The following is a 72,089-nucleotide window of genomic DNA, read 5'->3' on the forward strand; positions in this document are numbered from 1 at the left end:
ACACCACTTTCACATGGAGGTTTGTAAGCAAGCCCCTTCTACCTTTTAGTCTGGAGCCAAAATTTTAGACACATGTACTTCCCTTGATGTTGATGCTACCTATACTATCATCTTGTTGGGAAACTTTTGTATCTAACTGATACCCATTCTAACATTTCCTTTGTTGTTGGCCTTGTTTCTCGGTTTATAAAAAACCCACACGAAATTCATTGGAAAGAAGCTAAAATAATACTTCGTTATGTTTGAGGTATAGTTTAGTTTGGGCTTCATTATAGTGCAAAAGCATCTCCTCTATTGGTTGGTTTTACTTATTCTTATTGGGTTGGTGACCCTAATGATCAGATGTCTAGTGCAGGTTACGTCTTCACACTTGGTTTTAGACTTATTACATGGGCTTGCAAGAAAAGAAGTACCATTTCACTTTCCTCAACAAAAGGAGACTATCATGGCATCATTGAAGCAAGTAAGGAAGACATGTGGCTTCATCAGATATTGTCAGAGTTTGGTTTTCAGTAGCAGCATCCGACTACACTTTGGTGTGATAATCGAAGTTCCATTCAACTGTGAAAATATCCAGTCCAACATCAGCATAACAAATATATTGAACTACACATGCACTTCATTAGAAATCTCATTCATAAGCATGTTCTTGAAGTGAAATATTGCTCAATCGATGATCAAGGTGTAGATATCTTTATAGAGGCTCTCGCAGAGGAAAAGTTTACTAGACTTTGATTTATGGTTGGAGTTCAAGAAATTGTGAGTAAGGGAGGATAGGCTCTGATCCTTCCTTCCTTCTCCTATTCTGTTATCTTTGTACATCCTTCAATCCTATACCGAGTTGTTCTTAAGGGGGAATGTTAGGATATTTCAACACATAGGAAATAATTAAGTATAACTTGGTCTAGTGTATAGTTAGGTAAAGTGTGTTTCTTTTATATGTACCTTCTGTAACATACAATTCTACAGTAATGATATTTTGTATACATGAAGTGATCTGATGGTTCATTCTCTCCTCGATATTACCGATACTTGATTTGTGGCTTAACACCCGATTGGTCCATGATATCTATTTAAAGATCATGGAGGGTCATTTGTTAGGTGACTATTCATAAGAGAAGCTTATGTAAATTTTATTTCTTTTACATTAATAAATTTCCTATAGTGGTGTAATTGGCTGAGACCATGGATTGTTTCCCTCTTTTAGGGTTTTAACCTTGTGAAGAATACTAGATTGTTGACCTGTAATCTGTTTGTGAGTGGTGTTCTTTGGTGTTCTATCTAAGGAAATTACACTATAAATTCCTCCATGTTTCTTCATGAATGTTCCACAACGAGATTATGAATGTTAATGTAGTTGATTATCATTAATTTTCTTTATCATTTATGAATGAGGAAGTATTATTGTTGGTTTTATTGATGATGGGTCTTAGTGTTGTTTCTATGTCTTATGTGTAGTTATTATAACTAGCCTTTGTGGTTGGAATTTCCACACAACTCTAAGAGAAATTTTAGAACACTCGTTTTCTTCCTAGGGATGCTAACATAGATTTACGTTATCTAGTTCATACCAAAGATGAGTCGATAAAGCTCTAGTTCATGATCTATAATTCAGACAACTTGTACTACGAATAATTTTGTGGGGAATTTTCGGCATAATTTATAGAGAAACAAAAAAGAACTTCCATAATTAAGAGACTCACAAGTTGTCACTCAAGAGAGTGTATGATTTGGGAGATACATGCAGTGATTTCAAGAATATATTTCTTCTTCTTGTTGTTGGAATACTACAATCCAAATACATAAACTAATAAGAAAATGAAGTAAATAAAACTATTCTCAGTTCATTGTATGCTGAAAATATTGTATTTAATAAGATATTGTATTTTATCTTGAATTAATATCTACGAGAAACATGAAAAAAATATTTTGTAATATGTCATAACATTGACAATCTAGATTTGGGTGGAAGTGGTCCTAATTCACCCCTTTATTCTTTGTATGAAATTCATGGAAATATTAAAGAAGGATATATACTTAATAGTTAGAGAGAGAGTTTCAAGTCTAATATTAGTGAGGTCTCCAAATATTGGAGAGAGTGGCGCTAGGATTACTAGATCATTCACCTCACTATAATCAAGATGTTGGGTGTGGAGCCTGATTATCCTACTAATTCATAGGTCTTGTTTCAGCCATGTTTGGATGCTAGTCCCATATGTGGGGTGGGTGTGGAGGGGGTCTAACCCCCAACTATTACTTTTGAGCAAGTGGGGGGAAACATCAATGAACCAAAAATTAGATGAATATTGCCTTATAAAATATTATAATTTCATTGTCAATTTCAGACATTCATTAGGCAAAACGTTTAATAATAGAAATTATGTTAATCTATGGTTTTTCCCTACAAGAAAACACTGAGTTTATATGAGGGAATTGTATTGCGACTATGTATTATTTATGTGTGCAAGGAAAAGAGAGTAGACTAGGTGAGAGAAAATAGGAAATTATTGCGTGTTTGTTGTAGGTCATATGTATTCATTTTTTTGGATAAAACAAAAGGATGAACTAGTTGTTTCTAAGTGGACGTCACCTGAATTGGGTGAACCACATATATTTGTGTCTCTATTGTTTTATAATTTTTATGTTTGTGTTTCCACAATATTTTACGTGTTCCATTGCTTCATTATTTATTTTTTAAAAGAAGCTACTTCTTACCATTGGTTTTTGGTTATCCAATTATTAATATTTCTATGTAATTGAAATATTGATTGCTAGTGCTTACAGATCATGGCTAGATTGATTACTTCTCGTATCATTTTTTCCATCTAGAAAAATTTAACTTCCTTTCCTTTCAATGCTTATAATTGTGTGCTTTAACTTCCTATCTTATTTTCATTGTGTATAAGTTGTGTGGTTTTTGGTGAAGAGTGTGAGTATATTTACACTCCTATCCATTTCCCTTACCATTTACTTTATCTCGTGTGAATTTACTTCCAAAACGATTGATTAATTTCAACATGAGTGATTTATTTTATGCATGAGTGACTTACTTATTGAATGAATGATCTACTTTTCATACAAGTTTTCTTAGATAGTTGTGAGTTTCCTACTTTTGTTCCCATTCTATAACAAATAGGATAGGATGCAACAATACCTTCAACTCTAGATATATACTATAGCATCATAAATTTTAAGTCCTAGTTGACAATTTAATGTCAAATATTTAAGGAATTAAATCCATCAGTAATTTTGGCATTGTTGCTAGTGATATAAAAAAGTGATTATTCTTGTTGTAAAGGTTGTTAAAAAATGTGATAGATGAAGGCGAAAAACTTCATGCTAAGGAACTAGGAAATAATTCATTCTCTTCCCCTATTTGAGAGAAGAAATTATCCCTTTGAGATTGCAATGTTTAGATGTGAGAACAACTAGTTGTTTTGAAAGAAAGAGGTAACATAGTTACCGATCAAATGCGAAAATTACTGAGTGCCTATTTTTCTGAGGTAGCAAAAATTCACCTAATTTTGAAAATTAGTGATTCAGAATACACTTTTTTCTTGGAGCATATTTTTGGCACCTTAAATTTTCTTATGAATTTTTTTTAAATGTTAGTGATTTCCATGCTGATTTTGAAAAGCGTTGATGCAACATAAACCCCCTTTTATCTCCAGCATATTTTTAACACTTATAATTTTTTTTATATATCAACTATGAACATTGTTTTTACATTGTAAGTGACTTTCATTACTAATTTTGAAAAGGGTTGAAGCAATATCAACCCATTTTCTAAGAGGACTTATTGTTGACACTTTAAATTTTCTAATGTATTGAGTGTGAATAATTTTTTTTAAATGTTTGTGATTTTCATGCGAATTTTCGAAATCATCAATTTTTTAAGGCATATTTTTTACGCTTAACCATCAATTGTACAAGTTATCTTATTCCTCTTCTTATATTTCTTTCTAATATGTTTGTTTTTTAAGAGATTTCCAAATATGTGTTTTTTCTTTTCTTTTTTTCAATGTTTTTTTGTAACGGAATTTTAATTATTTTGAGGTTAATAATTTTTATAAATTTATATATATTTAATTACGACTTTAATACACAAAAAACAATGGTTTCCTACATATATATATATATATATATATATATATATATATATATAACAAAAAAAAAAAAAAACAAAAAAAAAAATAACTCAAAAAATATAAAAAATTTAGAATTAAATAAAATTAAAAAACTAAAAAAAGGAAAAAAAAAAAAAAAAAATATTTATATATAATTTAATAAAAATTTAAATAAAAAGAAAATAAATAAAAGTGAATTTGATAATTGAAAAATTAGCAAAACAAAAAAAATTACAAGCTAAAATCTATCTTTTAAAATAAAAGTAAATATATATTGTAAGCTTGGTAGGACTACATCTTCATCATGTCCAAGTTATCACCCTGGTCGGGGAGATAGCACAAGATCTGAACCCAAGACTTCTAGTTCGATGAGACTTCATTTCTACTATCATTAAAAATTCTACTATCATTAAAAATTGAGCTACCCCAAACAGACTAAATTTTCTTTTAAAACGAGTCCAAATATGTCAATAAAATTAAATTGAAAAAAAGCTTAAATAACTATTTTTCAATTTTATGAAAAAATAAAAATTATGTAAATTTAAACTTTAAAATGTTTATTTAAAATTTAATATTTTCTAATTTTCTAATTTATAAATTTATAAACTAAAAATTTATAATTCTAAAAAGTTATAATTTAAATATTATTTCTTTTTCTTTATTAAAATTAAAAAGAAATTGGCCCCACCCCGCCTAGCTGAGGGACAATTTTGGGAATTGGCCATTTGCTAGGTGAGCGCTTCAGGGCTAGTTGAGCTATCTTGAAGGCCGCTCAGTCAACCGTGGGGCAGCCCTTTGGTCCCCGCCTCACTGAGGGATGATTCCCAAAATTGGGGCTTGACTAGGCGCTGGCCAAGGCTAATTTTTTTTTTTTTTTAAATTTTAGCAGAAAAAATTATCTAAGAATGTATGTATTGAAATTAATTAAAATTACAATTTGTTTATTTAAATGTATTAAAATTAAATTTATTAAAATTACCTTTTTTCTAATTTATTTTTTTTTATATAAAATTTTAAATAATTTTTTAAATTTTTTAGATTTATTTAGATTTTATAATTTTATAATTTTTAAATGTTTCAATTTTCTTTAGTATTAAAATTTTTTATTTCTTTTTTCTTTTTTTTTTAATTTAAAAAATAAATAATAATTTTCTAAATAAACGTTTTACTTGTTTTATTTTTAAAATATTTATTTTTTATTTATTTTTTTATTTTACAATGTTTTTTTTAATATATTTTTATTTTTTCATTTTGTTTCTAAACTCATTTTCTTTAAAAAAAAAAATTAATGGTTTAATTGTTTATTATTTTTTAAAATTCTTTTTAATACATTTTTAAATTTTTAATTATTTATTTAAAAAATACTCCTAGTTTTTATTTTTGTTTATTTTTAATTATATAATTCTTTTTTTTGATAAATTTATTATTATTATTATTTTATATATATATCAAAGTAAGTGGGTTGAAGCATGTCAACTCTCAAAACTACTTTATGATTTCTTTTAAAGATATTTATATTTATTTTTTATGTTTGATTTATTTTTGGTCATTTTCTATCTTTTTAAATTATTGTTATTATTATTATTATTATTATTATTTATTAGTTGTTTTGTTTTTTTCAATCTTTTGATTTTTATTTGCTTTGGATTCTCATTTTTATTTATTTATCTACTTATTTATTGTTTTTTTGTAGGGTTCGTGTCGATCATCAACTAAAAACCTTACCTCATTACATGTCAATTTGATATGAGATTTTAAAGTTATCATTATAATGGACAAGTCTGCCGCACATCGTATCAATTTCATGATTTATTTTTAAGATTTCATTGCAATAAGTCGAGTTTGCCTACACCACATGTCAATTTGATGGTTGATTTTTAATTTTTCTGTTGCAATATGTCAAACTCTCTTAGGCTAAGATTTTAAAATAACTATATTTTTAATATTTCGAAAATAAATTACTATTAGCATGATGACTCTATTATTTAGGTGTTCATTTTTAAATATTTTTTAATCATATAGTTTTTTGATAATTCCTTGGTTGAAATATATTGAAAACTTAAGATTTTTTGGAGTCACGACATTTCGTTTTAATTCCATGGTTGAAGATTTGTCAAAATTTCAAGGTTTTTCTAACTCATGATAATTTATCTTTAATGCTATGGTGTAAAACAATTATAATTATTTTATTTTTAAAGTGAGGACTGAAAATTGTTTAAATTTTAAGGCTATTCAGAGATATTATATTTGATCTTTAATGTCGAGCTTGAAAATTGTCGCAATTTCAAGGTTTTTCAAAGTCTTGACATTATATGTTCAATGCCATTGCTAAGAAATGTTGAAAAATTACCCCCCAAAAAAAGTTACTCGAGCATCAACACTTTTCAATTTGAAGGTGTTTTTTGCACCAAATAAAAATGATTTTCATTGCCTTTTATTGTTAGTTTTGAAAAATATTGAAAATTTACTCCGAAAAAAAAGTGGTAATGTAGGATCAACACTTTTGTTTTCATGTTTTTTTGGGGTTTCTTTTCTAGAGTTCTCATTTTGAGGTAATATAACTTGAGTTAGGTATGAGGAGATGAGAAGTTGATATATGTTGTGTATTCTTGTCAGAAATATATGTGTACAGTTTGACTTGTGTAGAGAGGCCTTTCCCAAGATTGTGTTAGGGTCCCACCCTAACCCCCTTATTTATGTAGTGGGATTGAGTCATAGTAAAGAGTCAATAAAGCCCATATTAATAATTGTAAGTGGTTAACCCGCAATTAATGACGGGACCACAATTAGTTTCAAATGGGCCATGGTATTAGATAGATGGTATTAATAAAACCCATGGTATTGATCCATGGTATTGCATGTATGAGTCATATATAAAGGATAGAGACTCCCTACGAGGAGCATGGTGTCTTATTTTTGTATCGAGCTCTGCTCTATTGGAGGTTACCCCATCGAAGAGGCCAGTGAACATTGCTTTCTGAATAATAAAATATTTGCTGTTGTCTCTCACTATTCTATGTTTTGGGTATCTCTATTGGCATATTCTGTATTTGGGTATCTTTTGCAGGTTAAGAGCATAACAAGTGGTATCAGAGCACTTTCTAGGGCCGGTGGGATCTCCATTTCTTAGAAAAGAAAAATGTGGCTAGAGACATGTTCTGGCATCTTTAAACCATGTGATCTGTCGTTGAGTGCATAAACCTGCGGATTTCGGGAGGCATGCACACAGGAAATACAAGAGGTGGTCATGCTTGTTGGACTCCCTTGTAACCCCTGTGGGTACCCCTTCGAGTAGTAGCGCATTAGACAGAACCACGTACAGATTGTCTTCCACGTACCTTCTGGGTATATCGGAAGCCCCTTAGCTCCTCTACAACCTCGCCATAGATAAACCGTTGGCCGTCTTTCTGCTACAGTACGCTGAGAACAACACTCAGAGAGATTACTCGCCCGTACGATAGGGTAGTCGGGTTGTACGGATAAGGGTACGATTGATCCTCCTTAGTTAGAGCCCTGAAACATCGGGCCGAGTACTATTGTCAGACCCTTAAGTATATTGCGATCTGTAGCACCTGACACTCCTCGAGACCATAGTTCCCTTTTCTATCTAGGGATCACGCGTCATCTCTGCCAAATCCGCTCGCGAAAAGGGGTGCAGCAGCAGAAGACATCAGTCCCGCAGTTCCGAGTTAGCAGACCAGCCATTCCGATCTATTAGATCCATCAGATCCACAACATCAATATGTTCCGCTGCTCAGAGCTATCCGATCCGCCAATCAGATCTCTCAGATCCACCTGATCTAAGTAGTTGTGTGGGGTTCCTATACCGGGGAATGATTTTTGCAGGACTTTTGGTAGCATTGACATTTTGAGGATTCGGTTACTGTAGTATTCCTAAGGAAGGAGTAAAACTCCGGTGATCTAACCCATCAGAATCAGGACGACGAGCTGAGCACAATGGTACCATTCAATTCTTAGTGAAAAAATAAAAATATTTGGGCGGTCCCAATTTTCAAGAACATCAAGTCGGTGCATGGGAGAAGCTAGAGCTCAAGCTATGGCCAATGAGAGGATGGACAAACTTGAAGAACCCTTGCAATCCCTCCAAATTCAGCTTGACCGACTAACTAGCATAATCTCGAGCATAATCCCGAAGGGCAAGGAGGAAGCCCATGAGGAGGCGTATATTGGCAATGTACATAGTGAGGGTGATTCTAGCCACTCTCTTCACCTCGAGGGCCCCCACCAACAATCCCGTCCGCGACTGCCCAAGTTGGATATGCGTAAATTTTATGGTTCTCACCCAACATCATGGATAGCACAAATGGAGCATTATTTCAATCTAAATAACATCTTAGATAATGAGACTCAGCTTATGGTGGAGAGCATGTACTTGGATAATGAAAGGTGGCAATGGTGGGAATCGCATCAACGTTGCAATGGACCTTTTATGACTTGGACCTCCTTCAAAAAAGCTCTTACAGAATGCTTTGATTAGGAATCTTATTTTTTGGGTCGTCTTACAAAGCTCCGACAGACTGGCACAATGGATGAATATATTACAGCCTTTGAAGCCTTAGGCTTCCGCATTAGGGGTCTCTCAGACGTGTTCTACAAGAAATGTTTTATCAACGGTCTTAAAGAAGCCATAAAAGCCCACGTCCTACTGCACCACCCTTCCACATGGACGGAGGCTTGTAAGGTAGCTCATAATGTGGAACGTGCATTAGCAACACAGTACAGTCGCCCAAATTTCACCGCTAAGGGTCGCCCCCCACAGGCTCACAGCACGACTCAAACACTTAAGGTTCAAAAGGTGTCACCTGTAGAAATGGCCGAAAGAAGAAAGCAAGGATTATGTTACTACTGTGATGAAAAATACTCCCCATGTCATAAATTCAAGGAGCCCAAATTTTTTCAAATTGATGCCACTGATTATATCTCATTGGAGGAAGATCCACCACTGGAGGAACATGAGGGGGTAAAAGAGGACAACCAAAAGGACAATGTCCCTGACGAACCAGTTATTTCTCTGCATGCTTTGGCAGGGATTTCTTCACCTCAAACTCTCAAAATCAGAGGTTTTATTAAACATCGTTGAGTAGTAGTCTTGATTGATAGTGGAAGTACGCATAATTTCATCCATCAAAAAGTCGCGGAAGCAATACATTGTTTTGAACGAGCAGTTTCTAACTTCCAAGTCCAAATTGCAGATGGGGGCACAATGAAATGTGAAGGCCGCTCTGAAAATGTCAAACTTCAAATGGGGAATTATTGATTGAAGACCCACATGTTTGCCATACACATGGGAGGGTGCGACATTGTCCTCGGTGCTGAGTGGCTTCGCACCCTTGGGCCAACCACAATGGATTTCCAGGAGTTATATTTGAGTTTTAAGCAAAACAACTCCACACATACCCTCCGTGGACTCCAGGTGGGAGCTCCCTCTATCATCAACTCACATATGATGGAAAAATTGCTAAAAAAAGGGCCATCATGGAGTTATAGCTCAATTTAATGCCATCCAGGCAGTCGAAACCAAGTCTCTGCCGACTCATCCTGAGATGCAACAGATTTTAAATAACCATCTTCCTGTCTTTGACAAGCCTAATGAGCTTCCACCCTCGAGAGGGGAACATGATCATAGCATCACCTTGGTTTTAGGGGCCCAACCCCCAAATGTGTGCCCATATAGATATCCATTCACCCAAAAGAATGAAAAAGAAAAAATAATCTGTGTCACCGACATGTTCAAGAGAAGTCATTCAGAGAATTCATCATCCAGCAAATGCCTCGTCCACTGCAATACCTTCACCCTTCATTTTTCATGACCACCATTCCTGAACCTTGTATCATCAGATCGTTTTCACCTCCGAAAAATCATTTTCTCCATTTGGTGTCGTAGATGTGGGATACATCAAGGACCTCTATGAGGGGTCATTTCTTGTCGACATTAGCTCATTATCCAAGAAGTTGACTTAGAAACAACCCTTTCAGTACTTTGAAGCTTGCATGCCTCAATGGAAAGTTTCTCACTTCGAGCAACAGGTTTACATCATTGACCTTCGACCAAAAGATTTTGTGTGGTGTTCGACATCATATCATATATTCATACCATGTGAATTGTACTGTAGTAACTTTAGGGTCATTATCATTATTGGTGACTCCTCTCACGCCTATTAACAACTTACATTATTGGCTGGTAATCAGGCGATGTCTTTCCATGTTCAACTTCAGAACATCTTTTCACATGGATCGACTTGTACATCAGGCAAAGATTGAACGAGTTTTGAAGACCTCGGATCTATTTTTATCCATTTTGGCTGCAATATATTCAGGAACATAAAGACATCAAATGTAAATAGAAGCTACACAGATAGTCATCTAAGCCAGGGAAGATGACCCTTCATGCGAAGAATCACCAGTCTACAACAGCAGATGATTGTCTGTTCTATTTACATGAAAATGATATTATAAAGCTGAGCATGGGAATACCCTCCTCAGCTAGATCATGAAAATAATATGATGATGATGTATTGTATTGTATTTATATAGCTCACCTTCTAGTTCGAATAGCTCAGATCCTCATGATAAAGAATTTCACCCGACATCAAAAGATTTACGACCTCATGTTTTAGGGGGCAACTGTTATAGACATATTTGGGCACTTCAACCCCAGTCACATATGTAAATAAAGCAAGAGATATTTAAGCCCTAAAAGTGTTGTTTCATACCCTAAAGGATCATGGTCAACTGATTACATCATTTCCTAGAAGTTCCACCTAAAAAACCACTAAGAACTGGCCAAAACTAGACCATATTGACTGCTCCGTGGTCAAGGTGTGATGCATACTGGCTGCTACAATAGCCAGGTGTGATGCATACTAAAGATGCCTTCTGTAGGGTGAGATGAGCGAGAATGGACAAATGGCAGAGATAGTTTGCTAAGTGGAAGCTCATGGAAACTTCCAAAAACTTCTCCCATGGCACTTGCCTTTGTGAATTCGCCCAGGGATGAGTAAGAGAACAATGAAATCTCCAAGTGGAACCAAGAACTATCAGTGGAATGACACTAATAAAAAACCCAGAGCTAATTCACACCCTTGTAAAACATCTATAAATGGATCCCTCATCTAAGAGATCTAGAGGCTAGAATTTTGTGATTTGTAAGGAAGTGTTGTTGGTTTATCTTTGAGAAGAGACATTGTAATGTTGGGTGATCTTGATTTTCATGACGTGAAGAGGGCTTTGATCCTGGATCAGATATCTAGGTTGTAATCCTCTCCTCTACTATTAATAAAGTTCTTTGAGTTTTCCTCCATATAATCATGTATTTGTGAATCTTGTTATTTTTGAATGAAATTGTATGGTCAATGTATTTCTGATTCTGCACTGTTTATGATATTATAGATCGAGATGCTTTGATGGTGTTTTGTTACTTTGACTCTACAGGTATTCTCTAAAGTGGGACAACTAGGAGAGGAGTGGCAAGCTCTATCAAGGGAGAGAGAAATCAAGCAAGGAGCCAAGTGGAAGGTCCAGGTTTGTCCCTTTTGCTTCTCTCTTATCTATCATACATAAAGGAAATTACGAATTTCTTTGATTATTTATTTCTAAGATAGCTACCCATCTTAGTGGGACTAGAAAATCGAAAATACACTAGTTTTCTTGGAAACACATTTGACCCTATTGGTGGATACCTCGCCACTGTGTCAGCTTCCATTATTTGTTAGTTCAGAGGGTTTCTGACGTGTGCTAACAACATCTTGTGTATGCAAAAAACGTGCTTCCTTCGGGTTACTACATATTTTTTCGTCTGATTCCTTCTAGATTATTGGCCTACGGGTTACAATCACGCTAGATTGATGAAAGATGCCTTAATGTGTTTGTTCTAGCCGACCTTTCCCTATCAACTACGACTCATTACTCTGGGGCAAAGGTCTAGAGTCCATTTGGTAGTACCTTGGGCTTTGCAGTCATCAGTGGTAGATCCTTCACTATCGACAGTGGGAAACCATCATTGTCTCCTGATTGATAGATTCTTACAGGTGTTCGACTTCAGCTCATTTATTCACACTTGTTAGATTGTACTGAGTACCTTGACTATCATTATCATTATCGGTGAGTAGTCTCGCATTTGTTAATGGTATACATCAATGAACTGTAATCAAATGATTTTTCACATGGTCGACTTCAGATCATTTATTCCCATTGTGTAGAAATGTACCATGGCAGTCGATGAAGACCTTGGGTTACATTAGCATTCTTTGGTTCACTTGTCAATTGCTCCTGTTACTACTAGTTGACACCATTCCACCTTATATGTTGTAGTCCTTCACAGTGAAATCCTATATGTTGGCGTCTGAGTTGCAATGTAGTACCATCTTATTCCATCATGTTCATTTGGTACTGTTGGGATCCATTTTTGACATTAGTGATCAGCTTCATCCTTTAGCTTTATTGATCATCTTCTTATATGTGATATTCAGACATGTACTTGTTCAACCATGATTAGATGGTCCATTATGTTCTTTCAGTTCCTTATTCTTATATACATAGTGGATCTGCTTGTACTTGATATGCGGACATGATTTACCTTCTCTGAGCATGGATATGCCTGCCTCAGATAGTTGTTTCTTTCTTATATACTTTTGCTGGCTTGGCATGTTGAAATCTAGTGAAGTCTTTCTCAGTTTTTGACAGGTTTCCTTTCCAAAACTTAATACATTTCAGCGATCATGTACCCCTTCTAAGCTCATATATTAGGGGGCATCTATTATAGCTCCAAATATCACTCTTGGTATTTGTGATGCTTGATTTATGGCCTAGGGCAACTCCTCCTTCCAGATTTGGTCCAAATATTTAAAAAAAAGTGTTTTACTCCCTGTAAGTGACTTTGCCCTATACTAGATGCGTGTACATGTGGGTCAATATATACCCAACCCGCGTATATGTCTTGAAACACTTAAAAAAATTAAATTTCCTTAAATATGGGTAGAGATCATGGGCGTTACCTATTGATTACCTATTAGTGCTTATGGTTCAACTGTTCCCAATTGTTTCCCAACTAAAGAACTACTTTGGGAGAAGTATAAAAAGGCTTAAATGGAAAGGCCTTAAGGAGGAGAGAAAATAGAGAATTACTTTGCTGAGATTATCCCCTCATCAAGTCTGAAGATCCCTATGCTTCAAGCACTTCCCCATGTTCAGGAAACCCCTGTTTCCTTGAGAGTTGATATCCTTTCACTTGTTGGAGATATCCTTGTATTGGTTATGGAAGGAGCCTTCTGAAGACTGGGACTGGATGGACCTAGAGGACAGTTCTGCTTCGAGCCAGAAGAGGAAGACTTAGGTGAACTCTTTCTATGTTTTATTATAGTTATCTGCAATAAAAAGAAACATTGTCTTGTTCCTGATATCAACTTTGTTCGTGCATCTGATGTTATTGTTATGGTTAATATATGAATAACTTTTTCAATGTATAACTAACCATCTACTTATATGTTATAAAGTTGATTTCACTATAATGCTTTATCTATATGTTGATGTGTGTCTTTCAATTGGTTGTTTTTCACGTTCAAAGATCCTGAGGAGTTTTAGAGGGTTTGAACCCTGGCTAGAACTACCCGAACGAAGGACCCCTAGGTATGTACTTACTCACATAGTTTGTCCGTTTAAGCATTTTTTCCTGATTTATATGCTTGTTTCTTGTTGTAGATTACTTCTTCTCTACTAGCGTTCTGACACAAGGCGGTAGGGAAATTTATCCCTTAACAATGCACACTTTGAGAACTGCTTTGTTATGGCATGCCGCATCCACTTGCTCCTTTAATGCCTTGGCTTGCTGCATCCTCACAAGACACTGAGTGAGTACTACTGTCTGTGCAGTTCCTCTAACATTGTCGTATTGCTACTAGAGTTTGCGTGCCTCCATCTCCAGGCGTTGGATGTTGGGATCCTCTTGCAAAGTCATGAGGACCTCAAGTTCTTGTTCCAACATGCTAGTATAGTCGCGCACTTCACCTCCAATTTCCTCCAACCCTGTTGTGATAGCACTAGCATGTTGTTATCTGACTTTTGGGGGAGCGGAAGGTTGTGCCTTCAATCACAACTCAGCGATTTGAAGATTCAACTCTAGTTGAACCTTTGTTGTTTCTTCTCTGGCCTCGCAGACTTTGGTTTCCAAGCTATGGATCCACACTTCTACTGGTACATTGGCTGTTATGGCCAGCTCTGGGATGCGTCAGCAAGTGTCATCTATCATCTGCACCAACTATTGATTCTGCGACACCAATTCGTCACGCTACAAGCTAAGTTGTTCCATGTTGATCTTTTTTTCGCTAAGAACTTGGATCGTGCGGCTCTTCCTAGTGCGCAACTCTGCTGTTATCCCATATTTTAGTTGATATAGCATCTCTTGCAGAAGTTCAGCCAGATTAAGGCCAAGGCCTTTCATCATGCTAATCGACAATCGATCCATTGCATTTGACAACACTAGAGCTCCCCCCAGCAACACTATTGTATTTGCCATCCTTGCATGCAACATCTACTTTGCTGCTGAAGATCTTGCTGTGACGTGAGTTGAAAAGGTACCTTCTTGTGGGGGCCACACCTGTAACTCCTGCAACTATGCCCTGAGGGCCCCTAACATAGTCTGATTCTCATGCATAAAATTCTGAAGTGATTCATGTGTGACATTGTGGACTGTCTCGCTGATGTCATGGAGATCACCTTCGGTTAATGTGATTGGGTCAATGGCCAAGTTCGAGGCCTTGACCTTCTTCCTTTGTCTTGATCTCTCTATGATGCATGAGTGCTTTAAATGTGTGGATGTAGCCCTCGGGTCCATGCTACTTTCTATTGTTTCTATTTCCTCTACCTCCTGCCTTTGCGAGGACGTTGCTTGGCCCTCATCTGCCTATGTTGTTGTTGCCTCAGCTACTTATGTTACTACTGCTACTTATTTGGCCTTCTTCTACTCTGTGGCTTTCTGTGCCACTTCTCGTGTTGCCCTATCACTAGCTGTTTCTATTTCCTTATGCCTTTTCTCGGCTAATTGGGTGACACGCAACTTGGAGTCATCCTTCTTTTTCTGCGCTGCCACCTTCTCAAGTTCTGCCAAATCTAGGGCACGCCATTCTAGAGGCCATGTCTCCAAGATATTAAAAATTGCATTTTCAGTGGCTACAAATGGTAGCTTCATCCACTACATCACCAGATCCTTACACGCTCTCATATAAATGTTGTGCATATCAGCTTTGAATTCTGCAAAACTCTGCAGACTATTGTACATCGTGGGTGACAGGCACAACTTCTGGTTGATCTGCATCCGTATGTTCATGTCCATGACCACCCGAAAGATTTTGGTGTCACAAATCTATTTCGTATCCTTTGTGACCTAGAGCGAAGCGTACTTCGCAACCTACAATAATTGACTATCAATGATGTGTAATTGGCTGTCCTCTAGCAATTCTCCCTCTACGAGCAATATGGATAATACAAACCAAGAATAGTGGAAGCTCTTACCCTGCTCCTAGGATTTGTGACAGTTCTTAAAAAATTCTTCACAAAGGAATTTAGACCAGTTGAATTGGACCCCCTTCTTGCACTGCACAACCAATGCAATCACCGACCCTAGTACCTCATGAGCACAAAACTTCCTCATGACTTTGTCGGCCAAGATTTGTATGGCTACATGAACCCCTTTGTCATTGATGCTGTAGATAGAATAGCCCCTCTTCTTTTTCATGGATTTTGCAAGAGCTAAATCACTACTCTTTCCTTCAGCTATGGTCACGAGGTCCTTTCCTTTGCAGGGGAGCTGAGAGATGTGATGAATTAGATCGGTCATGATGGGGATAGGCTCATCCAGCCATGGGTACCCATCATGCACCAGGAAAAGGAGCTACCTAATGACGAAAATGGTGGTTGTTGCATGGTGGAAATGTGGTGCCCAAAGTAGGTTCAGCAGCCCGACCTTTTCCACATCACACAACCACTTTTGTAGCTCTAGCGTTGTCACCACCCCCATAGTGTTCTACTTCATCAGATTCCTAGTTTCCAGATGAGGGAACTGTTAGAGTCAGTCCTTACAGCCCTCCGTCAGAGATCTTTTCGCTTTTGCATACCATTTTAGGTGTCTCGGTTGTTCCACTTCGTTGCATTCCGCTAGGGGCATGCCACTGACTGATGAGGGGGTCTGTTGTCTTGTGTTTCCTCATGTTTGTCCCTGCAGGGTTAGTAAATGTTTTTTTTTCTCAAAACTCACTGAAGTACATGATCATGCATTCATCGTCATAAAAGTTTTGTTTCGTTAAACGTTCCTAGATTCTAGGGTTGTCATTCCTTTGCATATACATAATACAAGACCGTAGGCCATGAGGTTGATTTCAAAAGATTCTTATTTAATAGTTTTTCAGAAAGCATTTTAAAACATTTTTAGTCCAAAACTTTGTTTTGGACCTAAAAATGGTTATTGTAAATAATTGTATTTGTTTTATCTCAAAGGGTTTCACAGCAAGCCTCTGATCTTCTCCAAAGCCAAAATTCCAGATCGCTGCAAAAATCAACAAAATATGATCAGTCCAAACCTTAGAAAAGCATGAGAAAACCAAAAAGCAGTACTGTATTAAAAGACCAAAGGTGAAAAAGTGTTCAACATTACAAAGTGGGTTATTAAATCAATTTAAATCAAATCAGATTTGGTGAGATATTTTGTTTGCATATAAAAGGGAAAACAAGTCCATTTGTTCACAAATTCCCAAGGTGAAATCATGTTTAAGTGTTAGAAGTCCGAAACTATGATTACATACCCGTGGACAACGTTTAAGGTGTGCGCTACGCATTGGAGGTGTGCGCTACACACTGAGGTGGGCGCTACGCATTGGGACTCACTGGCCTGTGTTAAAATACACAGGCGCTACGCATTGAGGTGTGCGCTACTCATTGGGTTCGGGAGCTACGCACTCAGTCACAACACCAAAATATTTTTGTTCATGCGACTGGATCTTATCAAATCGCCTCCAAATCTTGCAAGTAGGTGTTTCATGGCTGCTCGGTCAATTTGAAATTGTTTGTAGTGTGTTTGAGGGGAAAATGTGATGTATTGGGTGTTTAAAGAAAATGAAACCCTAGGCTCCTACCAAAAACATTCTTTAGGGTTTTAAAGGACATGTGGGTGGCTGGTGAAGATTTTTCCATTCTCCCTTGATGAAACACAGCTCCATACTCATTTGTAAGAGTTTTTCCAACATCACAAAGGGTACATTTCATACTTTTGTTTATCTGTCAAAACTGTCATTGTGATCAAACTAATGACTGTTTCATGCCCAATACATTGAAACAGAGTATTACCATTATGGCATAATTCTTATGATGCTTCGGTTAGCTTTTGAATATGCATTTGATTTCACCACACCTACAACCTATATATTGCAGACAACATACATATTGTAGACATCCTACATACTGCAGACATTGTTTTTTATAAGACATGGCAGACACAGATTCAATTTATGAGTAGGAGAATGACAGTGATTCCACAACAGAGGGTAATGTGCCACAGAGGCCTCACAGAGGTGGCAAAGGTGGAAAGCATCTCAGAGAAGATCCCACTTCTTTGGTTCAATTGTAGGCTTGCCCACTTGCAATGGATTGTTTTCGCCATCAGTCATGCTATCACTATGCATTAGGGATTTTGGTCTATTTTTCATCCTCCAGCTCAGGAATTCGGCCAGTTTTCACCAGTTTCACTCCTTGATGTGATTTTTGACCCAACATGATGTAATTTGATGTATGTAAAGTAACATGGCACCTATCTACCTTCTTCTAGATTATTCATTCACAAATTAGCAAGAAATTAATGTAATGAACCAGTTTCCTTCTTTTTAGAGGCAGGTTGTTTTGGTTACCTAGATTCTTGCTCCATGTTTAGAATTTCTTCAAACTGCTCCTAGAAGGAGGAGCTCGACCCCTAGAGGTTAGGGAATGAGGTTAGCTTGATCTATATATGTAAATTTTCAGTCAGTAGCACAGGTTGGACTCTTGGGAATATTTTGGCACACTATTGTACATATTTTTCATATTTTGGCTAAGGAAAGATCAGAGATTTTGCAGCACCTGTTGGGATTCTTGTGGCTTTCAGCTCTTGATGGTGTCTTTTCTCAGCTAGTGTAAGTTTATTCATGTTTACATGTATGCCTTTCCTTCTTATGCTTCTGAAACTAAATGAATGAGTAAATGAGGTTGAGTTCATTATTCACAGTGCTCTTGCTCTAAAAAAAATTTAGTTTTACATGTTTTCGTCAGTTTGGAGAGGATCCATGTTCTCCTTTGCCCTCTTCAGCTCCTGGTCATTCTAATCCATCCATACACCTGATTAAAGGCATCAAAACTATTTCCTACCTTTCCCCAACTCGATTTTAGCAAAGATCCGACCTCAATCCCCGCACCCAAAAATTGGTTTTCCCATTTCTCCAACAAAAAACTCAAAAATCCAAAACAAACTTTCCTATCTCTTTACTAGCCTAAAATCAGTATTAATTGTGAGTCATCTCAGCCTCTTTGAAGATATTTTGCCGAGATAGACCCAGAGAGAGCCCTATCCTGTCCTCGTAGGCCTAGCTATGAGGCTGAGCTTGGTTTGATGTGGCCTTGTGTTTTGCCTTCCTCAGCCTGAGGCAGATTTGAGCGCTAACATAGTGGCGACCATACTGGGGAAGAAAATTGTTTTTGTTTGCTAGTTGATGTGTTTGTTTCATGAGTCTTAGACGGAGTCTGAAGTTATGCCAGGTAGCCTTCGAAACGCTTTTTCTATGCATCAGCGAAAGTAGATAAACATTGCTTCAGTCAATCTTCGGTGAGCTTGTGAATGTAGCACTACATTTGCGATTTATCCCAGTATACTTGTTTATTCTAGACCTTGGATGATTGAGTCTAGAAGTTGATAGGCTGAAAATTGTTGTGTCCTTTTGATTGTTCAAAACAATTCCACATTGGCTTCCAGAAGATACACGAGATTAAATCCCGATCTAGATCCACCTCCAGTATATGAGAACCCAAATCTGATTGCAAGAATACATCCATGAGAAAATCCCATAAATCCTTTGTTTAAGTCTCCCTCTTGTCCTGCAATTTATAATTATCTTGAAGAACTTGACTTTGACGAGCAGTTTGAATTGTCGTTGTTTAAAACCAAATCCGAAAGTGCACTTGATTCTCTCGTTCCAAATCCTTACTTTTTTGCAGCTCTTGAAGTGGAAAAAAACAATAAATTAATTGAAAATTTCATCTTGAGGAACCTTCAGAGAAATATTCAGGCCGAAAATCTTGCTGATTTCCTAGAAGCTGCATCTGCAAATATTGGATCTTCTATCACTGATTTCACCTCCAAAATTCCCACTGAACCACCTTTAATTCCCACTCTTCCCCTGCAACCCATAATCACATATCAAAAGTCTACAGTAAATTCTCCTTCTTCATCCCACATTGCTACTCCTCTGCATACACCGTCACAAACAACTACTAGACCAAATCCGCCCAGAGAAATGGCTACCCGTTTTGCACCTCTTGCTTTGCCTCAGCAATTGCATGATATGCCCATGGATTATCAGAGTAAGATTCCTATATTTGATGGCACTCCTAAAAGTGTTTCCGCTCAGCAACACATAGACAAAATGACAGATTTTTGTGATTTACATGAGATTGATGAGGAGGATGTAACTATGCGATTGTTTGTGCAAACATTTGGAAGGGAGGTAAGAAAATGGTTCAGAGGCTTGGCAGTTAGAAGTGTAACTACATTGGTAGAGCTTCATAGACAGTTTCTAGATCGTTGGAAAATCAAAAAAGATCCACTTCAAATCAATGCCGAGTATAACAATATCAAGCGCAATCCTGGTGAGTCTGTCGAAGACTATGTTATCAGATTTAATACAGTTTATAATGCTATTCCAGATGATTTAAGACCATCTCAAAAATCAGCTCTTCTTAAATTCCCATATGGTTTTGATCCGGAGATGGCTTATTCATTACAGGATAGAGATCTGCCTACCTTGGAGGATATGCAAAAGATTGTTGTTAGTGTTGAAGCGAATTTGAATAATAAAAGATCTAGGATGAAAGCTAAAAAGTGAGTGACTATCAAAGAAGAAGCTTCTACATCAGATCAGATACTTCGCAAGGTAGAGAGGATGTTCAAAAATCTCACTCTTGACAAACCGGAACCGCAGATCCACAATCCCAATTTCTGTGGTCAGCAACAGCCACAATTCAGAATTAAGCAGCGTGAAAAAAGAACACAACAGCCGGTAGTTTAGCAGCAGGTAAAGACTCCTCTTCAACAAAATTTTGTTGGTCAAGAATCTGATGATGAGGGTGATACTGTAGGGGAGGAAAACCATTTCTTTACTCCTAATGATTTGCCTATCTACATCACGGAAGAGGGAGAATATGTTGAAAGCTCCGTCACTCATAAAGATGAAGATTTTATTCTATCAAATGATGTGGCACTTGAAGAAGAATCAGAGGAGTACCAAAGAGGATACATGAACGCTTTGTTTGCCCAACAGAAGAAATACTCATTAAGAAATTGAGATGTGCCCATAAACCCCATTCAGAAGAAGAAGGAGATTTCAGCAAGAAATGATTCAGTTGTACCACAGAAGAAAGGAAAAGAGATAATTGATCCCGCAGCAAGTAAATCATCATCAGCAGACAAGGTAAATCAGCCACGAAACACAATGAGGGATAAAGCTGAAAAAAGAGAAGTTCCGGTCAAAGAGGTTGAAAAGGTTTCGGCCTTTAGTTTAGATAATGAAATTTCGAAACTGAAAGTATCTATTCCTTTGACTGAAATCATGAAGAACAACAGCTACCAAGGTCAAGTCTCCAAAATTCTAAATTTTGATCTAATGTTTGACACGGTAAATGTTGAAGATGATCAGCCGGAATTGATTTTTGGGCCTGCTTTAGATGGTGAGTTTCCTGAAAGTGACGTTCCTCCCTTTTATATCAGTTTGAGGTTGCATGAATATATTTTACACAATGCTATGTTTGACTCGGGTGCTTCACACAATTTGATGCCAAAAGCAATAATGGAAAAGTTGGGATTAGACATTACAAGAAAATACCATGATTTGTATTTATTTGATTTCAGCCGTGTAAAGTGTATTGGATTGATCAAGGACTTGGTGGTAAGCTTAGATCAAATTCCAGCTAAGAATGTCTTGATGGATGAGGTTGTGGCGAACATTCTTCCGCGTTTTGGTATGCTGCTTTCAAGATCTTGGGGGGCTAAGTTGAAAGGTACACTACAGTTAGATTTTTCTTATGCTACAATTCCAGTATTCGGTCAAATGAGAAAGCTATATTGAGAGCAGAAGATGAAATACATGATAACAAGCAAAGAAAAACCAATCAATCATCCTGTAAATTATGTACATACAACTTTGGAGTCGTTTGTTTTGTTTGCTGATAGTTTTAATGAGATAGATAGTCAATTAGTTCAGTCATAGGATATACCAGAAATCACTGAGAATTTTAGATAAGTTATGCAGAAAGAAAGAAGTGAAAGGCAAGCTATTATGGAGCAAATAGCTGAAGATAATGGGCAGCAAAGAGGAAAAACAGAGCTGACACAATTTCAACACTTGGAGGAGGATGAAGATGGTCTTTCGACCATGGATTTTGATGGCGCAGTAGGTAGTGATGGTGCTGGAATTGGTGTATGGATTCGAAGTCCATTTTTCGCTCAAGATAAGGTTCCAAGCAACGTTAGAGTATGTTCCTACAAACTAGAATTTGATTGTTCTAATAATGAAGCGGAATATGAGGCTCTCATTGCTGGCCTTAAGATTCCTCGAAAGCTGAAGGTAAAAAGAATTGCAGTATATGGTGATTCAGAGTTGGTGATAAAGCAGGTGAAGGGTGAGTTTCAAGCCAAGCATCCTTGCATGAGGGCATATCTAAATGCAGTTTTAAATATTTTGAAACTCTTTTCTGATCATACTTTGACATGTGTGCCTCACATACAAAATGGTGTTGCTGATGGATTGGCTAAGGTAGCAAGTAATTTAAAAATTCCAATGAATTCCAGCAACAAATTCGAGATTCATTTGAAACACCGCCCCACCGTTCCGGATAATCAGCAATGTTGGCAAGTCTTTCAAGATGATGAAGATATTAATGATTTTCTGCAGAATAAGGGTAAGTTTAAAGATACCTCCATAGATACGGAACATGATGATGGTAATGTTGATATACAAGTAAATCAAATGGATGTGTTGCAACTTAAAGATAACATTATTCCTAAGGGATTGATTCCTTTGGACGAGTTGTTTGACCAAGACGATGTGGCCCGCAAACCGACATTGAGACCGACTTAAAAAGGTGTTGAAGAGGTAAACATTGGGATAACTGAAAATCCCAAGAGGGTAAAGCTATCAAAGTCATTATCACCAAAGGTAAAGGAAGAGTATGTCAGATTGTTGTCTTCATTTTCTAATGCTTTTGCTTGGGATTACTTAGATCTGAAAACACATGACACTAATATCATTCAACATACTATCCCTATAAAACCAAATCAGAAGAATTTCCCTCAAAAGTTGAGGAGAATCAATCCTAAGCTACTGCCATCAATAGAAAAAGAAGTGAACATGTTGTATAAGTCAGGAATCATTGTGCCTATCAGATTTTCCGATTGGATATCAAATTTGGTACGCGTAAGAAAGAAAACCGGTGAGATCCGTTTATGTATTGACTTTAGAAATTTGAATAATGTGTCCTTAAAAGACAATTATCCACTACCCAAAATGGATCATATATTGCAGCGAGTAGTTGGAGCATCAAGGATGTCACTACTCGATGACTATTCGGGATACAATCAGATTTTAGTGCATGAAGATGATCGTGACAAAACTGCATTCACTCACCACTCCATGGGGAACATTTCATTATGCAAAGATACTGTTTGGTTTGAAAAATGCAGGTGCCACTTTTCAGCATGCAATGGATATGGCTTTCACCAATGAGAAATATGTATTTTTAGTTGTTTACCTTGATGATTTAACCGTGTTTTCAAATTCTGATGAGGAGCATTTATATCATTTGAAAATTGTTTTCCAAAAGTGCAGCAAATATGGCATTTCGCTGAATCCAAAAAATAGCCTTTTCGCCATGGATGAAGGTAAGCTCCTTGGCCACATCATATCAAAAGACGACATTCGTGTGGACCCTGCACGTGTTGAGGCCATCCAGCAGATTGAACAACCCCGGAATAAGAAACAAATATAGTCATTTAATGGCAAAGTGAATTTCTTGCGCCGTTTCATTCCAAATCTAGCCGAGCATCTTAGAGAAATCAGGAACATGCTAAAAGAGGATAGTCATTTAAAGTGGACAGAAGAGGCGGTGAAATCATTCAATTTGGTAAAGTTAGCTCTTTCTTCAGCCCCTACTTTAATTAGCCCGGACTACAAACAGGACTTCATTTTGTTTTCATTTGCTTCTGAGCATACTTTGGCAGATGTACTAATGCAAAAAAGGGATGGAGCTGAGAAGCCCATTGCCTTTTTCAGTCGTATTATAAGGGACAGAGCATTGAAATATAACATTATAGAAAAACAAGCACTTGTGCTTGTAAAGGCTTTGAAAGATTTCCGTGTGTATATATTGCATTCCCACATTATAGCATATGTTCCTAATGCAACAATAAAGGATGTTTTGGTACAGGCAGATCCAGAAGGAAGGCAGGGTAAGTGTATTGCGGCGTTATTAGAGTATGATGTGGAGATTAAACCAACCAAGCTAAACAAAGGTTAAGGAATTGCCAAATTAATGGCTAAAACAAATCTGCATGTTCTAGATATAAATTTGATTGCTGCTGTGTCCGATGAAGATGAGGAGAGTTTGGTAAATCAGGTATCTGATATTTTTGTTTCTTCTCCTTTGTATGCTGACATTATATACATACTTCAAAATTTGTCATCACCTCCCGAAATGCCTAAAAATAAGAGTAGAACATTGAAATTGAAAGCTGCCAAATTTAGCATCCTTAATTCTGCATTATATTGGAAAGACCGTGGTGGAATGTTGCTGAATTATTTGGTAGAGGAGGAGCCAAACAAGTTGTGGAGGATTTTGATAGAGGTGACTGCGGGGGCCAACTGTTTTGGAAAACCATAGCGAATAAGATTCTAAGGGCAGGTTTTTATTGGCCTTCGTTATTTTCAGATGTGTATAAGGCTGTTAAGAATTGTCACGAGTGCCAAATTTTTCAAGGAAAACAGAAACTACAGCCATTTCCTCTCAAACCAAATGAAGTTAGCACACCATTTCAGCAGTGGGGCTTGGATTTCATAGGGTAAATTCATCCGGCATCATCAAGACAACATAAATTGATATTGACAGCTACATACTACTTCACCAAATGGATTGAAGCAATTCCCACCCGACAGGCCACGGATGCGGTAATTATTTCTTTTCTTGAAAATAATATACTATCACGTTTTGGGTGTCCTAGTAAACTAATCATAGATAATGCAGTGACATTCAAGTCAAAGAGAATGGTTGAATTTTGTTAGAAGTACAATATCAACTTGGGGCATTCGACCGCCTACCATCTGCAAGGAAATGGGTTGGCAGAATCTTCAAATAAGTACTTGGTAAATATCATTAAAAAGTTGCTAGAAATCAATAAAAAGAGCTGGCACAAGAAATTAGTGAATGCACTATGGGCTGATAGGCTAAGTCAGAAAAATTCTATTGGCATGTCTCCTTTTGAGTTGGTGTACAGGATAGACACGGTTTTTCCTACTTCGCTTGCTATTCCAGTAGTCAAATTGCTTCAAGAAGCTGGTAGTGAGGAAGATCCCATGCAGAGGCGGATTAATTAGATGATTCATTTACAGCAGACACGGGAGGAAGTATTTCAAAATACTTTCAAGTTGGAGGAGCGCATAAAGAATATTTACGATAGGAACGAAAAAACAGATAAGTTTCAGCTGGATGAAGTGGTTTTGAAATGGGATGCCCGAAATGAAGATAAAGGAAAGCACGACAAATTTGAAAATTTATGGAAGGGTCCTTATAAGATTGCAGCATATCGTGGTCAAAATGCTTTTCATCTTAAGGAAATGAATGGAGATGATTCTCTTGGAGGGCTGATCAATAGTCGACTGCTAAAGCGATACCATTTCTAAGTATTTTCTGCTCATTTCATCATCATTGTATATATCGTTTTACTTTTGTTCTATTGCCTGTGTGTACTAATCTCTCATCTTCAGTCTGGGGCCCGCAGCGAAGGTTATAATTCTGGAGATGAAGGTTAGTTGGTTTGAGATTTGTCGAGTTGTTTTTATCAGTCCTTTCTGTTTTCAAAATCAAGTCAGTTTAGGTCAGAGTTTTGCTCAGTTTTCAGTCAAATCTGCAGTCAATAAATGTGTCAAATTTTTGTGTTAAATGTTGAAATAATGACTCCATCACCCAATGGATGGAAGCACTGGTCTACTCTCCCAGAGATCCATCATTCTTGGCGTCTCCAAGGAGCCACCATCCCCATTGGAGCTAATGTTAGAGTCGGTCCTTACAGCCCTCCGTCAGAGATATTTTAAGTTTTGCATACCATTTTAGGTGTCTCACTTGTTCCACTTCATTGCATTCTGCTAGGGGCATGCCATTGATTGATGAGGGGGTCTGTTGTATTGTTTTTCCTCATGTTTGTCCTTGCAGGGTTAGTATTTTTTTTTTTTTCTCAAAACTCACTAAAGTACATGATCATGCATTCATCGTCATAAAATTTTTGTTTCGTTAAACAGTCCTAGAGTCTAGGGTTGTCAGTCCTTTGCATATACATAATACAAGCCCGCAGGCCATGAGGTTGATTTCAAAAGATTCTTATTTAATAGTTTTTCAGAAAGCATTTTGAAACATTTTTATTGTAAATAATTGTACTTCTTTTATCTCAAAGAATTTCAGAGCAAGCCTCTGATCTTCTCCAAAGCCAAAATGCCAAATCCCTACAAAAATCAACAAAATATGATCAGTCCAAACCTCAGAAAAGCATGAGAAAATCAAAAAGTAGTATTGTATTAAAATACCAAAGGTGAAAAAGTGCCAAACATTACAAAGTGGGTTATTGAATCAATTTAAATCAAATCAGGTTTGGTGAGATATTTTGTTTGCATATAAAAGGGAAAACAAGTCCATTTGTTCACAAATTCCCAAGGTGAAATCGTGTTTAAGTGTTAGAAGGCCAAAACTGTGATTACATACCTGTGGACAGCGTTTAAGGTGTGCGCTACGCATTGGAGGTGTGCACTATGGACTGAGGTGGGTGCTAAGCATTGGGCCTCACTCGCAAGTGCTAAAACACACAGGCACTACGCATTGAGTTGTGCGCTACGCGTTGGGTTTGGGCGCTACGCACTCAGTCACAACACCCAAATATTTTTGTTCATGCGACCAGATCTTATCAAATTGCCTCCAAATCTTGCAAGTAGGTGTTTCATGGCTGCTCGGTCAATTTGAAATTGTTTGTAGTGTGTTTGAGGGGAAAATGTGATGTATTGGGTGTTTAAAAAATGAAACCCTAGGCTCCTACCAAAAACATTCTTTAGGGTTTTAAAGGACATGTGGGTGGCTGGTGAAGATTTTTCCATTCTCCCTTGATGAAACACAGCTCCATACTCATTTGTAAGAGTTTTGCCAACATCACAAAGGGTACATTTCATACTTTTGTTTATCTGTCAAAACTGTCATTGTGATCAAACTAATGACTGTTTCATGCCCAATACACCGAAACAGAGTATTACCATTATGGCATCATTCTTATGATGCTTCGGTTAGCTTTTGAAAATGCGTTGAAATTGTGATTTCACCACACCTACAACCTATATATTGCATACAACATACATATTGCAGACATCCTACATATTGCAGACATTGTGTTTTATAAGACATGTCAGACACATATTCAGTTTATGAGCAAGAGAATGGCGGTGATTCCACAACAGAGGGTAATGTGCCACGGAGGCCTCACAGAGGTGGCAAAGGTGGAAAGCATATCAGAGAAGAGCCCACTTCTTTGGTTCAATTGCGGGCTTGCCCTCTTGCAATGGATTGTTTTCGCCATCAGTCATGCTATCACTACGCATTGGGGTTTTTGGTCCAGTTTTCATCCTCCACCTTAGGAATTCGGCCAGTTTTCACCAGCTTCACTCCTTGATGTGATTTTTGACCCAAGATGATGTAATTTGTTGTATTTAAGGTAACATGGCACCTATCTACCTTCTTCTAGATGATTCATTCACAAATTAGCAAGAAATTAATGTAATGAATCAGTTTCCTTCTTTTTATAGGCAGGTTGTCACCTAGATTCTTGCTCCATGTTTAGAATTTGTTCAAACTGCTCCTAGAAGGAGGAGCTCGACCCCTAGAGGTTAGGGAATGAGGTTATCTTGATCTATATATGTAATTTTTCAGTCAGTAGCACAGGTTGGACTCTTGGGAAGATTTTGGCACACTATTGTACATATTTTTCATATTTTGGATAAGGAAAGATCGGAGATTTTGCAGCACATGTTGGGATTCTTGTGGCTTTCTGCTCTTGATGGTGTTTTTTCTCAATTATTGTAAGTTTATTCATGTTTACATGTATGTCATTCCTTCTTATGCTTCTGAAACTAAATGAATGAGTAAATGAGGATGAATTCATTGTTCACAGTGCTCTTCCTTTAAAATTTGTTTAGTTTTACATGTTTTCGTCAGTTTGGAGAGGATCCATGTTCTCCTTTTCCCTCTTCAACTCCTGGTCATTCTGATACATCCATACACCTGATAAAAGGCATCAAGATTGTTTCCTACCTCGCCCCAACTTGATTTCTATAAAGATCTAACCTCAATCCCCGCACCAAAAATTGGTTTTCCCATTTCTCCAACAAAAAACTCAAAAATCCAAAACAAACTTTCCTATCTCTTTACTAGCCTAAAATCAGTATTAATTGTGAGTCATCTTAGCCTCTTTGAAGATCTTTTGCCGAGATAGACTCGGAGAGAGCCCTCTTCTGTCCTCGTAGGGCTAGTTATGAGGCTGAGCTTGGTTTGATGTGGCCTTGACTTTTGCCTTCCTCTGCCTGAGGTAGATTTGAGCGCTACCAGAAACTTCTTGCAGTCAACGAGGTCCTAGTCTTGTAACTTTATAGTTTGCACACAGCCCAGGTGTGTGCGTTCAAACACAAAGCTATCTCAAAGGAGTGAGGTCTAGAGTGGACCCTTTGTTTCTTCCAAATCCTTTGGCACTTTAGTCTTCCCTTTCTGCGGAGGGACATATTTGGGTAGTCTTGTTCCAGAGCGTAACAGTTGAATATCCTCTCCATGTCTTCTACTTCTTCCTCTATGGTGATCAAGGCCTGCTAGTCTTCTTCTTCCTCATCTCTTTCTATTGTGACTGCTTTCCCCTTTTCTGCCATTGATAATTTTTGTGCCGTGGATTACTCTGAGACAAGAGTACTGAACCCATTGCCTGCTTCTCCTTCTTGGGCCCCAGTATTCGCGGTGATTTAGGGATTTCTATCACAACCCTGATGCCTTCTGGAACATCCTATACTATTTGGGTCTGCATGGTCTCACTGGTGGTCCCTCTTCAATTCCCAAACCATCCTTAGTGGTCGTCATTGCATCTAGGTTGTAATCCATTACTCACAAACTTAGGGGCTCAATTATTGCTCGGATCTCAATGCTTTGTGCTTTGCTCAATCGATCAACTCTCAAATGAAAAAGTGTTGTTGGCTAGCCAACCCTTTGTGATTTATAGTGCCTTTTAAATTCAAATTTGATCGTTCCCCACAATTTTTGGCCATTAATGCTTTCTTGGCGGTAGATTTTCCCAAATATTGTCCATAACTCTCATCTTAAATGCTTGTCGCCCACTCCATTTGGCCTCAAATCACACATCCCATTGTGAATAGTGACCTCAATAGTCGCTTCCCGGCCAACCCACACTGCAGCACAACCCTCAGTGCGTAAACATGAACCTTCTAATGTTCTGCTTCTTCATGTATCTCCCATATCACGTAGCTCCTAGGCATAATAGTTTATAGTCTCATGCTCCCTTTCGACTACCTAGAGCGTTAATACTATCCTTCCTACAGATGGTCAGGTGGTCGGACCACCCGTGCAAGGCTCCATCGAGTCCTCCACCATAGTTTGCAGAGAATCCCAACCTTCCATTATTGTGACGGGCACCATACACTTTACTATTTACAACATGCTACCCTAGTCACCACATTTGGTGATCTGCAGTCCAATCCAAGGCAGCAGACTAACTAGTTCGCGGCGATACCTCTCCAACTTGTTAGTACAATCATACTCACCTTGCCTTACCATCCTTGGTTTTTTGATGAGAAATGCTTCTTTTATTTTGTCTTCTAGGTTCTTGACCTCCGCGTCCATCAAAGCACTTCTCTGCCTTAATCATACCTGATCTTTTTCAAGTTCACGTAGTCTAAAGTTTCCCCATGAGATTTCTTCCTCAAGGCATATATGTTCTGTCTCTCGCAACTGTGTGATTTCTTCATTCCAGGCTTTGTGGACCATTGTATCTATGGGTTCTATTAGTGCAGACTCGACTTTAAATGCTCCACATAGATTACAGCCCTTGATTCATACTTTAGCTTTAGAAGTGCTTTCATGGTCAGGGTTTTGTACATGGTCATATAGTCCCATAGAACCATTGGTATGCGCAAGTCCCAGTTAGTGAATTTCACATGGTCGACCCTGATCAACGCTCCGCACACCTTGTCAAAGGCTTCCCTGTGGATAATACTTGGCACATTTCATCTTCTCATACTTCGTCATCCGCGCACTTTTCTTGTCCACTCTTACTTATCGGTCTTGTTTCCTACTACTAGGACGGTGTGCGTTCGTGTAGCCTGCGTACCATACACCTGTACCCATCTAGAAAGGTGGGTGTACAGGCTATTTTGTCCATCATGCCCAGCTCCCATATGCATCTAAGGCTTCCCAAATCATAGGTGCATCATTATTTTGCCTTCATGCCAATCCTTGGAATTATGTCGATGTGTACCCCACCATTTTTGGGCATACCACGCAGTGCCCATTTCATAGAGTCGAAATGTTATTATTATGGTACTTCGCTTTCAAATTTATTCATGAAATCATCTATCGCTATCAACCCGTCATACATAGGAAGATCCCTCAGCTCTACTTCTACATAGCATAGTAACTTTATCATCATGTTGCAATTTAGTGTGGTTAGCTCGTGTAACTGGTTTTGCCATAGTTCTATTTCGTCATCTGAATCTGAAATGCAGGAGCTTTCACGCTCCCATGAAATCCTGTCATCCACTATGGGATTTACCCAATCCTACTCTTGTGCAGTTATCTTGTAGATACAATTGATATCATCATCACTATCATCGTCGCGCACCGGTTTCGTGTAGCGTGCAGGCTCTAGTGGTACCACTACACGTAGTGACTTTTTCTCAAAAATCATCTTTCGATTCTTGAGATTTATCACCCCATTCATATTAGTGGCCCAATCTATTCCCAATAGTGTGGGATAGGGATTGTTGTCATCAAAAATCTCTATCACTTTGAAATTAGTAAGCATGCTCGCACCTTCGATATCTACAGTTACTCCCTACAATCTTCCCATGGGTAGGATCTTTTGTTGGTTTGCATTAGCAATTGAATAGGAGACCACTGTAACGCGGGCCTGCCCATGCGCTCCCATATCTTCTTTGGCAGTACATACACATCTGATCCTAGATCCAAAACTACTTGATCCATTTCATACTCTTTGATTTGCACAGTCAATCTCATTTCCTTTCCTATTCACGATGTGTGCTTTCAAAGATTCCCAACTATGCGTAGTTCTCCTGACCCAGCACACCTAGTGATAAGTTCCTTCAGTCCATTCACCACTTTTCTGTCACGCAACAGCTTCATGCATGTCTCCAGAAAGGTAGTGAGCACTAAAGAACCCATCTCCAGTTTTAGTTGATCCTTACTACCTGAAGTGGAGGCCTTCGTGAAGCTCTTCTTAGCTTCGATGAATGTCTCCTTCACATGCTCCAAATCAAATTTAGGTTCCTTTGTAGGCTCCTTGTGAACCCACGCACTTTCTTCAGGCTTCATACCTCTGTCATCTCCTATGGTGTTACCACTTTGGAGCATGATGTTTACATTTGGGTCCTCCTCGTGTAGCTCAGACCTCATCATTTGTAGGTTCTGAGTCGGGAGAGGCTGGAGTATTCCTTTATCGTGAAACCTCCTTATTCGTGTAGGGCACTCCTTCATCTCATAATCGAACTGGGTACAATATAAACATGATGCTCTCGTTAGATTTGTACAGTCGTAGGTATAATGCCCTGGCCCTCCACAATTGTAGCAAATCAACTATTTGCGACCCCTTCCCAGTCTCATTCCACCTCGACCATGTCCACACCCGTAAAATATATTGTGTGCCATCACTACATTTTGATCGAGGGCTCATGTTTCATTCTGAACCCTATAGGCAGGGGTTTGATCCATCATCAGTTCCTAACTTCTGCAGGTGCACGCATCAGGCCTATCGACCTGCAAAAACTACAGAACAATCGTTGGGACGTCTACGTATACTTTTGTAATAGATTACAATTGTCCGTAGCATGTTTTCTCCGATCTGACAAATCACACACCATAATGTAGGCATCGTGCCAAGACCTGATTGTATCTCTGGTCTCAATGGCATCGACCCTCCTCCAACCAAGTAGTTCTTGAAGACTGGATAATAGTCCTTGTCATGTCCCTGTCCCTTGCACTTTATGCACCATACCTCCGCACATGCCCCTGGGTGAGTTGTCTTGTCCTGCTTCAAACTCTACATTTACAGACATAAGTTTCTCAGTTGCGTGTGGATTTTTTAGACTCCTAGGCTACGATCCTGTAATGGGGTCTCGTGCAGTCTCACTGCAATCTCCAACGCTTTGGCCTGGGTGGATAACTTCTGTTGTGATAGCGTCGTCCTTAGATGTGGCGGTAGTGATGCTATAAACCATGAGCAATGTTTCCCATCTGTCAAGGTCATTTTGGCTTTATGAATCATTCCATTCAGTCTCTGATCCAGCTCCCAGGGGGTCTCGCCTGGAAGCATCGTGATTTCCTTAAACCCAATAATAGACTGTGTCTTCAATTTTGGCCTGCTAAATTCCCTATTTATCACAGCTTGGATATTTGTGATCCCTGCATTTGGATTTTCATTACAGTGCTTAATGTACCATGTTAGTGCGCCATCCTGCAATGCGCTTACTAATGTTTCCTTCTTTATTTTTTCATCTGTAACCCCTTGCGCTTGCCATACTTCCTTTACCATGAACCAAATTCATCCAGATCTTTTTCCCTACTCCTTTGAATACTCGAAACCTTATTGCACTTGCCATACTAAAATGTGGTGGTGGCAGAGGTGGTGTGGGTGAAGATGGGGGAATATGGTGAAACTAGTGGTGGTGTGGGTGGAGGTGGTATGCGCAGAAATCATTGCCTTATCAGACTGATTGTGATTCTTGAAGAAACTTTCACAATCTCTTCCTCGCTTTCACGTTGAGGTGAAATCAAGGCACTAGTCTGTAATTCTTCACTACTTCCTTTTCTGTAGATATTCCCACTTCGTGTAGCCCCAAACATCAATTTATTCACATAACCCATTTTTCACATAGTAGCATTTTAATCGAAATGTTCAAATATTTAATGTACTTACCTCACGGTCCTTTGGGAAAGCCTTGTTCCACCTTATTGTAGTTGACTGATGTATCTACTGCGAACTTGGTGATAAACCCTCCTATAATCCAATCAAGCCAATGGTCCACAAGATGCACGATCTTATCTTTCAATGCTTCTAGTATGCGCACCAACTTTGGAGTTGACACAATTGGTTTGTCAAGCCTACACCTTCCCTAACTCTCTGATAGCTTCGCGATCCACTCATATAACTCAGAGGGGAAGGATGCAAAGAAAATTTTGTGGATTTCCGTATACACATAGTGCTCTAACCATTATTCTTTTGATACTCACGGATTCCTATTTTTCTGTGTTGTGAACTCGTGAATATTTTTGTCCAGCCACTTTTCAATTTCTTTCTTTGTCAGATTCCAGTGACATGACATCAGACATCCCTTATGCAAATCCAAGTCCTAGCAAAAATACCATTTGTTTGCTTGTTGGGGCCTGACCCAGGTTTGGAGGTGATTTAGCCAAACAAATCTCCGTATTACTAGCCCATTCGGCAAGTTCACGGAGTGCGGACTGAGGTCTCACCTGAAGTAGTATGGGAGGGTGCTAGAACTAGGTTTCCACACCTTGAAGACATCTGATGATTTCATGTGGTTCGTGGTTTGACCTTGTGTGCACGTTGCTACACAGACTTACCTGATCCTCGTAGCCTGAGGTGCTACATTCGTGTAGCCCTACTTAAGGGCCTAACTGGGTTATTACCCAACTCCTTACTAGTAACCCAATATTAGTTGATTAACTTAGCTTATTTGTATGCTTTCGATTATACTTAACAATATTCACAATTCATACCGGTGCGTGCAATAAACAAACAATATATTCGTAAATGATGTCAAACATATAATAACTCATAATAGATACACAAAATTGGTAACAAAACCTTTCTTTATTATCCTCTTCCTTCGGTTACAGACTCTACTTCACCCTGCGCATTCAGCTTCAGCGGTCCACGCACTCAGCTGGGGACACTACTAGACCTTTGCGCACTCAACTACAGAGCCTCTTCCTACTCTACAACCAAAGACACACTTAGCCTCTTACTGTATGCTATCCAGTAGATTTTAATCCTTCCATTTCATTGATTTCTTTACAACTTAGAGCCTCGATCTATTTATACAATCCCATGTTCCACGGACAATGGGTAAGCCAAAATTACATTCAAAACTTAGGGCGGACAACGTTATGACTCTAACATACATTTTGCGCTCCGCGCCTACAATTCGCGCAGTCTTTAAAATAATATCAATTCAAAACCTAGGATTCCATCCCCAAAACATGTCGTGGGGGGATTCCATGCCCAATAGTTATCGGTTTACATTCTTTTTATGCCTCCAATGTGTGGTTTGCTTCCTCCGTTCATATGATCTCGACTTCCTTACCCTGTGTGTGTGCTACCTCATGAACACCTGATACAAAAGCGAACAATTTCATCATAATATTCTTGACAAATATTTCCTTTCCCCATCAAATTGAGATTTTTTATCCATTCTTATGTCATTCCCTTAATTAGGATGGTTCTCAAGACTTCTTTTGGTAATCTGGTCTGAGGAAATCTTTGCAAATTATAGTGAAATTATTCGACATATTCGTCTAGTTTTTCATTATCCTTTGCGGCCATCTTAAATATTTTAATTCCCTAGCCTTGCTAAAGTCCTGGTATCTTGTTAGGAAATAAGTTTTGATGTCATCCCAAGAGTTAATAGTCCATCTGCCTAAACCCATGAACCACCACAAAGCTACTCATTTTAGAGTATAAGGGAACAATTTCAGTTTTTGAGGGTCCAGGATATAGTTATATCCTCTACAGAGGACATCAAACTCAAATAAGAAGGAATTTGGATCCTCTATGATCATCCCATGAAAAGTTGGAATGCTTTGCAAGGGAATAGCTTTCATTGGGGCATTGGCCACTTCGTTGACTATGGGGTATTCCAATGTCAAGTTCTCGCCTTGAGGTGGTAGAGTCACCATTTGGTAAAAATTGTGCCAATATCCTTTAGGGATTTCAACAGGTGCTATTTGAGTAAGTGGAGGATTTCCAATCCGAGTTGGTTTTACAGCACTTCCTAGATATTGGATCACAGGAGATCCTTGTTTAGATAATTTTGGTCCTTCCTTAGTAGTTCCACTAGTTTCTCCCTCTCCTTCTCTTAAGTTGCACTATTTTGCCTCTTGTAGAGGATCACAATGTAACTTTGTTGTAACTTGAAAACTCTGTTCAGATCCTCCAATTTGTCTATGAATCTTAATGTAAGCTGCAGATGGTGAGTCTACTCCATGAGGGATTACAGTAGGGCTTTATCTGCAGATAGTCTGGAATCCTACTGATGCTTGGGACTCTGCCTTTCTTACGATTTTGTCTATAAAAGTAGTTCTTCCAACTTTGACCGATCCCTTGGGTTTTGTGGATTTTGGTTGGGGGTTCTAATATTTTTCTATGTTTTTATTCCTAGTCATTCGTAAAAACTATTCCTATTGAACCTTTATGCATTTGCTAGAAAGCGAGCTGGTGACCAAGTGTTACCGAGTAAAGTGTCTATTTAGAACCGCTCTATCCCACTAAGGTGTGACAGCTGCCTTAGAAACAAACAGAGGGAAACTACTTTTGTATTTCCTTTATGAACTATAGATAGAGAGGAATAGAAAGAACCAACCTGTGTCTTGCGCTAATCCTTTGATCCAACCCCTCTCTTCTTTGACAGCTCCCAGCTACCTGCTCCCTTACTTGCCCAGCTTCACCAAGTACCTGTAATATCACAGAAGAAGAAAACTATACAAAGACATGGATCTATATTCATAAACAACTTAGGATCAGATTTAAGTTAACCATACAAATGTAACAAGCATCAAGGATACAAAAGCATGGAGGAAAAACTAAAATAGTTTTTATTGATAAACAAGAAGATCCAAGAGGAGTTACAACTGATGATTCCTGACCCAGCATCAACCTCCCAGCAAAGAAGCCCCTCTTCACCTCCAACAAAGCATAAATCACCCAATACTCTAATGTTTGTCTCAAAACCAACAACAATTCCTTACAATGTGAAAAATTCCAGCCTCTGGATCTCTGGGATGAGGGATCCATTTATAGATATGTGTAAGGAGGATGAGTCAGCTTGTGATTTGATTAGAGTCTTCTCTCTGTCAGTTATTGCTTCCACTTGGAGACTAAAGGCCTCTTACTCATCCTTGGTCGAATTCAGTGAGGCAAGTGTGATAGGAGAAGATTCTAGAAGCTTCCATTGCCTCTCCACCTCGCGGAATGACACTACCATTTGCCTTTTCTTGCCCAACGCACCCTCATAGGGCATTTAGGTGCATTGCAATGCACCTAGCCAGTGTATTTAGGTGCTATGCAACGCACCTAGCCAGTGGAGCAGCTGAAATGATCCTGTTTACACTTATTCTGAACAGTTTCTGGTGGAGAACTTCTGGGAGAAGTTGTAATTTGTTGACCTTGTTCCTTTAGGGGTTAGAACAACACTTTTAGGGACTTACGAGCCCTTGGTTTATGGACATTTCATGCTTGGAGTTGTAAGGCACAAAAATGTCTATAACCGTTGCCCCCTAAAGTATGAGGCTGTTAATTGGGTGAAATTCTTTATTATGAGGACCCGAAGTTCTTTCAATGCTGGGAGGAGACCTGTAATAAGATACAGTACAATACATTATCTTCATATTGTTTTTCATGATGTAGCTTAGGCAGGCATTCCCATGCTCAGCTTTATAAATTCATTTTCATGTACATAGGATAGACAATCGTCTGATTGTAGACTGATGATTCTGATAGAGCCATCATCCTTTTGGTAGGATGATTATCTGTGCTGCAATGCTGTACATTTAATGTCTTTATTTCCCTGGTATATATCGTAGCCCGGATGGATGAAACTAGATCCAGGGTCTTCAATCTCGTCTAATCTTCACTCGAAGTATAAGTCGATCCATGTGAGAAATGTTCTGAAGTCGAACATGGAAAGACATCGCTTGATTACCAGTCAATGATGTAAACTGTTAACAAGCATGAGAGGAATCACCGATAATGATAATGATCCTCAAGGTACTTCAGTACAATTCACGTGGTGTGAATAAAGGACTTGGCGTCGAAAACCACGCAAAATATTTCGGTCGAAGGTCATTGATGTAAACCTGTCGCCAGAAGTGAGAAACTTTCCATTGAGGCATGAAAGCTTCAACGTACTGAATGGGGTGTTCCTAGACCAATTTCTTGGATAATGAGCTGATGTTGACAAGAAGTGATCCATCACAGGAGGGCCTTAATGAATCCCACATCAATGACATGGAACGGAGTAAATGATTTTGATGGAGGTGAAAACGATCTGATGATATACGGTTCAGGGTGGCGGTCATGAAAGAATGGAGTATAATGTATGGTAGTGGGTGGGACACAGGTGGCCTCTCTGGATCACTTCTCTTGAACATGTCGGTGACACTGATGTGATGGATTGGTATCATTAACCCCAAATGTGAATGGTATGGTGTGACCATGGCGATGTGACCGGTGAGTGAAACAACCCAACCCGACTCGGACACGGAGTAGAAGTGTCATGTTCAAGAGCGACTTGCTACCAATAAAGATTCTTTGAGTTTTCTTCCAATTTTTCCCTAGTCATTGCTGACTAGTACCTCTTTATTTTTGTCAAGCTTGAGGAGGATAACATATGCTTGTTCTATAATTCTCCCTTCGGGCAAACCCATCGCTATGTTTTATCGAGCCTAGCGATAGTGAAACTCGTTCTCGTCTAAAGAAAAGTTTGTCGCTATTAATCTTTTTAACGAGTTTAACAACAAAGATAACTCGGTCCTTTTCATTTTTTGAGAGTATGAAAAGGTACGTAAAGTAACTCCAAAATTCCTTTTTCGTCATCTAATCCCTTAAGTCCGAAAAAGTATAAAACAATACAGAAGGGATGAATTTTCGATATTTTTAACGAGCCGAACAAAACAAGTGCTCGATCTTTTTGTGCAATAATCCCTCAGGTCCAAAAAGATTAAAATCTAGATAAGGGATAGCACTTCCTGTCCCTTTAACGAGCTGGAAGGCCAAGGACTAGACAACATTTTCATATTTTACGAGTCAGTTGAAAAGAGCTTAAAGAAGACTCGTCTTTTGAGGAACGAGTGATAAAATGGGTAGCAGCTGATTCCAGGTAAGGTTTGGAATTTTCCAATCACGGCAGTGTCACAAGGATGGCTAGTGAAATCACTCTTCGCAGTTGTTCCTCAAAATGGGTAAACAATCAAGTGGAGGTGAATGATCGGCCAATGAAAAAGTGGAGGTGATGGTGCAAACACGACCAAGGCTTTAATGGGTGAAGTACTACATTCACGGTGGTTATTTACCGGTGAATAGTTCATTTTTTAACGAGCTTAAACGCGGGTGGAAACATTTGCTCGGTGCGGGTTTATTTTTTAACGAGCTTGAACCTTGCGGTAACACTGCTCGATTAGATGGTCTTGTTTTGATTTTACCATAAATAGCTTTGTCCTTTCATAGATCTTCGGAGTAAGATGACCATTACATGGTGAGAATGTGAGCATGAAGAAGAGGACATGCTTGCCCTACATGATCCAGTTACAGTGAACGCGCTGCAAAATTGTGGCTTGCTGAAGTTCTTCCGCATTTCTAGCATGAGACAGCAGATCAACTTACTACAGTATTTACTCGATGCTTGGGATCCTACCAATCAGGTTTTCTAGATCAGGGGAAAATCTATCCCCTTGACTGCAGTAGAGATCTATTTCTTGACTGGCTTGTCAAGGCGGGGTGCCCCCATCTCTTTGTCAGGTTCGGCCCGAGGTGGCGATTCTGTGAGAGATTATGTTTGTCGGTACAGCAGAGAAGGATCTTAGCCGAGTAAATACGGCAAGATCATCATCTGTGATGTCACTGACAGGTCCCTTAGGACTATTCTGTTTACTTTTGGTAGGATGGCCAATAATGCATCTCTTCATGTAGCCAATCGATCTTATATGCAGCATGCCTTGGAATGCCTCCAACCGAAGGTGTTAAACTGGTGCGACGCAGTACTTCTTGTGATGAAAGAACAGTTGACCAAGATAAAGATCGGAAGGTTGAAGAAATTTGAGTATGGTTCTATTTTGACCGCCTTTGCCTTGGAGAAGATACCACTGATGCAGCCGCAGTACATTGCACTCGATTTACCTTCTCCTACTGAACCACGTATGCAGAGATGGGTTGACCATATGTCTAGGCATGCTGGCCAGTCTCACATTTCGTTTTCTGATACCTTCTTCAGGTGGTTTGATCGTTAGGAGATGGTTTAATTTGAGTATCCATACGCTGGCATGGGCTTCCGGGGTGATCCAGATTTAGTACTGCCGGATGGCGAGGGTATATCATAGTCGCGGTTGACTATTTTACCAAATGGGCCGAGGCGATGCCTACATTAGATAATACTGGTGAAACTGCTGCCCTCTTCTTTTTCAATCATGTAGTCGCCAGATTCGGAGTACCACAAGCTATAGTCATAGATCATGGATCGCATTTTCGCAATCACATGATGGTTGAATTAGCTGCCAAACCAGGGTTATCTCACGACAGCTCTACTCCATTATCCGCAAGCCAACAGACAAGTTGAAGCGATCAACAATGTCCTGAAACGCATGCTGCAAAGGATGATCAGAGTTCACAAAAGAATATGGCACCTAATCCTGTACTCAGCTTTGTGGTCTTACCGAACATCGGTAAGGAATGCAACCGGGTTCACACCCTTCCAACTGGTATATGACCTGGAAGCAGTCTTAATAATCCAGTGTGAAATATCGTCTCTCAAACTCGCAATTGATCTCCTCCCGGAACTTTAGAAGAAGAGGCTCGTTTCTTGGAATTAATCCAATTGGATGAAACCCGTCGTGACGCCGCTTTGGCTAACGAAGCCCATAAGAAATGAGTCAAGGTGCAGTTTGACAAAAATGTCAAACCCCGTGTCTTCTCAGAAGTTGACCCAGTCTTGCCTTCAGAGGTTTTATCTTTAGATGATACAGTCACTGAAGAGAACAAGGATGACACCGTCCAAATTCTCTTCATAAACACAGACTCCGATGAACATGGGGGAAATTTACCCCTTCCTTTACCGCAGGAAGGAAGTTTGTCAAAGCCGTACCCGACCGTCTATTCGGTCCCACCTCCAAGCAACCTAGTTGTCTCCTTCGACAGGAATCAACTAGGAAGATCTCGTTTACCAGCAAGCGTACCATTCCGAATCATCGTTCAAATATATAGAATGGTTATGGCTGGTACCATTATAGATGAGGGGGCTTCTGTGAGTATCCTTTCCTCAACTGCTTGGAAAGTGCTTGGTTCGCCATCGCTTTTGCCTGAGATGAGAAATCTGATGGGCTTTGATAAAGGAACCAGTCGACCTTTAGGGATCCTTCCCGATGTGCCCATAACATTGAGAAGGAAGACAGTTCGCATGAACGTAATGGTAGTTCAAGGACCCCTGGATTACAATCTACTCCTTGGAAGAGACTATATTTATTGCATGGGAGATATTGTCTCCTCACTCTTTAGAGTAATGTGTTTTCCGCACGAAGGAAGAGTGGTCAAGCTCGTGGACCAACTTTTATTTCCCGGATCATATAGAGCAAGTAGTCATATACCATCCCTGAATGGTCTTTTCACGCAAGAAATGTCTCAATCCCCAGTTCGTCCACCCGATGAGCGTGAGTGATTCGGGAGGACATGACTGAAACCCAGGGGGCATGCATCCTGGTCTGCTTCGGCAGGAAAAATTCAGGTATAAGGTAGGTTTCCGCGAGAGAATATGACCTCCGTACTCCCATCTGTGAGTGTAAGAGGGAGTTGGACTGGAACAATATCCTTTTGTCAAAGTTATGTCAGGGATGGTCTCACTATATCATCTGTTCACCTTTGTTTATTTCAGTAGACATCGCCAGAGAAGTGTTTTGTTTGTGCTGTGAATAGAACAATCTTTGGGTAACCTGTAAGAGGTATACCCTTCCTGATAAAACAAATGTTTTGTCAGCTCAAATAGAGGGTGACCTTGAAACTCTGTTTTATACCTGGGGGCATGCAAACCTTTTGGAGTGCAAGCAAAGAGCGACTATTATTTTTTAAATTTTTAGGACCTTTAACCCTTTAAACTCGTAGGATTGGTCATCTCCTAACTTGCATAAAGAAAGGATGTGGGGAAAAACTCTAAAAGTTGTCGTTTTTATATATGACATTCTTATAATACGACTAGATTAATCGAGCAGTGGGGCGCCATTGGTAAAATCTTTGACCATATTGTTGTTTATCATTTTTTGTTTATAATGTCCTTGTGCTTTATTCTATCAAGACTTTAATCAAACTCATGTGTACATGCAGATGTTGGTTCTGTTTGTCCAGTAGTTCACCTCAGAGTACTAGCTATTGCCCCAGCAGGAGAGGCCGTCGGAAGGGCTATTCTTCGTGACCTCGATGTGGTCGAGACTCTGACAGCTTTGCAGGAGCAGGTTGAGGGCCTCACTCTCGGTATTCTAGATGTCAGGACCGACGAGCTACCTTTGCGGTTACAGCGGCATACTACTGGTGTGCCCAGACGATGGACTCGTCTCCTACGCATGACCGCACAGGCTATGACTTGCTATCACGAGCATCATTAGACTAGGGTGCCCCCTAGAATTTTGAGTTTTTAGGTCGTTTGACCGATTTTGTCTTGGTTACAGAACATTATGTGTAAACCATAAACAGTTATATATATTTTTGATTTTCAGAGTTTTATTTTGGTTGAGCTACATGATCCACGTGCAAAATATTGATGATGTGTTTCTTTTTATAAATGTTGCAAATGTCTATCTAACACATAGTTTGCTAATGAGTCAGTTAATGTGTTTAAGTTTCTGGAAATATGTTGATATTGAATAAGATCAAATTGTCTTTCCAAAATCTTAACCCTTAGGAACATGCGATAAATAGCTGGGTTTCGGACGGAATATATACCATTGAGTTGTAGTATTACGAGTTGTGAGTCTAGCCTGACAATTAGTCGGCGTATACCATGAGTGATGGCATCAGAGAGAAGCTCTATCAATGCGCTATATTCAGCGATGTTATTCGTTGATCGACCAATACATACACCTCTGAAACTTACTAACTCGCCGCTTGGGTCAAAAATGGCCCAGGTTGCGAAGGATAGGTTCCGTGAACTACGACTTGCTCCGTCGGCATATCCAACACATGGCTCCAATAGGTTTGACATCTGCAATAAATGTAAAAAGTGGATTACTCGACCAAAACAAACACTTTAGCGAAAACAAAAATATAACAAAAGCATACTGGTTACCATTACGCATAGTAACGCTTGAGGTACAACCCATTACGAGGTTGCGCCAGTGGAATTCCGTCATAATCCATTAACTCGTAGGATCCTTTTGCTAACACTCGTTTAACAATATTGGGGCCCATCCATAAAGACTTAAATTTACCTGCTCCCAATTTATCGGATTCTTGGTCGTAAAGCAAGACCAAGTCACCTTCTGAGAAGACACGGGGTTTGACATTTTTGTCGACTGCGCGTTGACTCGTTTCTTAATGGGCTTCGTTAGCCAAAGCGGCGTCACAACGGGTTTCATCCAATTGGATTAATTCCAAGAAATGAGCCTCTTCTTCTGAAGTTCCGGGGAGGAGATCAATTGCGAGTTTGAGAGACGAGATTTCACACTGGATTGGTAAGACTGCTTCGAGGCCATATACCAGGTGGAAGGGTGTGAACCTGATTGCATTCCTTACCGATGTTCGGTAAGACCACAAAGCTTAGTACAGGATTAGGTGACATCTTATTTTGTGAACTCTGATCATCCTTTGCAGCATTCGTTTCAGGACCTTGTCGATCGCTTCAACTTTTCCATTGGCTTGCGGATAATATGGAGTAGAGCTGTCGTGAGACAACCCTAGTTTGGCAGCTAATTCAACCATCATGTGATTGCGAAAATGCGATCCATGATATGTGACTATAGCTTGTGGTACTCTGAATCTGGTGACTACATGATTGAAAAAGAAGAGGGCAGTTGTTTCACCAGTATTATCTAATGTAGGCATCGCCTCAGCCCATTTGGTAAAATAGTCAACTGCGACTATGATATACCCATGCCCCCCGGTCGAGGTGGGGTTACATGTCATGAAATCGATGCCCCATTTGGCGAATGGCCCAACAACAACTATTGGCTGTAGAGGAGCGGGTGGTCTTCTGGTTTTGCTATCAAAAATTTGACAAGCATGGCAACTTCTGACTGCGGTTATGCAATCTTTGAACATTGTTGCCCAGAAGTATCCTGCTGGTAAATTTTTTTGTGTTCTAGCATATCCAGATTGATGCCCCCCACATGCGCCTGAATGACACTCATTCAGGAATTTTTCGGCCTCCTCATGGGTGAGGTACCTTCTCAGAACTGTATCGATACCACGACGGTAAAGTGTATCACCGACGATCATGTAGTCTTTTGCTTGGTATCGAATACATTTTTGTTCAGAGTGGGAGGTGTTTGGCCTAAATTTTTGGGTTTGGAGATAAATTATTATATCCCCATACCACTCATTACTTGTAGATATCAGAAACAAACTTTCATCCACGATTGATTCTTCAGATGTTTCATCGGTGGACGATGATGGGAGATCGCATAATAATTCTACGAAAACTAGAGCCTTCTTTGACTTGGATTTTACAAATTCCAGATCAAACTCTTGTAGGATTGCTATCCATTTTGAGTATTTTCCCCCCAGTAACTACCGCGACAATATATAAGTCATGGGGTTGCAATCTGACAGAATGGTAGTTTTCCGAAAGAGGACATAGTGTCGAAATATTTGTATCGCTTGAACAGCTGCAAGCGCTAGTTTTTTAACGTAAGAATATTTGCTTTCTATATCATTTAAGTTTTTACTTAAATAATATATAGGATGCTCAATTCCATCGACTTCTTGAACTAAAACCATTGCGATGGTCGTATCTGCTACAGCCAAATACAGGTTAAAATATCTTTGATAATCAGGGGCGTACATTAATGATGCTTTCATTAGGGAATCTTTTAAAGCATCAAAGGAAGCTTGCGCAACCTGATCCCAGACAAAGGGTACCTCCTTTTTCAAAAGACGTGTATAACCTTTAGCAAGTTCAGCGTAATTTGGAATGAACCTCCTCAGAAAGTTTGCTTTCCCTTGGAGTTTCTGAATCTGAAGCAAATTCGAAGGTGGAGGAAAATTTATGATTGCCTGGACCTTACATGGGTCGAGACGAATCCCATCCTTTGAGACTACAAAGCCAAGTAAATGACCAGAACTGATGCAAAATACACATTTGTGCGGATTGAGTCGTATCCTGTAGTGTCGGCAACGTAGAAATATTGCTCTTAAATGTTGCGGATGATCAGTCCGCTTTCGCGAATGAGCCATAAGGTCGTCGAGGTATGGTTGAACGATGTTTTTGATGTCATGGAAGGCATAATTCATTGCCCTCTGAAACTTTTCCCCTCCGTTCTTTAAACCAAAGGGTAATTTTCGATATGCGAATGTGCCCCACGGACAAATAAATGCAGTCTTTGACTGGTCCTGTGGGCAGATATTTATTTGATTATACCCGGAGAATCCATCTATGAATGAAAATATTTCGCATCTGACACATTCATCAATTATCTGGTCAATGAAGGGTGTAGGGTAGTTGTATTTTGGACAAGCTTGATTTACATCCCTATAATCGACGCACACTCTAATTTTCCCTTGTTTTTTCATAACTGGGACAATATTCGATACCCAATCGGTTAGAGGAACCAGGTATATGAAACCGGCATGGAGAAGTTTTTCAACTTCTGCCTTAATGGCAGCGGCTTTCTTGGGGTGCACCTGCCGTAGTCGTTGTCTTACTGGTTTGACATCTGGATACATCTTAATTTCGTGTTCAACGATACTCGAGTCAATGCCTGGCATTTCACTGTATGACCAAGCAAAGACATCTCTAAATTCGCGAAAAAGAGCGTTATATATTTCCAGTTCTGATGGAGAACAACATTTGCCAACATAAATATTCTCTACAACATCTGTTTTGGTCGAGATATTTATGGCTATATTCTCTTCAATGCTGGACAAGTTTCACTCGGAATCCACCGTATTTATTGTATTTGATAGAAAATCAAAGACTGAAGGATGATAAAGGTCATTTTGAGTATCTTCTCCACAATTCGGAAGAAGAGAATGATGGCGGGAATCATTCCATGGTGCTCCTTCAGTTACCATAGATTGGACAATTCCTTCGTCGGTGACATGCACTCGTGACCAAGGATCTGAAGGAGTACCATATTCTCTAGACCTATCTATCCAAATGCTTGATGAGCGTTGATTTGGGTTTGCCTCCCATGCTAGGAACATTGATTTCTATAATATTTCCATTGGGCTTGGGGGCAAAACCACTGCATGATCCATCTCTATATCATTTTCTGAGATCTTTGTAGAAGATATCATGTTGCAGGTTCCTATAGACACTACTTCCGCCGGATTGATTGGAGGTGGAAGAGCGAAAGTTCCCATTAGTATAGGATCTTTGAGTAGACCTACTCCGATATTCTGAAGCAAATGGGGGCTTCCATGGATCATGGGAATGCTTCCAGTAACTTGAGAACCATTGGGGAGGAAGTTTTGTTGATCGACGATTATAATCCCTCCTTGAAAGAGGAATGAAATCTTTCTAAAATAGGTCGACACAACAACTGCCATGGCATATATCCATGGTCGTCCTAGTAGGATGTTGTAATCAATATTCCCATCGATGACTTCAACATCTATTTCGACCGTTTTCACTCCTAGTTCAACTTTCAAGTTACTTAGGATACCATATGGGGTATATGTCCTTCCTTCGAATGATTTTAATGTCGTCAAAGATCGCGACAAGGTTGGAGATCCTAAAGTTTTCCAGCAACTCATCGACATAATGCATGTAGATGCCCCCTCACCAATAATTGTTCGATGAATAGTTTTGTTGAGGGCTTTCACTCGAATAAGGAAAGCTAGTTGAGCTGGTAACTGAGGATCGTATCCTTTATGATCGAAGGATACAAGATTGGAATCCTTTGGGTCAATCCCACCAATGGCTGATAATAAAGCCTGCCTTTGGGATGGGAAATTTTGTAGTACTTCAAGAATCGACATAGTGGATGGTGATTGGGCCAAATCTTCCACTATGTTATAATGTTGTGCCGCTCTAGCACGGGGACTAAATGTCGAATTGTGTACTACTCCCTTTGGCGGTTTTATTGTTAATTCAGGGATGGTGGGTGGCACAACTTCTGTCGAAGTCGTTGTCGAACTACTTGGTTGATCTTTATCCTTGTTGTTCAACAGTTGTGGATTCCCATAATCTTTGTTCCTTGTCGATATCAAAGCATCATTTTTCTGTTTTGCAATTGACAACATTAGCACTTGAGACGGGGAAGCATTTCCACTTTCAACCAGATTTGTTCCTGGATTTGGAAACGGATCAGTTAACACTGCGGAGGTTTTTGAATTCTTGAAGAATTTCTTAAGCTCAACTCTGTGTGGACAATCTGAGGTCCAATGATCCTCATCACATATAAAGCATGGAGTTTTTGGTTTCCTATTTCCAAGAGGGTTTGAAGAAGATTTTTCAGGTGATGATTCCTCCTGTTTCTTCTTCTTCCCTTTGCCTTTCTTCTTGCTTCCTGGTTGTTTGGTTTCTTTGCTTTTGTCTGTCGATACGGCATTTACTTCCGAAGCAAGAAGCTCGTCTTTTGCATTTTGACTTGAAACCTTACGGGCCTTTTTGGATGTAGCCTTTTTCTATTTCGTGTCTGTCGTGCCAATCACGCCATCGCCGACATGAGAGTCATTGTTCGATTTAGGAGGAGGATGAATTGAGAATTCCGGTTTAGGGGCGTCAGGTATTTTATTGTAGAGCATGGTAGATTGAGTGTGAATCAAGTCTAGATATTGTGCACGAGCGATAACTTGCTCTTCTGTTATGACTCCTGCCTTTGCCACATCTTCCGTGATGTAAGGCAGTAATGACTTGATAAACCATTCAGCTAAGAGCTGATCGGGGACGTACGTTTTTACCATCCTACGACGACGTCGCCACTCATGTATATGATCAGATATGTGAGTGGCTGTTGTCTATTTGAAGTTGGTAAGAAGTTCTTTTCCTGTTTCGTACCTTATTGGTAATTGAAAATGGGTTAAAAAAGTTATGGCTAAGGTACTGAAGTTGTCGAACGAAGCTCTAGGAAATTCAATGTACCATTTTTCCACTGGACCCGTTAGCGTCCTCTGAAAGAGGCGAAGTCTTATCGAATCATCATTTATGGTGTTTGATGAACACCACAGATGAAAGGTCATCACGTGATTCGATGGATCTTCACCCGTATTTCCATTAAATTTAGGAATATCTGATGGAAGTTTATGCGGAATCGTTGGCCACCAAGGGGCGTAAGCAATTGGATCGTTTATTAACCGATTTAAATCAGGTAACTCTAAGGTTGCCACGAAGGGTAACTGTTGATTCAGGTTAGGTGAAGCATACCCATGATAAGATGGGATTGCCTGAGCAGTTGGTCTTTTCATACCGACATAATGCATTTGATACTGGTATGTTTGGTAAGGTTGGTGGACATGACCATTGTAGAATGGTTGATTTTGACCGTTTTGAATGTACGGCTGTCCACTGTTCGCAAAGATTTGCTGCTCAGAACCTTGGTATACTTGTTGGAATTGTGGTTGTTGGTATTGCACCAGCCATGGTTGTGATGTCATGTGCTGTTGCGCGATACTAGCCGTTTGACCAAGGTGAGGGGTAATTGTACCCGTCTGGACCTATGTCGCTCCACTAGTCGGCGACTGTGGTTGAGTCGCAGGGTCAAGGGGCTATTTCTTTACAACCTGAGAAACCTGAGGTTGGCATACAACATCCAGCATTTGAACTTGCGACACTATCACAATAGCTGGCGTAGTCGGGATGTTCGACATAGGTATGCATTGTTGCATCGAATACACAACTCTTGGTTGTTGAGGTAGTATAGGTACCAAACCACTTGAGGTAATTCCAGTATAACCTGAATGTTGTTGTGAACTCCCGTATGGATATCCTCCTGGAGGGGATAATGAAAGGGTATACTGCCCCCCATACGGTGGTAATCCGGAACTCAAGGGAATTGTTTGCCCTTGGGGATCGGATTCCCCAAATTGACCTCCAAAAGGATCAATTTGTTGAGACTCAACATAAGAGTTTCCGGATATTATCCCGGATGAACAAACAGGAACGGACCAGACTGTTGAAATAGCCCCTGAGTGGGCTCCTTCTAGCGGTTGAGAGCTAGTCGGGACAGATGGTATACCGGTGAACATTATCGGAGTGATAGCAGGGAGTTCTGTCGTCGCTGTGTCAGATGACACAGTCCTAGATGTTGATGGTTGTTCATACATTTGTAGTCTATCAAAAATATTACCTAGCGATTCTACAGGAGCTTCCATTGGTGGTAGACTAACTTCTGATGAAGAAGGATATAGAGTGATCCTGACTCCAAAGTGTGTTGGAGTACTTGTTTGAGGATCTTCTACAATTTCTTCTATTGCAATCAAACCAGGTGGAAGGGGAAGACCGTCAGGTCCGTAAAATATTTCTGGTGCCGAAGAAGGTGTGAAATCGGCAGCGACAGATGTTTGAATAGTAAGACTCTCCGAACCGGTTGTAGATGGAACTGGTTCGGTAACATAAGTGCTTATTCTCAAAATAGGATCATTATCACTGTCCTTCTGTGGCTATTGAACTTCTTCTGTAGAGGTAGGGATTCCAGAAATTTTTGGAGTAACCGGAGTCTCTGATGTCGTTGGAACACTTGTTCTAACTTTGATAGGAGATTTGGAACTGGTTAAATGAGTTTTCTTTGTCCGTACTGGTTTCGATTCCGGAGACAAAGACGGTTGACTCATAAGCCTCCACGAACGAAGGGGTTTCAATTGACTTTATTCCACGATTGCGGATTACTCGATCAAATAAAATAAAGGGAAGCTATGTTTTCGAATTAAACGAATTTTAGACGCTTTGACACAACTTGTTTTTTAGTTTTAAAGAGTCGAGAAAAAACAAAAGATGACTCTAGTCTCCTTCGATTTTTAATGAGCCTAAAGTGACAAGTGCTCAGATAGACCATTTTCATTAAGGAGTCTGAAAAGGAACAAAAGGGACTGCTCTGGAGGTCTAGGTAGAGGGAGTACCAAACCAGTCGCAAAACTGTAGAATACTTTTTACGGTACAGCAATCAATCTTCCCGAATGTTGTGTTCAGTTCATTGCGATTGATAAGGCGGCAGACACGGCTTCCTATGGATAAAGGATTAAAGCCTATAGGGGTATCCCAAAATATACTCGACGGTACGTGGGAGCACAAGTCCGTACTGGCACTTATTGTCTCAAAGTGGAGGAATCACCCAACCATCAGTGAGGACAACAGTTACCAAGCTTTATGACGCCGGAATATGTCTCTAGCCTAGACCCCTAAATGTTGTGCGTTAAGTTCCAAAGCATTGTTAGATTCATTGAATTTATTTTAAGTTGATATTTCTTATGAAGTTTGCCTTTTGGGTTCACCACGAGATGTAGATGTAATTCCTAAAATGCAATCTAAAGATGATAAACAAACTTTTATCTCTTTTCGGCAATGAAATCCTAGCTACTAGAGGAAAAGAGAGACACAATCTTTTCACAAAGAGCAAAGAGCACACTGTAAATGCACTTTCCTAAATCAATCCAAACAGACTGTCTATATGAAAATGCACATGCATGTATTTGTTTTCGACTTTCTTAGTATTGATGCTAAAAAGAAAGTTGATGTACAAATCTGAATTTGCTTTCAAGCGACAAACACAAACAAGCTTCTTTTCGAAATCAAAAGATAGAGACGATTACGACACTTTACGATTTTGAAATGAACACTCATTTTTGACACTAGAAAATCACGAATTCAGACCAAAGGCAATAGTAAAAGTATAATCAACCATCAACAACAATCAGAATTTCTCCTACGATCGAAATCAACACTTGCGACATATCTAAATCAAGGACGACAGTACAATTATTCTACTTTTGCAATGGAAAACTGTAAACGACTCAACAAACACACAAGGAGAAGGCTCATCTCCTTGATGTCTTTTTGGAAAATGGTTATGATAGGAACCTGGGTCAAAAGGCCTTCCTCAAGGCTAAAAAGGAGCCGTCAATCCGTAGGGATCCTAATGATCGTGTCATGGGAGTTAACCTTCCTTATATCCAAGGGACCACGGATAGGATTGCGAGGATTCTGAAAAAATTTGATGTGCCCGCAACCTTTAGACCTCTTAATACTATCCGTAGCTCCCTCAGGTCTGTAAAAGATCCTATTGACCCTAAAGACATGAAGGGCGTCTATGTCATCCCTTGTTCTTGTGGGATTCCATATATTGGTGAGACAGGACGCTCTATCAATCAAAGGATTAGCGAGCATTCAGCCGACCTGAGGCATGGTAGGACCAAATCCTCAGCCTTGGCAGAGCATGCCGAGAAGACGATGCATCATGTATGTATCGAAGAGGCTCAAGTCATTGCTAGAGTTGCTCAGTTTCACCATCGCAAGTTTAGGGAGGCACTGGAAATCGAAAAAAGGCCGAATAATCTTAATAGGGATGATGGCTGGAAGATCAGCAGCTGCTGGGTCCCAGCCCTATCTTCCTAGCCTCCACGGTCCTTGCTTGGTATGGTCTCTGTGTTTCTTGTTTCCTTTCCTTAAGATTTGTTTCCTCTGTGTTTGTGGTTTATTTGCTTGCTTTTCTCTTGATTTGATTTGTTCTCCTTTTAATTATCGCCCTTATGATCTTGATTTAGTCCCCTCTTTTTCCCTTTATATTCGAAGATTATTAAATTTGGCAACCTGGGAATATTTAACATAATATATGATTGAACTATCCTTAGATTGTACGGTAATTATTTACTTTTTATTAACCTTATATTTTTAACATCCTTATGCTATAAATACATGTATAATTAAAATATGCATTTTTCTTAACTAATCAATATTACTTTTCATTTATTCATTTGATTAATTTTGATTTTTTGTTAGTTCTAGTTAATTGAACTAACCTTAAGAGATAGTGTAGGATAAAAATTTTAAAAAAAGTTTTTTAATTATATAAATAGAAATTGATATAATATTTTAATATCTATACTTTAAATAAAAATTTTATTAGAATGATTAGTTATTAAAGAATTTTAAATTGATATATTTATATATATATATATATAATTAAAAAAAAAAAAAAAAAAAAAAAAAAAAAAAAAAAAAACATATATATATATATATATTCAAACATTAAATATAATATTATTAGAATGTTAGGTATGGTAATATATTAATTTATATATATACTTTTATATATATATATATATATATATATATATATATATATATAATATTTTAAATAAATAAATGATTTAGTTTGATAACTAACCATTGATCTAATTCAATTTTTAGTAAAAATTATAGTTTTCTAATAATTTAAAAACTAAATATTAAATATAGTATTATATTAGGTATTGAAAAATATTATATATAATTATATATTAAATATATAAATAGATTAATAATCTCTGATCTAGTTAATTTTTACCCAGTTTACTTAGCTCTAGTAGTATAATAATAATTATAAAGAATATTAATATTAATTTAGTTAAAGGGGTTTGACTGGGTCCTTAAGTTGAAAAATAGCCGTTAGTCTTTTTAGCCGTTGGAGTCTCTGCTTGGACTATTTAACTCGCTATACTGGATCTGTATCTTCAACTTGTCCTGACGATGAACCACACTAGTTGGTTCGAAACGCGTCGACAAATGATCAATTATGTGATTTCGCCAAAGATTTTTCTAAACAAACACACAAAAACATCTACAGTTCTTTTGTACAAAGGAGGTGGAATAACAGTAAGGAAAAGGGGTTTTAAACAGACATACACTGATCACAGGCAGCAAAATTCAGAGACAAATCAGGAAAGAATGAAGCACAAGAACCTTAGCTGCACAGGCCTAGTCTGCTCAGCGCACCTGTAACATAGAGAAACTGCATTTCAGCGTAGGTTTCCCTTTCAGGAAGTGCATTGAAATGTAGGATATCTTCACAGTACCTGTGCTGGGCCAGAAACGAGAATCTTTCCGTGTTTTGGGTCACAGTTTGCAGTTTAGTCTTTGGTTTTTGGCCGAGTAAAAGCAATCAGTAATGCACAATCAAGGGTAGATCTAAGGAGGGTCTAAGAGCTATCACAAGGACAATAAGATAGTCCGTGAATCAGCTATTCAAATCATAAATAGATCCAGTGAATGGATTGAAGCAGCAGATGTCTACTTTGCATTTGTTATGGAAAATGCAGTTCGAATTCTACTTATAAGTTTATGAAACAAAACAATAAGAGATACACAAACAAACTAATTAGACATTCCCCAGCGGAGTCGCCATTTTGTTACCAGGAAAAGTGTCTATTTAGAACTGCTCTATCCCACTAAGGTGTGACAGCTGCCTTAGAAACAAACAGAGAAAAACTACTTTTGTATTTCCTTTATGAACTATAGATAGAGAGGAATAGAAAGAACCAACCTGTGTCTTGCGCTAATCCTTTGATCCAACCCCTCTCTTCTTTGACAGCTCCCAGCTACCTGCTCCCTTACTTTCCCAGCTTCACCAAGTACCTGTAAGATCACAGAAGAAGAAAACTATACAAAGACATGGATCTATATTCATAAACAACTTAGGATCAGATTTAAGTTAACCATACAAATGTAACAAGCATCAAGGATACAAAAGCATGGAGGAAAAACTCAAATAGTTTTTATTGATAAACAAGAAGATCCAGGAGGAGTTACAACCGATGATTCCTGACCTAGCATCAACCTCCCAGCAAATAAGACCCTCTTCACCTCCAACAAAGCATAAATTACCCAATACTCTGATGTTTGTCTCAAAACCAACAACAATTCCTTACAATGTGCAAAATTCCAGCCTCTGGATCTCTAGGATGAGGGATCCATTTATAGATATGTGTAAGGAGGATGAGTCAGCTTATGATTTGATTAGTGTCTTCTCTCTGTCAGTTCTTGCTTCCACTTGGAGACTGAAGGCCTCTTACTCATCCTTGGTCGAATTCAGTGAGGCAAGTGTCATAGGAGAAGATTCTAGAAGCTTTCATTGTCTCTCCACCTCACGGAATGACACTGCCATTTGTCATTTCTCGCCCAACACACACTCATAGTGCATTTAGGTGCGTTGCAACGCACCTAGCCAGTGGAGCAGCTGAAATGATCCTGTTTTGACTTATTCTGAGCAGCTCTTGGTGGAGAACTTCTGGGAGAAGCTGTAATTTGTTGACATTGTTCCTTTAGGGGTTAGAACAACACTTTTAGGGACTTAGGAGCCCTTCGTTTATGGACATTTCATGCTTGGAGTTGTAAGGCACAAAAATGTCTATAACACCAAGCACTTTACTTGCTGGTTACACATCAGACATCCCTTATGCAGATCCAAGTCCTAGCAAAAATACCGTTTGTTTGCTTGTTGGGGCCTGACCCAGGTTTGGAGGTGATTTAGCCAAACAAATATCGGTATTAATGGCCCTTTCGGCAAGTTCACGGAGTGCGGACTGAGGTCTCACCCGAAGTAGTATGGGAGGGTGCTAGAACCAGGTTTCCACACCTTGGAGACATCTGATGAGTTCATGTGGTCCGTGGTTTGACCTTGTGTGCACGTTGCTACACAGACTTACCCGATCCTCGCAGCCTGAGGTGCTACATTCGTGTAGCCCTACTCAGGGGCCTAACTGTGTTATTACCCAAGTCCTTACTAGTAACCCAATATTAGTTGATTAACTTAGATTATTTGTATGCTTTCGATTATACTTAACAATATTCACAATTCATACCGGTGCGTACAATAAACAAACAGTATATTCGTAAATGATATCAAACATATAATAACTCATAATAGATACACAAAATTGGTAACAAAACCTTTCTTTATTATCCTCTTCCTTCGGTTACAGACTCTACTTCACCCTGCGCATTCAGCTTCAGCGATCCACGCACTCAGCTGCGGACACTACTAGGCCTTTGCGCACTCAACTACAGGGCCTCTTCCTACTCTACGACCCAAGACACACTTAGCCTCTTACTCTATGCTATCTAGTAGATTTTAATCCTTCCATTTCATTGATTTCTTTACAACTTAGAGCCTCAATCTATTTATACAATCCCATGTTCCGCGGACAATGGGTAGGCCAAAATTACATTCAAAACTTAGGGCGGACAACGTTATGACTCTAACATACATTTTGCGCTCCGTGCCTACAATTCGCGCAGTCTTTAAAACAATATAAATTCAAAACCTAGGATTCCATCCCCAAAAAATGTCATGGGGGGATTCCATGCCCAACAGTTATCGATTTACATTATTTTTATGCCTCTAATGTGTGGTTTGCTTCCTCTGGTCATATGATCTCGACTTCCTTACCCTGTGTGTGTGCTACCTCATGAACACCTGATACAAAAGTGAACAATTTCATAATAATATTATTGACAAATATTTCCTTTCCCCATCAAATTAAGAGTTTTTATTCATTATTATTTCATTCCCTTAATTAGGATGGTTCTCAATACTTCTTTTGGTAATGTGGTATGAGGAGAACTTTGCAAATTATAGTGAAATTGTTCGACATATTCTTCTAGTGTTTCGTTATCCTTTGCGGCCATCTTAAGTATTTAATATTTTAATTCCCTAGCCTTGCTAAAGTCCTGGTATCTTGTTAGGAAATAAGTTTTGATGTCATCCCTAGAGTTAATAGTCCATCCGCCTAAACCCATGAACCACCACAAAGCTACTCCTTTTAGAGTATAAGGGAACAATTTCAGTTTTTGAGGGTCCAGGGTATAGTCATATCCTCTACAGAGGACATCAAACTCAAATAAGAAGGAATTTGGATCCTCTATGATCATCCCATGAAAATTTGGAATGCTTTGCAAGGGAATAGCTTTCATTGGGGCATTGGCCACTTGGTTGACTACAGGGTATTCCAATGTCAAGGTCTCGCCTTGAGGTGGTAGAGTCACCATTTGGTAAAAAATGTGCCAATATCCTTCAGGGATTTCAACAGGTGCTATTTGAGTAAGTGGAGGATTTCCAATCCGAGTTGATTTTCCAGCACTTCCTAGATATTGGATCACAGGAGATCCTTGTTTAGATAATTGTGGTCCTTCCTTAGTAGTTCCACTAGTTTCTCCCTCTCCTTCTCTTAAGTTGCACTATTTTGCCTCTTGTAGAGGATCATAATGTAACTTTGTTGTAACTTGAAAACTCTGTTCAGATCCTCCAATTTGGCTATGAATCTTAATGTAAGCTGCAGATGGTGAGTCTACTCCATGAGGGATTACAGTAGGGCTTTCTCTACAGATAGTCTGGAATCCTACTGATGCTTGGGACTCTGCTTTTCTTATGATTTTGTCTATAAAATTAGTTCTTCCAACTTTGACCGATCCCTTGGGTTTTGTGGATTTCGGTCGGGGGTTCTAATATTTTTCTATGTTTTTATTCCTAGTCATTCGTAAAAACTATTCCTATTGAACCTTTATGCATTTTCTAGAAAGCGAGCTGGTGACCAAGCACTTTACTTGTTGGTTACACAGGTTCTTACTTCCCATTTTTAAAACCCAATTCTTTTATAGCAAGATATAAATAAATCACTTTGAAAAATCTCGCTAGAAACATTGCCAAAATGTTGGTGCACTAAGATGTCTTATTACACAAATCTTAACACCTACATTAATCATCAACCTAGGGCAAGTGTTTCTATTTCAAGAGTTTCAGCACTGTATATGCAATGAGTTCACATGCCAATTCATAATGAAGTAATTTGGAATCATTGAAATTGCAAGTGTCTATCTCTCTCAATTCAATCCAAACAATTCATAATGAAATCCATAAAACACTTTCAAGTATACTTAATATATTCTCCAAGAAACTGAATCAGAATGAAAACGGAAAGAATCACTCTCAACAGTCTAACTGGTATTGAAACTAATTCATTTAACATGAAGGAAATCTATAAGAATTGAACATCAAATACCATATAAACATCTCATGGAAAACAATCAACTATAGCTTCTAAATCTATGATATTGTTACCTTATAATTAAGACTATGGGATTCTCAAAAACCACACCACAAAAATACACAAACCAATGATCTAATGCTTAAATTAACATAAATAATTCAATAAAGAGTAACAAGCCTATGTATTACACAGCTAAATCTAAAATCTTGATTGAACAACAAACTCAAATCAGAATCATCAATCGTCACAACAATCAGAATGGTAGTAACTTTACAAACTAACAATAATAAACAAGTACAATAGTAAAAAGAAATTATTATAACATAATGGAAGCAATAGATCTTCTATTAACTGGGCCTGAAGTCTCTAGAAGTCCCTGCCATTAGATATTCAGAATACAATTATGAATTAAACACAATCTTCTTCATTAAAATCAATAACAGAGTTAGAACATCACGTGATGAAAGTATTATATGTTCAAAACAAATAGTTACAATATGTGAATCCTCAAGATCAGGGGATCCTAACGATTTCAAAACACTCGATCTAATTTCATCATAGAATATCATGGGTCCTCCTAGTATTCCACTGTCTTCCATACTCAACATGCTATATTTTTTCCTTTACTGGCCATTTTTGTTCTGTAAATTGAACAACAATCGTCCAATCCACGTCCCTGCATATAAAGATAGTGAAAGTCAATTTTCCATGCCCAAAATTATCTAATTTGTTACTAATCCATTTTAGCCAGCTTATGTTATTGTTTCCTACATTTTTATTCATAAAACAAATATAAACATGTGAAGACAAATGTTTAATTAAGCTATTTACGAGGAGAAAATATGCCTTTTCCTCCGCCCAACACATATCTTGCAAGGAGGACCTTGCGAGATAGTTTGAGATGAAGGAAATGGGCCTCATGCACTACTTCCTTGGTTTGGAAGTAGCGTAAGGGGATGGGGATATTTTTGTCTCCTAGGGAAAGTATTCCAAGGAGATACTCAAGAAGTTATGCATGGAGAGTAGCAAACCCATGGACACTCTTAGAGGAAAGGTGATGCCACTTTAGGTGAGGAAGTGGAGGCTACCATTTATAGGTAGCTTGTGGGTTCACTCTTGTATTTGATGAATAGGAGACCATACATGTGTTATGGAGTTAACCAACCTACCCAAGGCATGATTAGGGAAACCAAACTGTTTTGGAAGGTAGTAAGGCATTTTTTGAGATACCTCAAAGGCACTACTCAGTTTGGTATTTGATATAAATGAATAGAGAGAGTGAGGTTGCAAGGCTTCATAGATGAATATTGAGTGGGCATTCCATCAAATAGGAGAAACACTTCAAGAGGAATTTTCAGTGTTCGGTCAAAAACAAGCTCTTGGAACATCAAGAATCATATACCTGTGGCACTCAGCTCAAGAAAATGAGAGTACATAGTTGAAAGTGAAGAAACATGTGAAGTTATCTAGATGAGAAATATTCGTGTTGGGTTATTTGAACATAATATGGACCCTATAGTGATTTATTGTGACACTTAGAGTTGTATCAAACTCTCTCATAATCCAATATTTCATGTTCTTTCCAAGTGTATCGGCATCCGTTATCACCATCTACAAGATTGTTTTCATAGGCAGATTATGTTGTTGCATTACATTCCGACAGAGGAACAAGATATAGTATTCTTACAAAGACCTTGTCTAGAGGAAAATTTGAGTTCCATAGAAACATGGTTGGGGTATTTTCTAATCCCTTTCTTGTTGAGAGGGAGTGTTGGAAATGTACCAATAAAATTTTGTTTTGACTTTTACTTGCTTAAGGTAGATTAAAATTAGAATTTCAATTTTCAACATAATACTTGGAAGTAGTTAACTGAGGTGACATGGCTATTTTCACTTAGTTAACTAAGTAGATTCGAGTTGAAGACACTTGACTCCAGTTCTACATGATTTATTTCTAATTTGTAGAAATATATTTCAGTTAACTTGAGTTATTGTCTGTGTAAATAGTTCTCACTGTCAGACAAACTAGTAGAGGTCAAGTTGTAGGAGTGTAATGTTTTTTACACTGTGTGATCATCTAGTTAGCTAATAAATCAATCCAAAATAATTTTTGCATCCAGGGAATCTGATTTACCTAGTTGATATTGGATTTGAAGGGAAATGTACTATCAGTTGTAAGCTATTTCATGTTGTACAGGTCATGCATAGAGTTAAAGAAGGACCTAGAGGAATTATGCAATCCATATTGAGGAATTTCTTGAATAATAGGGGATAATTCCTTAATGAAAAATCAAAGAAATATGGGCTTGGAGGCTCAAAATTTTATCCAAGTATTTTCCAAGGTTATTTGTTCACTAAAAGGATAGGAGACATAGGTGCAGGTTGAGCTCAAGCTTGATCAAATGATATTGTATTCATCCAAGTTCTTTGATTAATGAAATACAGATAATAAGGGGCTTTCAGTATTTTATTTACCCTAGAAATCACATGCGTGTTAATGATTTATGTTCTCAATTGTGAATTTACTTCTGCATATGAGTAGAGTACTGTCAAGTCTTGTTATTTAGTAAATTTCATGAGCAATTTTGAATCTACACATTAATTTGTACATATTGTGGGTAGTTGCTACAATAGGTAGTTGCCTACATAGTTTAATGAGTGTTGTCCTACAAAGTTTACGAAGTGGTTGCTTTCATAGTTAGTGGCATGGACTAACTAATTTCTTGCATGATATCAAGTTGTGGCTTACACACTAGTGGTGATTATTGATTATGTAAAAGAAGATTTCCCTAACAAGAAGAAGAGTGGATCAAAGCAAAGTGGATGGTGGATTTTCCCCCATAGGGGTTTCCACGTAACATCTTGTGTCTTCATGTGTTCATGTGTGGATGTATTCTTTTATGTGTTGATTATATCATGTTTATGTTAATTGATATTCTGCTCATGGATCATGTTTGTATTGGATCTGTTATTTTAATGTGTTTCCAATTTAGTGATGACTCAGTTATTGTAAAAACAAAGAAAAAAGTAGTAAAATTAGTTGAATCCACAATATATTGATTCACCAAACCCTCCCAGAATTGTCAAGTTTCTAAAAATTGGTATTAGAGAGAGGGATTTCATTGTAGGTTAACTGCTGGAAAGAATATCCATAAAATATACATTTTTTTTAAGATAGATTTTCAAAGAGTCTCCCTTCTAACTGCTATAAAATTTAAGGCATAGGATAAAAAAGTGAAATCAGAAATTTTAGATTATGAATTTGGTGTTCAGAAGTTATTTTTCGTAGGATGTGGTTAAAATAATCCCCTAGAAAATGTGGTGTAGCAGATTTCTCAAGCAAGATGTGTTATATATGAGCATCTACACAATATGAAGTATTTTAAATAAATATAGGAGATTAGTGTTTTATTTATTTTAGGGTCTATCTTGGAAGGAATGTTTGCTACAAAAGATCAATTGAGGTGCTCCTACGAATTTCATTGTTTCATATTAGTCAAAATAAAATTTCCAACAAGATATGGCAGCTTGGAAAACTCCATATGTATAAGAAGTTATGGAACTTTGAAGTATGGTAGAGTTGAAAATCCTTCTGGTTCAACATCAGATAATAAAATGTTCATACAAGAGTTTTTCCATCAATTATTGTAAAACTTCAAAGAACTCCATGTAAATTTAAGTTGGGAACCTTTAGCATGAAGAGACAGTCCCATGGTTTATAGATATCATGAATGAGAACATCCTTGAAAATGTATGCACAATTTCTAGTAGTGTTATGACATTTATAAGTTAAAAGATTCACAAATCTTGTTGTGTAGGCACAGCGTTGTGAAGGTTCAGTTGAAAGACTCCACAGGATGAAACCATCAAAAAACATATGATTTGTTGTTGTACCATAGAAATTTGATATTGAAAGGTTATGAGAAGCTGGTGAATGGTGCACCATGGGAGACATAGTCTAATAGATGGAAAAATTTCACAAAAATAACATATAACATAAATCCCATGACCTGGCCATTTTTTAATAATAGTGGAAAATTATACCAAAAAGTCTCCGGGACCCTGCTCTATGAAAGTGGCACATGACATATATGTTGACATTTCGTAATGAAGAAAGTACCCATGGAAAGTAGTAGATGACAATGTTGATGGTGACATGGGGAATGATGTCAGAGGTGACACATGGCATGATGATTTGGAATTTTCAGGTACCGAAGTGGCCATTTATAGGCTGACACAATGTACCTTTTTCAAAGTGACAAATGGAAATGTGATGATCTGAGATGACATATTGCTAGGACAACATGGCATGGCCAACACATCATCATGCCATCAGGGTTTAGTAAAAAGGTTTGTGGAGGTTATTACTTTGGAACTTACCACATTTGACAAACTATAGGACATGAGAACTTCTTTGTAATTGAGTGAGGATTTCACGACCCACCATGAAAGTCCCAATCAAGTGTTCAATTCATATTATTGAGGCAAGGGATAAGCTCCAGGAGACTAGCATGAGACATAACATGAGTAAGAAGAAAGGTTAACAATGTAGGTGTAACTACCTTGGTTAAAATTAATGTAAAATATATAAGACCACCGTCATGGGACACAGATTCCAAATTGAATGTTGGGTAAAACATCCTAGTGGGTGTTCATTTCTCTTTTTATTGCTGAAGGTAATTGGAAAAGGCAATGGCTAAGGCTTTGGAATGGCATGAGGCCTTTATTAGAATTTTTTTATTAAAATAATGGAAATTAGGAGGAAAGGAAGGTGAAAGGTCATAGATTGCATGCAAGGAGGAAAATGAAGGAAAATAATGAAAAATGAATAAAATAGAGGACTCATTAATAAAAAGGCTTGTAAGAGTCAATGGGAATTCTTCGTCAGTTTTGTTTTGGTGGTGCTCTCTTCTATTCTCTCTTTCATACTCTTGGACACATAGAGTTTTATTGGAGAACTTTTGGAGGAGTCTGGCATACTTAGAGTTTTTGGGAAAGAAGGCAAAGGAAGAGAATGAAAGTGCAAGAGGACATCAGGATCAGAAGCTACAATGGGTTTTGCTTGTAGGTACTGAGTTGCATGTATGTTTTCCTCTCTAGTTTTGGCATGCATGGAATATACATGTAGATTATTGGTCCGGGTCTATCATTGGCATGGAGGATTGCATAGATCGACATTGGATTTACCTAACCTTGCCATATCTTGGAGAGTCACAGTGTTTTGGGATTATTTCTTTGTTTTTCTGGTTTGTTCTCATGTTTCCTTTAGCATGGGTTGAGTTACTCGTTTCGAGATTCTAGGTTAGAAAAATTCTTTGGAGCCTTGTAAGAACTTAGGTAGAGTTAGTATTCTTGGAGCCTTCCTTGGAAAAACACTTTGGAGCCCTTGGTAGGTTGAGTTACTAGTCCTAGAGTTTTGGTTGGAGAAACGCTCTAGAGCCTAGTATACATGGTGGGTTAAGTTACTTGTCCTGCAGCCTTGGTTGGAACAACCGCTACGGAGGCCTCAAAGGCTTGGGTATAGATCGATCTAGTGATGGTTTTGTGATGTCCAACCATGAGGTGGAATGACTGTTTGATGGGTTTGGTGGTTTGGCCTCTAGAAGAGATAGATCATTTTAATTGATGTTTTTATGAGATCCCACATTCATGGTTGAAATATTGCATGGGGTTGATTAGCTGAAAGAATGATTTGGTTCAACCATGTGTACAGTCGGATGCTAAATGGAATTCTTGAATGTAGTCAGATTCTCGTATGTTTAATAGAATATAATTTCTCTTTATTTTTTACTTATTTATATGTCGATTTAATGATTGTTATTTGACTATTATTTTCAATGTTTTATGCTGGTTATAAGCCTGGTGAATTGATTGGTTCATGTCATGGTTATTTCATGTATTTACTTGTAATTATTAAAAGTTGGATGCAAGATCTAACTGATGTCATAAAATTTCAAGGGAGTAGGTGGTGATCATTCTTTTCATGTCTTATAATATTTCTCAGTAATTTGTTCTCTATCTTGTATCCTAGACCTGTAGATTGCATTAATGTGAAATGTTTGATGGAATATTAGTCCTAGCTGTGGATGGTCAGGCCTAGTACTAGAGTTAGCTTTTGGTTTGATAGTCTTTTCATCATGTTTTTAATGGACTCTGGAAGTTACAAGAAGTTCTAGGTAGTGGCCAAAATTATGGGCTTGAAAGGTGCCCTAAATCCCGCAGAGTTTGGCACAATTCCGCTGGAAATAGTCGCTGGATGCATGCAAGGAAGCTTGTGTTAGGATCCAAAGCTCTCTGAACACTGGCATGCCCATAGCATGGGAGTGTCCATAGGTTTAATAGCTTAAAAACTTAATGTGACCTAGGAATGATCCCTAAGTGGTTCAGATGGCTTACGGGAGTGTTGTTGTTGATGTGGTAGTTATGTTTGATGTGTCACCATCGATTCCACTTCCTTAATGCCACCTAGGAGGTTGGATCATATCGTAGTAGCCTCTCATCACATGTTTACCCTAGTTGGCTAGTTAGTTGTGTAGATATTGGAGGAGGGTGTTATAGAGTGGTAGCAGAGCATGGTTCACCCCGTAGAAGTGATGGGTGGTGTCTTGGTCATTCATTCATGATGATTGCATATATGTTTCTTATGCTTGTAGTCCATGTGCTTGTTTCGTTTGAATGGTGTTGCTCATTGTTGTAGTGATGTCGCCATGTGAATGTTTATGGTGTTGTTGAGGAATGTGTCATCATGAGTGTATGTTCGTATATTCATGTTCAATGCATGTTAGTGTCTATATGTTGTTAGGCATCCATTTTTGTGGTTATGGTTATGCATGTATGGTAGGTCAGACATGCATTGTGAGGTCATTGTATGCAATTAAGTCACCATGATCATATTCGTATGTTGTGATGCTAATGTGTTGACTAAGATAGAGTAGGATATGTAAATCATCAAAGTTAAGTTGCAACATTAGACCTCAATGCAGGGGCATGTCATCATACAAGTTTGTATGATGGGCATGCAAGTATGTAGGTTAACGATTTTGGTATGCATTATGGTTATGTGTATTCCTTTAATTCTATGATTTTATGGTTACATTCATAATAGATGCTAGATGATTATTTTAGTTGTATGCACGTGTCGAATTGTCATGATTGATAGTAACATGTGGTGGTATGCATTGATATTATAGTTTTAGGCTAGATAACTTGATGATTATGTTATACGTTATTGATGAGTATGCTATAGGCTAACTTGTTGTTGTGATGTGATAGTTGACTTGATGATTACGTTATATGTTTTTGATAAGTATGGTATAGGTTAAATTGTTGTTATTATATTCTACGAAGTGGATGATTAGGGTTATTATATAAAGATATTGATTTTATGTCTACCATAATAATTTGGATTGGTTTATGCAAATTGTTAGGTTTATGACATTTAGGTATGAGTTGTGATACTATGTCATACGAATATAGACCGACGGTGCATATGTGATTATTATGTATGAATGATAATAGTTTATGAATGTATGATGTGAACATGTTAGTTAGTTACTGCTATGGATATCATGACCTTATTTATGTTTGAGTTGATATGTTGTGAAGTTATACCATGCTAATCTAGATTGATTTTGCATACAATTAGATCACCTCCCTTAAGATACATTAAGTTATTAAATTGCTTATTCCATTAATGTGTGCTTGAATGTTTGATTATGACGTCTATTTGGGGTTTGAGTGTTTGGCACTTATTATGTTGCCTAGTTGATTTATTGAGCATGGTATGTATGCGAGTAGGTTGAATGTTTGATGAATTGCATAATATAAGTATTTGTTCCAATGATCTCGTTTTAAGATGATTGTACTAATACATATGTTTTGAGACAATTGATATGTACTTGAGTGTAGTAGGTTATGGTTGTAGTAGTATGCCTAGTGTTTATGAGGTGATTGTGGATTATGACATGATTTTTAGTCTTGGTAATGGTTAATTTCAAATTGATAGATATGATTTTCTTGATATTTGGAACTTGTAGTTGACATGTTTGAAGAATTGTAAGAAATGTGCTTGGTATTAACATGAAAAGGTACTATTTGATGTCTTTATATAACTAACAATTGGGTGACGTGATAGTATATATTAGGCCTTGATTCCAATGCGGTGAAAAGGTAAAAATAATGGGATCAGGTAACAATTCCTTTGGCTATGTTGGGAAACCCTAATCCCAAATGAATGAGTGTTTTGCATATAGGAAGTATTCTTAACCTTGATTTTGTATGAGATTATGTGGATATGTGCTATATTCATGGAAATCTATTTGACATGTATATCAGCTAGTTTCCAGTGATGGATGGATTCATTGAGGAATTGGAGTCCTTTGAGAGATGGCGTGGATGTATTCAATTACAAGAAAATATGATTGGCACAACAAGGTAAGGTAACCAATGTATTGTTATGTTTATTTTTGCATTAAAATTTATGTTTTGATGGTAGTATGATGCAAGGGATGGCATAGAAAAGAGATTTCCATGAAAACATGAAAAAGGCTCAAGTTGTTCTTTCCCTTGCAAGTATTGGGAATCCATGGAGATTGAGTCATGGTTTTCTTTGCTAGTTTTATGTTTTCACTTTTTACGCTTTGTTTGTGTTTGATTTGTAGTTTTTTTATGTCTAGTGCATTATCATGCTATTTTGTTTGTGGTGTCATACTGTTATTGCTTTTCATGGTTTTCTCTTGTTTTCTTATTGCTATTACCTTTATTCTTTTCAGAGTCATGGTAATTGGTTAGGAAATAAGGGAGTTAATGGTGCTCGAGAGAAGATGAATGAAACCAAACATGTGATGTAAGGCCCAAATGAATCTCAATGCATGTATAAGGGTAGTTGAAGGAAAGAATATGATAATTAGTTGGGTTGTTTGGGTCCATTGAGGTAAATGGATGTCAATAGGACAATCATGAGAAATGTAATAGAAAGTGTAAAGTAAATGGATTTTAGGTTTCAAATGCCTTCAGTATGCTGGGAACTATTGCTCTCAATGTTTCGTATGTGTTGCACACCTAAAGGGAGTTCTCTTAACCTTGACCTTATGATATCTAGTAATTATGATGTGATCTTGATTATGCCGATGTCTATATGTGTATACATGTATGTATGTATGTATGTATTTATGTCATGTCTAATAGTGTCATCATCGATCATGATTATTAATTCTAGTATTTATATGTATATATATGTATGTATGTATGTTGTTGTCTGAAATGGTCATTAGGAATCATTCTTCTCGAGGAACAATTTCTTACGAAGGTGAATAACATGAAGAGGTTCATGATTTATGAGAAATCAAGTGGAGGAATAGTCATGACAAATTTAAGAGGTCAGTATCATGTGGTTATGAGTGGATATTATGTGGTTATATTATGTTTATGTTATGGACAAGCTATATTGAGGGATACATGAGCGAAATGAGAGAAATGTGGTCTGTGCAATGTTGGGATAAGCATGGATGGTAGAGACACACTAGAAGCAAGGTTTCTTGGTAAATACATTGATGCGAGGAAACCTTGCTGAGGAATGGACTACCGAGGATGGGGGTGCTACTAGAACTTGGAAGGTGTGTGAATGCACAAAATGGGATGATAGGAATGCCTGAGGGACTGTGTAGAAGAGAAGGGAAGTTCGAGGATGTATTTTATTTGGTAATTATCATTTCCAGATGGAATGAGAAGCACATTGGGAGTGCACGCTGGAATAATGAGATGGTAACTATTCACTAAGAGTACAACTGGCACAAGATTCTAACATTGGTAATTGAATGTAACTTTTACTTTGGCATTGGATTTTAGACTTCATGGGAAGGAGGTCAATCCTCATACTACTTTTGTGGGTAGTTGTGTGAGCCTATGGACTCCCTTGTTGACTGATTCATGCATCGTATCCTTTATTTTCTGGTTGAGAAAATGTGCATATGTGTATGTGTGTATATTATTCTAAATATTGTATCGAACTAGATTGATAAATCTCCATAGATAGTATGATTTTTGGTTGGGTGAAGAAAATATGTATGTGTGTATATGTTGTTATTATTATAAATAATGTAATGAGCTATGTTATAAGTCTCTAGAAACTGATATGATTGTGATGTTTTAGAATATGGTAATTGTATATAATATAATGAGTTGTGTTATAAAGCTCCATGGGAATTATGTTTTGTTTTCAGTAGTCTTGTTAGTTATAGGTGACATTAAACACTGAGGAAAGTGTTCCTTCAAGGGGGAGGGTTCTGTAACAACCCTAGTTAAAAATTCACGTAAAATATATAAGACCACAGTCATGAGACATGTATTTGAATATGAATGTTGGGAAAAACATCCTAGTGGGTGTTTATTTCGGTTATTATGGCCAAAGGAAATTTCAAAAGGAAATGGATAAAGATTTGGCATGAGGCATTTATTAGCATTTAATTATGGAAATAATGGAAACTAGGAGGAAAGGAAGGCCAAACATGAAAGGTTTCATGTGAGGAGGAAAATGAAGGAAAATAATGGAAAATGAATAAAAGGGATGCCTCATTAATAAAAAGGCTTCTGAGAATCAGTGGGAAAGTTTGGTCATTTCAGTATTCGTGGAGCTCCCTTTTATGCTCTCTCTCATACTCTTGGACAATTAGAGTTTTCTTGAAGCACTCTTGGAGGATTGTGGCATATTGAGTGTTTTGGAGCAAGAAGTCAAAGGAAGTGTAGGAAAGGACAAGAGGACATCGAGATCAAGAACTACAACGAGTTTTTCTTGTGGGTGCTGAGTTCCATGTATGTTTTCCTCACTAGTTTTGGGATGCATGACATATACATGTGGATTATTGATCATGATTTGTCACTAGCATGGAGGATTGCCTTGATTTATAAAGGATTTTCCTAGCCTTTCCATTTCCTGGATAACCATTGTTTTTTGGACATATTTATTTATTTTTATGGGTGGTTTTCATGTTTTCTTTAGATTGTGTTGAGTTACTAGTTCTTGAAGCATTGGTTGGAAAACTTATTTGGAGCCATGTAGCAACTTGGGTTGAGCTACTAGTCCTAAGCCTTGGTTGGAAAAACACTTTATAGCCCTTGGTGGGTTGAGTTACTAGTCCTAGAGCCTTGGTTGGACAAACGCTCTTGAGCCTGATATAAGTTGTGGGTTAAGTTACTAGTCCTAGAGCCATGGTTGGAAAAAACCCTCTACACCTCTAAAAGGCTTAGTTAGAGACCAATTTTATGATGGTTTTTTGATGTCTGGCCATGAGGTGGAATCAAGGTTTGATGGGTATGGCGGTATGGCCCCTTTAACCCCTGGATGGTTTTAATTGATGCTTTTTTATGAAATCCCACATTCATGCTTAGAATATGGCACTGGGGTGACTCGCTAAAAGAAATATTTGGTTCATCCATGTATATAGTCAGGTGGTACGTGGAAATCTTGAAACTAGTCAGATTTGCCTATGTTTAATAAAAGCTAAGTTATATTACTTTTCTACTTATTTATATTTGGATTTAATGTCTATTATCTCACTATTATTTGCATGGTATTATGTTGGTTATAAGCATGGTTAATTGATTGGTTTATGTCATGGTTATTTAATGTATTTACTTGTAATTGTTAAAATGATGGATGAAAGACCTAACTGATGTCATAATAGTTCAACAAGGAGGTAGTGATCCTTCTTGTCATGTCTCATAACGTTTTTTAGTCATTCTTGCTCTGTCTTGTATCCTAGACCTATAGATTGCATTGATGTTAAGTGTTTGACACAATGTCAACCCTGGTTGCATATGGTCAGGCCTACTCCTGGAGTTAGCTTTTGGTTTATTAGTCTTGTTAACATGTGTTTAATGGGTTTTGGAAGTTATGAAAAGTTATAGGAAGTGGAAGAAATTATGGGCTTGAAAACTTCCTTAAATATCACATACCTTGGCACAAGTCTACTGTAAATAGTCCCTAGACACAGACATGGAAGCTTCTATGAGCATCTAGATCTCTATGGACTCTGGCATGCCCATAGCATGGGAGCATCCAAAGGATTAATTTCTTAAAAAATCAGTGGGACCCAGGGGCCTGTTACATTCATGGTTGGGATGTGTCCTTGGACTATTTTCGCTTATGTGGAAGTTATGTTTAATGTGTGTTCATCGATTCGACTTCATTTAGGTCACCTAGGAGGTTGAATCATATTATAATAGCCTCTCATATCACTATTACCTCAATTGGTCAGTTACTTGGGTAGATGTGCAAGGAGAGTGTTACGAAATGACATCAAAGCATGGTTCACCCCTTGGACTAGATGGGAGGTGTGTTGGTCATGCATTCATGTCGATTGCATATATGTTACTTATGCTTGTAGTCGATGTGCTTGTTGCATTTGCATGGTGTTGATCATGGTTCTAGTTATTTTGCCATGTGAAGTTTAATGGTGTTGTTGTGGAATCTGTCATCATGGCTATATGGTTGTACACGAATTTTTTATGCATGTTAGGGTATATATGTTGTTAGGCATCCATTTTCATGGTTATGGTTATGCATGTATGGTAGGTCAAAAATGCATTGTTACGTATTTGTATGCAATTAGGTCACCACGATTATAATGGTATGCTATTATGTTAATGTGTTCACTAAGATAGAGTAGGAGATGTAGACCATCAAAGTGAAGTTGCAACATTGGACATCGAGGCAAGTGCATGTCATCATAGAGGTTTGTATTTTGGGCATGTAGGTATGTAGGTTAAGGATTTATATGCATTATGGTTATGTGTATTCCTTTCATTCTATTGATGTTATGGTTACATTCATGATAGATGTTAGTTGATTAGTGTAGTTATATGCACATGTGTTGGATAGTCGTGAATGATAGGAACCTATGCTGGTATGCATTTCTATTATTGGTTTAGGTTAAATACCTTGATTATTATGTTATATGTTGTTCATGAGTATGTTATAGGTTAACATTTTGTTGTTAAATAATAGTTACCTTGATGATTATGTTATATGTTATTGATAAGTATGTTACAGGTTAACTTCTCCTTGTCATATGCTAGTAACTTGATGATTAGGGTTATTACTTTAAAATATTGTTTGTATGTGTACAATACTAATTTGGATTGGTCTATGAAAATCGTTAGGGTTATGACATTTAGGTATGAGTTGTGATACAATGTCATACTAATCTGGACAGACGGTGAATACGTGATTACTATTTATGAATGATAATTATTTATGATTTTATGATGTGAACATGTTAGTTAGTTACTATTGTGGATAGAATGACCTTATTTTTGTTTCAATTGATATGTTTTGAACTTATATCATGCTAATATAGAGTGATTTTTCAAATAAGATCTCCCCCCCTCAGATACATTAAGGTATGAACTTGCTTATGTCATCTTCTTTGTGCTTGATTGTGTGATTTTTACATTGATCCAGGTGGCTCCAAACACACTCAGAGGTCAAAGAACACTTATAATAGCTCAAAATTTAATGTGATCAGATCACCCTCGAACTAGGAACATATTGAAGTGATTATCACCTTGATTCAAATGGTGCAAATGACACTCAAATCTGAGTTCGTATGAAGGAGATGGAGCTAGTTAAATTTTTGGTCAAAGTTTGACAAGTGGCAGGTTTAATAAAACTACAAATTGATCGAAACCTAGTGCACTAAATTAGGAAACCGGGCGAGCGAAATTGTTTCCCACTTAATATTCGCGATATGCCATATTTTTGACAAAATGGAAAAAAAACAATATTCTCTATATAAAGACAAAAAGTTATTAAAACAAGAGGTGGCTCACCACCACCCTTTCCACCCCACCATACACATTAAAATTGGGCATTAAATTTGGGGTTATAGGCCGCCAAACCCCACCACCTCGGTCCAAGTGTATGTAATATATAGTGGTAGGTGGGCAGCCACTGACAAACCCACCCCCACTCACCACCAATGATTACAATGTTTAAGCATACATTGAAGTCAATGCCAGGGCCTGCAGGGCTCAAAATTTCCCAGCCGCATATTTAAAGTTAAATATATCTACATGCAAAACTCCAAATGAAATATTAATTCGTTAAATGTTGTCATTTACATGTGGTCGACATTTAACTGTTTTCCAAACCTTCCATATCCATGATAACCGCCAACCTTATGCAAATATATGACAATAAAAAGGAATTATTCGGTAAGCGGTAAGTGTGAGGGTTGACCTTGTGACCCACACCCACCCAATTTTCCATTTACAAATGACCCACAATGCCACCCTTGGGAAATTTTTCCCCTAAACCACCATATAAACAATGTGCTTTTTCCAATCGACTAAAAAAGGAGAGCTCAAGCAAGCAGAGTGGACCGGTCGAGCACCAAACAATAGTCCAAGGTGGAACCATGAGGCCAAAACCATGTGGCATGGATTCCAAGATAGGAATATTCTACAGGAATATTCTGAGAGAATATTTTGATGCTGGTGAGGAATCTTTGAGATTCCTTGGGAGTTAAGATTTGTGTCAGAATTTTATCAAGTTTGCATTCATTTTTCTTAAAATTTTGGAGGGATTGAGATTGTGAATTTAGATTCACAATCTAAGTAGGAGAATTTTAGGGCCCCACAGTAGAGAAAGTATAAAGAATCTTGATTTATCTTTAGATTCTCTTGGAGGCTGAAATTTACTAGAGTCAGAATGCAGCCAACATTATACCCAAAAGTATTATAATTCCATAAGGATCGTGATGGCATGATCATATTTTCCATTTGACGAGAAAATCTTTGGTCAGCCCATGGAGAAAAATCTTTAGAGAATCATGGGGAATCAAAAAGATTCCTGAAGGCCCATATTTTGATGGTATCAAAATTTGACGAATTAATAATCAATTTTACACTACTTGATGCCATAAATTTAGTTGTGTAGTTAGTTTTAGAAGCTAATGTTTCATTTTTTGGCCATATTCATAAGCGAAGGTACATGAAGTAGTCATTTTATGTTTCTTTCATTATTGTTGAGATGATGTATTACTCTTGAGATCCATTTTTGATACTATGTCGAGGGATTGTTATATCCAAATTATGTGAGATGTCATTAGGTTTTCATGCTATGTATTGTTCTTGAGATCCCTATGTATCCATGTTGAGGGATACCTATTTCCACAATATGTGAGATGTTGTAAGGTTTTCATGCTGAAGGAAGCCCATTTTGAGTGAGAATCCTTGTAGGGAGAATGTCTTGTGGAGAGACAAGACATTCTTGTTCAAGGAATATGACCTTACCATAACAAAGAATAGGCCATGTAAATCATTATCATTTCCAACGTTGCATGAAGAAACCTCCACCATCTTGACTCCGGACCCATAGACGTAACCTATGGTGGGTGAACTCTATTATCAAAATGTTGCGTTCTTTATTTGCTGATCATTTTCATGTTTCCTATTGTTTAAGAATGCATATGTGGTTCATGATTCTCTTTTAAATGCAATTCTAACAACATAACAAAAGTAAAAGACCTTGGATAATTCTGGTAGTTGAAGAAACCTGAATTAAGTTTGGTATTAGAGCATTCTTCTCTCTGATTTGAATTGTGAGTGTGAACAACTGACTGTGCAACAATGGTGGATAAAAAAGAAATGTATGAGGCATTTCTTAGGATTTCCAAAATGGTGGACATAATGTATGAAGCTCATCAGATGAGAATAAAGGAAGAGGAGAAAGAAATATCAGAGGACAACGCTCCATCTACCCCATCAAGTGAACATCCATCGCCTTCATCGTCTTCTCATCATTCGAATGAGGAGATCAACTAGAGAATTAAAGAATACAATGATGAATCTGTTAGCACCCAGGTTGTTCCCTTTGACTCCCAAGGGAATATGGCCAGGGTAACCACTAACCATTCTTTGGATTACAGCTTCTAGCCAGGCTATAATCATAGAGGGCTGTCTCTTTAAGGTTTAGCTCTGTTTGTGTAGAAATTTTAGGCTAGCTATGATGTTCAAGA

This window comes from Pinus tabuliformis, chromosome 3_1, assembly GCF_031772625.1.
Source record: "Pinus tabuliformis cultivar Carrire ecotype Pingquan chromosome 3_1, CPIR1, whole genome shotgun sequence".
In the NCBI taxonomy this organism is placed as follows: Eukaryota; Viridiplantae; Streptophyta; class Pinopsida; order Pinales; family Pinaceae; genus Pinus; species Pinus tabuliformis.